Here is a 60,948-nt window from a genome sequence, read left to right as displayed (position 1 = left end):
ATTTCGTAGTCAGAGTTTGAAGAGGTCTTGTCTTGCGGTTAATGGAATTCGCTGGTTTTCGTGCCTGGGATTATCTTCGTCTTGTCATAGTAAGTCAGTCTAGTTTACATCTAGTGTTCTGTAGTTAGTCTAGTCAGTGTAGTGTACCCGTCAAGTCTGTATATTATTATTTACTCCCTGTCCTTGGTGTTTTACCCCCTTGTGGGTCTTTGTTTTGTGTTTATTGTAAATAAAAGTTTTGTTTTGCCACCATCACTGTTCTGCACTTGGGTTCTTCTGTCCGCATCCTAACAAATGCACATTGCATGAAGAATAACTCCCAATAATACCATGTATTTTGTTTTACTTTTATTTATATCTAATGTCTTTGTATTATTATGTAAAACTGCTTTGCACCAATGAAAACTGTGAAAAGCGCTATTTAAGTCCATTTTGAATTTAATTGTAATATTTAAAGTCATTTATATGTTACAATGCATTTTTATGCCAGTGTCAACTATTAAAAAACTACACATTTACTCACGAGAGTAGGTAAATAATAATTTACTGTTTTAATTTAGTAGAGCTGACCCCAACATTTACATTTATGCATTTGCTTTTTATCCAAAGCGACTTACATAGCATTATGCTATACATTTGTTTTGGAGTATGTGCAATCCCTGGGATCGAGCCCATGACCTCGGCGTTGCTAGCGCCATGCTCTAACCACTGAGCTACAGGAAAGCTAAATGAGTTACTGGGACTCTCCTTCACTTAACCTCCCCTTCCCTCCCTGCTGAACGGGGTCGGTTTCAAAGGCGAAAGTAAAAGAGAAATAAAACAGTGCACATAGGACATAGGCTCTGGTCTCAACCACAATGACTCATCATGTTGTCATGTTGAGATTTGCTAATACATAACTATCACAAAACACTGCAAGCAAGTCAATGCAAGCTACAGAGGCAACAATATTCAGAACCAAAGTGTGTAATTTTGAACAGAATGTGTGTATAATTTTTTAATTATTTTGTCTTGCTATCTGATGTAAAGCCAAGTCCTGGCACTCCGTTGGCAGAAAAGGGTCAATAATGATGTTAACACTGAGTCTGAGAGCAGGAGGAGTACAAAGAGAGCAGGATGAAGCCATCTATGAGGAGGACACAGTAGAGAAAACGTTGTGTGTGCAAACTCTGAGCCCTCTGGAAACGTGTCAGCAACACTGCTAGCAGAAGAAAAAAAGTGGCTATATTCGAAATGAGGAATAGCCGTATATATGAGGTGGAGCTGGGTGTATCCTCAGTTTCTGCTGTAGCCACTATCTGCACTTCTTTAAATTTCCGCCCCTTTATAAATCCAACCTTTCTGCCCTTTCGTACGTCACTGTAATCAATGAATGTCCTTGAATCATCATCTCCCTCATCTGGAACATCCTCATAGGCATGCTTCATTGACAGTTGTCTCTCCTTCTTCTCATTTGCCTCGATATGAGAAAATATATCTGGTAGACTGTCAGAAAGGATTGTCTTTTTGCCTCCCTTTCCTTTTCCCTGCTTCTTATAGAGGCCAATAATGTCAAGAGTTCCCGCTGTGTTTCTCTTCTGCGAGAATTTTAGCAGACGCTCAGCAGTTTTGTGAAAGTTGTCTGTGTTAAGAACCCGTGACAGGATGTGTCGTTCTAGCTGCTGAAAGACTGGTTTGACATGCTGAAGACTGTCCTCAACAACATTAACATATTCCTCCACTTCTTTTACAGGCTGTTCCTTTATTTCTAATGCACTTTCAAACACCACTTTCTTTTGATCCGTCAACACTACTGCATATGGGGCTTTGGTGGAAACCTCAGCTGCAAGAATACATATGGTATATGTGTGTTTTCTGGTGCCTAGATAGATGTTTAGTTTTTCTGAATCACCATGCACACTGAAACTTTGCAAATCCTCTCCAGGCCCAAAGAAGATGTAAGCCACTCTGCTTGTGGGATTCCTTAGTGGCATAGTCACATTCACATAGTTTGATCCATTATAAGGGTACCCCCGTGGGTAGCTCCTATAGCCCACTGCTGCCCTTTCACTGCTGCCCATGTCATCCAACCAGAACATTGTGTACGATTCATTTCCGTTTCTGATCACAGCGCCATGAACTCCACCATCTTGGGTGTTTTGGAAGGGCAAGTCTGTGTTGTGAAAGAAGGCACTTATTTTGTGTGTTGGACTGCCAGAATGCAGATGAATACGGTCTACCATCAGCAGCAGTTGAGGATTAATCAGCAACAAGTTTCTCTGAAAATTTTGGATCTTCAGTTCAGAGTTGTAAGCTGCCATGCCCTCCCCACGGATAAACACCATGCCCTGCTGTTCTAGAGCCACCTCCACCCGACCATGACAATCTGCCGCTTGCCCATGCTTATATTTTAACCATTTAGAGTTGCAAGCCTCTGTAACTTGACCTTCCCATGGAGCAAAGCAGCTTTCAGACACAGCAGGTCCAAACATGACAACATTATTGAGGGAGGTATATTTGGGCCCATACAATGCTTCTGTGATGAACGGAACTCCATTTGGGGCAAAGGTAAAGGAGTTCTGGTCTGGGTGCTCATGGCCAGCATTAAAGTTTCGCCACCCTTTGATCCAGTCTTTGTATTTTTTGTGGTGTACAATGTCAAATATAGCACGTCCACCAAGCTTTCCGGACTTAAATGATAAAAATGAGTGGTTTCTCCCAGCAGGTAGGGAACTTCCGAAAGTAACTACTCCCCAGTCTTCAAAAAAATGCAAATGGGGTGTTCCATAATCACGAGGTGGGGTGGGCTGAAGGCTGGCATCATACCTACATAGTGGAAATATAAGCATAAGGACATTGTGTAATAAAGCTGCGATACACAAATCAGTGTAAACACTTTTTATATTATAATGATTAATTATGCACATATATATATATATATATATATATATATATTTAAAAAAAGTACACTATGCCAAATTCATCCATGGAAGGGATCTCGGAACAACATTTTGGGTTGTAAGGTTATGTAATATACTTTTGCAAATACATATGCAACAAACAACAGTTTCAAAGTTTCAAAAGACTTTCAAAAGAATTACTATGAGAGATGCAAAATTGGCTATTGCTATTTCAGAGATAAACAGGCTGAAACTCCCTTTTTAATAGTTGTTTTTTAATCTATGAAAATAGCACAGTGCTAGATGAGTCAAGTCTTGTGACTATCGGTGTATATGTCTTTAGCCTGATGGAAGTTCATGTACTGCATAACCCAGAAAGAGTAAGATTTATTCACAAGCAAACGCCCTGTAAAATTCACCCATGAAATCTGCTCAAAAAACTAAGCACAAATTCCTCACTTTGTGGTAAAGCAAAACATGGAGACACTATTGGCACCAAAAGTATAAATATTTGATGACGCCATTTCACAATAATTACTTTTATAAAGTAAAGACATAACAATCAAATTGCAAAGGAGGATGTATCCACACACACACAAAACAATTTACATAAAACATCTTCAAGGAGCTGCAGCCTGAAATACAGGTCAAACCTAAATCAATAAAACCAAGCAAAATAAACAATATGACAATTCAATTTTAAAAATAAACAAATAAAAACAAAATAAAATAAACTTGTATGCACTTAAAAAACAAACAAATGTTACAGAGTTGTATCCTTTAAAAATGTGCTAAATATAGTTTTTCATAAGGTTTTGCAATGCTCTGTAAAGCTCAATGAGGCAAAATGTGCTATTTACAAAGTACTGCATACAGTTTGGCAGTGCTGTACAATGCTTAGAAATGTTTGGTGAATAATCAGGATTGAAATTACATCGGTTCCTCTCTTTTTCTTTCTCTGACATTTCTTATGGCAGCTGCAGATTTTGCATATGGGGCGGCTTTGCCTGTTTTCTGGAGGTTTCTTCTTCACAGTCATCATCTGAAGTGCCATTAGTACTGTTGAATTACACAAATAGATTAGAAATATACTTAGCATTGTTCACATTTTGAACTTAGTCTTGCTCTCTACATACAACATGCCTCGTTTGCATTACCTAACATTGTTTCTATGCGTTAGTGCTAGGGATGCACTGATAGGGTTTTATTTTGGCCGATACAGATTTTAACAATCAACCATCGTCAGATTCCGATATTGGTCAATTGCATAGTACTTTACAATACCAGCTATGTTTTTCTGCATTAAATACATTTTACTGAACATGAATTGGATCCATTTAACATTTTAAGAGATGCACACGTTAAGATAAAAATACAACAAGACAACATGACAATCTTCAAAGGTGATATTTGCTATCCAATATTTTTTTTATTAACAACATTAACACATATTTGACTCAACATTGAACATTTCTGAACATTCAAGTCTGTGCTGTTGCAATTTAATTAATTTGCAATTAAATTATTCAGACATGTAACTCATTGCCTCCATGCAGTTAATTAATAAACCATCGGTATCTGCCTTTTTTATGCTATTTCCGATATGCCGATGGTGTTAAATTAATCCAATATCGGTGGCCGATACATCGGTGCATCCATAGTTAGTGTGAATGGCTAACTCAAACAGGATAAGAAATGTACTTTTTAGTAGGGTTGCACAATATACCGGTGCTATAGCATCATATTAACTTTCATTTAAACACTTACAGCTGCCTTTTTGCTGTGTTTCTCTCCTAAATGAATCCGTGCTTTAAAAAACTCGAAGGAGATAATGATTTAGTGAATTATTCATCAAGATACCTGCCTTGTTCTTGAATAAATCACCCATTTGGAATGAATTGCTTCAGTTATTCACTGACTCAGTAAAAAATTACCACCACCTACTGGCCGTTTTAATTTCACATTTAAAGTAAGTCTAACATTTCCCTTTTAAACATTGCTGTATAAATTAATTTTGTCGCACATAAATTAGTTCGCGGGTGAAAAATGTTCACGAACCAAAATTTCCCGGTCTGTTCACCGCATTAATCTGAACACGCTCTGTTTCCCCCGGTCTATTCGCGATTGCATTCCGGAGACAGCACTGCAACAATTACTTTTTTGCTGTTGTATGTTGCGATTCTATCGTGCAATCAGTAATGCGGTACAATAGCAAAATTTTGTGACTTTTTGTAAACGTTTCAAGTATTCAAGACAAGAAACTAAACACAACATTAAACTGAACATAAACAAGATGATAATTTGTTGTTTAAATCCTTATTAATGTACTAAGCATTTATTACAGTAAACTTTAATAAAACTCGTAGACACTAGTAGATATTAAAGTATACTACAGTTTTTGCTACAATTTATCCAATTACTATAATGCCGTGCAAAGGCAAAAGGCCGTAACTTCGATTTTGGTTGAAAATGAGTTATTGATATTTTGGGGATATTCAAGACGTCCTTTATCACGTGACTCAAGTATCTCGAGTCAATTTCATAGTTTTTTCGAGAAAATAATGCATTGTCTTAACTTCTAAAAGCCCAAATGAAACCAAGGCAGAACACCGTAACACTAGTTACGTGCTCTTTAACTTCGTTTTGGGACGCTCTTATTGAGTAACGGTACTTTGCCTTTGTTTAGCTGTGCGTCAATATGAAGTTACTGTGCCATGACAGTCTGGGTCTGCACACTAGTTGCAAGATTTGACTCCAATGCTGTGACAGCGTAGCATGTAGCATGATCACACATAAAATCAGTACAGTTCGCAATTAAATCCATATCCTACCTTTTCTTGTAACCCAATAAAATCCATGGCAATGAATGTCATCAAAGATGTTTAATCCACAACAATCCACAAGAATTCTGAGCATTATTCCAACCTGATGGGCTGGCGTTCCCATAAATCAAACCGTCCTTTAGGCGAGGCAATTATTGTGAATGAATCTGTGGCTTTGAACGAATCTTTGAAGTAGGGCTGGACAATAATTCAATAACAATAACTATCGCGAATAGAATTAATTTCGATAACGATGATATGGTTTTTAAACACATTTTCGATATTTCAATATACATTACACATCCGGGTCTGAGCCCTCGCTCTGCTCCGTGGCAGTGGCTACTGGTGTGATGGAGCACCACTCCATCTTGCCCCAGTATAAATCTCTAGTTTAAGCCCGTGTTCACACTTAACTTCTTTTTTGAGAAGAAAAAATTGCCCAAGGCGCTGGCAGCATTTGGTTACAAACAGCAGCCGAACGCCAAGACTTCGTCCTCAGCGTGCACGAAGGCAGCACAGAGAAATAGATAGGAAGCGTAACGTAATTACAAACAGAGAGCGTATTTGCAATAACTATTCACATATTTAAAAACTATAATATTAATTTCTCGCTAGAAATGCAATCAGAAGTTGTTGAAAGTGAAAATTAAAATTACATTTATACAAAACTATGCCCCAATGGGAGTTTCAGCCACCATTTTATTTTTTCGAGCTGGAGCCTTCTCGACCAATCACGTTCCTCGCATGTTGCTATGGAAACGACAGGTCTCTGTCATTGGTTAGCTGGGGAAAAGGAGATTGACATGGGCATTTTTTTCCCCACAAAAGTTGAACTTTTTTCAACCTCAAAAGATGCTCTGAGATGCAGAAAAAGACGTCGGAGCTCTCAGGATGTTTTTGAAAACACGGTTTACTCCATAGGATTATAATGTAAAACAGACGCTAGCAGCTTCGAAAAAGAATTCAAGTGAAATGCAGGCTAAGTTTAATATTGATCATTTTTGTCCGTATATTAATTTACAAAACGGATCTGCTTGCTTTCGGAAAATAAATACGAACAAGTTTAAACAGTTCTCAATTTCAATTTCGAGGACAGAATGGCAAATTTCGTAGTTTTTTATAGCTAACTGAAGCAAACTGTAGGGCCTTTGAAAGACACTGAAATTAATGAAAACGGTTCCTAATGTCAGCTTGCAGGAGAGCATGGCAGATCTTGTATAAAGTTTTGCCAAAAAAAAAAAACGGGAAATACAATCATACATAAAATTCAGTGGACATTATGACATGGACAGTGGACATTGAAAATTATTAATTTAAAAGAATACGTCAAAAGAAAAAAGTGTCAAGTATTGGGAGGAATGTGCCCCTGTAGAGCTTTGAAAATATGACAATGCTTTAAAGCACATTTGAAGTTATGGAATTATGCTTTGAAGCCCATTTAGAAAGGTTATTCTCAATTTTATTGGTAAACATGATTCTAATATTTGAAATTTACACAAGGTAAGGGCACAGTCCTATACAAAAATATTTTATTTTAATAATCATATGTAGCTTTGCACACTGCTGGCATCTAGAATGATTTTGATCAGCATTTTATTGTTCATATCAGAGGGCTCTCTCAACTTCTATCTTACATTTTACTTTTTGTAATATTACTACTACTACTACTACATTTTATTTATAGGCGCCCTACTGACACTCAAGGACACTGTACAGAAAAGAGTGCAGGCCAGCAGGTGTTGTAATGTGGGAGTAATGTACTCGGTTATAGGAGTCTGACAGATAATTCGTAATTATAATATTGTTTATATCGTTATCGGAATTATATCGCATTGACCGAAATGCATGAATGTATTTCAATATCAATTTTGGCCATATCGTCCAGCCCTACTTTGAAGTGAGATTCAGTGATTCAATGATCTATTCATAAACACAGTCAAAGACTCGATGCGTCACTCACTTAATTACTTACCACCCCCTACTGGCGGTTTTAGTTTAATATAAGGATCACTTATTTTATCATCATTGCATATTTCTCTTTTGAACCTTTTTATTTAAAACATTTATATTTAAAAAGTAAAACATTATACAGGTGTTACAATAATAGTTTTGTAAATGGTGATCAGCAGCTGAATATTGATAATGTGGAAATTAATGCTTTTTGCCTTGGCGTGACTTGCAGACACTACAAAGGCAGAGGACAGTAACTTCAAAATAGTGGTCAAAAGTCAAGTTTAAGCTCATGTTTTTTTTAAGTACATAACTTTAATTACTAAAACATCTAATTGCCATATGTCCAGTGTCCTACCTATAATTAATTTGGCTGGACAAATAAAAAACTTTTAAGTCATTTTTCTCAGTTTCACACTCTAGCGAGTTAAGGTCTTTTGCCTTTGTAGGGCAGTATAGTTAATACTACAAAATATTGTAGTGAACAGAATAATAAAGTTTACTATAGTAAATATTTGGTTTGTTTTGTAGAATTCAATTATGAACATGGCACAACATAGTGATACTACAGTACATGGCATCGTGATACTTCAACTGGTATAGTATAGTATAGTAAGATATGTTTATGGTACCGTGACATCCCTACTTTTTTAGTGCAGCTTATAAAACTGGTACACATTTTTCACTTTTACAACTCAGTTTTTTGTTATCGAGATACAACATGTTTCTGTTATCACTTTAATAACATGGACATACCTGATATCTGATACTCAAAATACATAACAGTAAAACTGTAAACTATAAACTAAAACTGATAACAACTATACAGGAATAATACAGGAATAAGAATAACAAAATAGCAAACAATCACAGAAATATTTAGAAACTTACCAATCTCAAATAGACCCAAGAGCTTCCAAAAACAAGTCCTCTTCTTTGGATTCGATGCTGCACACAGTACTTTCTTCATCTGATTTATTTTATTATTAAGTTTATTTATTTTATTTAGCCTTGTTGTGCAAGTTCTCTGGAGCTTGTGCAGAGGCAGCAGCTTTTGCCAGAGGGGAACTGGAATCCCCTGGTTGGGCCTGGGTTCTCCTGAGGTTTTTTTTCTCGATTAGAGTTTTGGGTTCCTCGCCACCATTTGCATACTGTTTTTGCACTATCTGCCTGACCGGGGGGGCTGCTTTAGAATCTTAAAGTTTTACTTAATTAATATTGCATATAGGAATTTATTATCTGTTATACTTGACCTGTGCTTCTCTCTCCTTTATCCTAAATGTGTGCTCTCACTGAGCGTGTGTGTGTGTGCGTACTTGTCTGTGTACGTACGTGTGTGTGTGTGTGTGTGTGTGTGTGTGTGTGTCTCTGTGTCTGTGTGTGTTGGTGCGTGTGCGTGTTGTGTGTGTGGAGTGTTTTGTGTGTGGGTGTGTCTGTCTTCTGTGTTTTCAACCTTTTCTTGTTTTTGCAGGTACAACTTTGATTGTTTTGCTTGTAGTCAATGTGTCTCATGTACAGCTGCTTTGTAACAATGAAAATTGTAAAAGCGCTATATAAATAAAGTTGAGTTGAGTTGAGTTGATTCATTACTGCCTCACATAAGCTCTTTCAAAGCAGTAGCAAAAGAAAACAACTTCTTTTGGCTGTCGCGGATGTACATCCATTAAAAATAGAACAATTTACATGTCATACTAAAAAGAAACTATACTTCTAACCAATATCTTGTGAGCTGTAATTCCAACTACACAACTTGAACTATGCTGTCAATGAGCGCTTTTCCACCATGGCGCCGAATCGTTCCAAGCAGAGTCTGAAACGGTTACAGTTATGTTTCCACGTGAGCCTGGTTCAACACGACACGATTACATTTTCAGCACGAATCGTGCTAATGAATGCGCGCAGAGCCGTTATAGCTCAGTCTCTTGTGTTACCGAGGCAGCGCGTGACGCGTTTGTGTTTACATTCTAAAAATTTCCGTTATCAGCCCTGCGGTGGAAAAAAAAAGTGACCCGGACTTTTTCGTCAAAAGCAGCGCACTACACACCCCTCTGTTCTGTGTCTCCGGAATGCAATCACGAACAGACTGGGGGGATTTTGATTCGTCAGATTCCGATTGCCCAGAGAGACGGAGAAACCCATGGAACACGATCACGAATCAAAATTCCCCGGTCTGTTCGCCACATTAATCCGAACGCATTCTGTTTCCCCCGGTCTATTCGTGATTGCATTCCGGAGTCGGCACTGCAACAATTACTTTTTTGCTGTTATATGTTGCGATTCTATCGTGCAATCAGTAATGCGGTATATGTTAGAAAATGTTTGTGATTTTGTAAACATATTCAAGACAAGAAACTAAACACAACATTAAATTGAACATAAACAAGATGATAATTTGTTGTTTAAATGCCAAAATAAAGCCATACCCCTGAGTTTGAAGTGAGGTCCTGAAAAATCTTTGTTTGAAGGGCTATATGGCCCTTTCCCTTAGGGGTAAGGGGTAGAAATGGGATTGGGCCTTAGTGTATACTCCAAACACACAAATGTGTACAACATTTTAAATGCATTCTCATTGGCAAATCTGAATAAAGAACAAAGATGTCAATTGTTCAAAGTTGGAGAACACTTGTACATCCCTACTGTATCACTGTAATGTCTGTCAGCTGGAGTGCCCTCGTGGTCCACCAGAGGCCACTCTTATCAACACCCAGACTATCATTTACACTGCACTTCCCATTGTTCATTATTAGTTTCACCTTGTTAACCTGTTTCACCCTGTCTATTTAAACCCAGCCAATTCAGTCATTCATTGCGAAGTCTTGTTAGTGTTACACCCTGCATTTCTGAGCATTCTTATTGTTGGATCATCGTGTATGACCTTTGGATTGTATTTTTGTCTTTTGAACCTCTGCTGCCTGCCCTGACCATATGGAGCCAGAAATATGACAAAACAATCTGAATTTTAATTTTGTAAATCTGAATTTTAGATAAGTGTAATTGCACAAAATTGAATATTTCCTGACATTCAATATAGTTCTGAATTTGATTTTTAATATTTTAATATTAATATTTAGTATTACATTTCTTAAATTTAATATAGAAAAATTCAAAATGCAGAAATTCAGATTCAAATTCAGAAATGGTTCAGTGGGTAAGGTTAGCTTCCGGGTTCGACAGGGAAGAGTATTAGATCTCGGAAAAGTCAAACGGAGCGCTTTGGCCACAATGACCAGTTATTTGTTCTTATTATCCAATCAAACTCCAAACATGCTGTTTTGGAGAGTGGAACTTCTTACATTGCAATAAAAAGGATAAAAAAATTTCAAATTGCGACTACGCCCACAAAACTACACGGGTTGATCATTTGTTGCTGCAGCATATAAGCTCATATCGCTGCAATCTTAGGCAGCTGCCTGGGATGTGTGCGCTCACTACCTGCGTTTTTGCCGGCTGCCACCACTGTTTGTGCTCACTCCCAGCATTTGCTGTTGGTGCTTTTACCCACTGTGTGCTTAGTGCACGCTCGCTGCCAGCTGCCCCACTGTGCGCGATGGCTTCCAGCGTTTGTGGGTGCATATACTGTACATTTAATATATTAGACCTGTATACAATTTTTATAAAGAACGTTTGTGGGTCCTGCCAAGTCAATGACATACGTTGCACGCTGCAATAAAAGTTATGTATAACATTTAATGCTACAATAGAGAAAATGAATCAACTATGTAAGCTAGACTGAAATAATAACTTTGTAATAAAAAATAGTGTGTAATAGTATTGAAATGCTATAACTTTGATCCAGGACACAGCTGAAACAATCTGGACACAACACGCGTAAAAATTATTTTTATGACTAGAGCCGATTCCCCTTTGTCAGTCAGAAAGGAGCACACACCTAACTGCTGTGCCAGACCACTACACCACACATTCAATGACTGGACGTTCTGCTGAACCAACAAATCTATCGATCTATGTTATATTCCAGTAAAGTAAATATTTTGTCAGTAAAGCAACCATGATGTTCGTGTTTTTTGTATGGTTATGCACTTTCTGTTTCATGCAGATTAAACATTTTGATAATTATAACAAGAGAGCATTTATTCCTCAATTATTTAACACGTAAAAAATAACTTGCCTGCATATTTTCGATAAAGAAACTCAGGATATAATGTAAGTTTGTTATGGATATATTTCACTATAAATAATGTGTTGAGTAATATATGACTGGAAATGCCATACCTTAATATCCAGGTGCATTTTGCTGCGTTCGTTTTGCAGGCTACTGTATAGTAGATAGAACATGTGTTTATTTTTATTTCATTTAGACTGTATTCACTAAAACGCATAAACAGATTTTAATTTAAAAAAAAAATTCATTATTTTTTAATTTTGCGTTGACAAAGTAGGATATATTTAGCTTAAGATGGAGGTGTGTTCGTTTGCTAAAGGAAACTCTTTTTGTTTTAATTGTACCTCATTGCTACTTGTACTTCATATAAATAAATTAATAAAAGTACTTTAAAACTGCAGTCTTTGTCATTTAAAAAATCTACATAGAAATAACCCAACAATAGCTTTTACATTTTTCTCCTCATCTCATTGTTTGTCTGTGTTCAGTCTTTAGCTATGAACACATATCTGCCCAATATGAACAACTACTGAGCACAACTGGGGCATTGTCAGCCGTTATGATCAAATTCCATTCATAATATAGTGAAAATAAGATTTGATTAAACATGATTAATGTTTACGACTGGCATGCTGGCTGCACTGACAAAAAAAAATCCTTTAGCCAAAGAATACACAGTAGAGTACCATTACACATTATTTTTTATTACAAAAGTTATTATTTCTTAAACATTAATCCAAAGTAGTTTGAATGAATGTGTGTTTTACTAGAATTATTAGATTTGTAGTAACTCATTTAACCAAGATGATATGTAGATCATGTTTGTTGTCTATGAGGCGCATTTGTGATTTCCTTAATGTTCATGTTTGTTGTGTCTTGGTAACTCTTTTCATATTAGTTATTAAACTCTTAGAAGCTTTCTTAGTACATATCTAATTAGCTTCCACATGCAAAACACTATGTGGAAGACAAAGACAATTAACTTTCCCTCCAAAGGTGCCATCTCCTGATTGGGTCAGTTACGTCTGTAGGATGTGACATCCTTACAGTTTAAAGGAGACCACAAGAAGAGTCTCTTAGTGTTCGAGGGGTTCGTTCTTTCTCTCCTCTCTCTTGCATTTTGCTTTTCTTTTTGTCCGGGTACTGTCTGTGCCACCTCTACAAGGGTAGAACTATCTCTAAAGGATAGACTAGAAGAAGACTTCACCTTTGACCCATAAGTTTGTGCCAGGCTGCGGCCTTGTCGTTCCAGATACAGATCCTCTGCATAAAACTGGTTCCCTTTCAAAAGCTACACTCGATGCTGCGTTTCAAACACTATGGGAGAACAGTTTTTTTTCGACCAGTTGTGAAGCACGCCAACATTTTTTGGCTTTAAATAACCTCGGCAGGTGACGTGGCTAATTACACCAGCACCTGCAGGTTATAAATACGCGTGAAAGCGGACGCATCTTCAGGTTCTTTTGTCTTCAAGGACCGCTTTGTGTGTACGTGTTGTGAGGGAGAAGTCTCCCTCTTTTCTTGTTTTTCTAACTCAAAGAAAGAAAGAAAGAAAGAAAGAAAGAAAGAAAGAAAGAAAGAAAGAAAGAAAGAAAGAAAGAAAGAAAGCTTAGTGAAGTAGTTTAAATACATTTAGTCACTAAGCACATTGTCACTTAGCCTAACTATATAAACTACATTATCATGTCTGACTCAGTTCGGAGATGTGTGCCTCCTTGTGAGAGGCTCCTCTTTGATCTTGATAAGCATGAGTTTTGCTTTGAGTGCCTGGGGGCTGACCATGCTGCCCTGGGGCTTGAGGGAGAGTGCGAACTCTATGATGTTCTCGGCATCCGAGTTCTTCGTGCTCGGCTCTCGTTTTTTAAGAGAGACCGATTTCCTCATCCTGGGGTTCGCGGTTTGATTTAGCCGAAGCACGAGAGGCGGATCCGTCCGCGTCTCCCGTGCGCTCGCCAAACCGTGATGTCCTCGCGTCTGAATCCGTAGCGTGCGCCGGTGCTTCTTCGGATCGGCGGAGGACGAGGCATCCCTTGCTTCTGCAGGGTTGATAGTGCCATCTCGGAACGTTCCTCTCACGACAACGCGGCACTTGAGGAGCTTCTCGGGGCGGTGACTAAGGCAGTCGACCGCCTCAAGCTCGACTGGCCACAGGATAGATATCTGTCGGGTGGCCGGGGGGAGGAGCCGCAACATCGCGCTCTCCCCTTTTTTGAGGATCTCCACAGCGAATTATCTCGCTGTGGAAGCCTTATTCCTCCCGTGTGTTCGTGCCATCGACGTCGATTTATTCGACTATAGTTGGTGCGAAACCACGGGGGTATACGACGGTGCCCCGTGTGGAAGAGACGCTCGCGAGCTATCTCTCCCCTGGGACATCGTCGTCCCTGAAAAAGCCTTCTCTCCCCACCAAGCCTTGCAGGCTTACATCTGCGCTGGTGGAGAAGGCTTTTCAGGCAACTGGTCAGGCTGGTGCTGCCCTGCACACCATGGCGGATTTGCAGGCGTACCAGGCTGACCTGCTGGATGATGTGAGCACTGAATCAGAATCAGAAGAGCTTTATTGCCAAGTGTGCTTGCACACACAAGGAATTTTCTTTGGTGTTGGAAGCTTCTAGTACAGACATTCAACACAATGACAATACAATATAATACGATTTACAGTCTAAAAGATTCTAAATTGTGCATATATAAAATAAAGACTATTTTACAGAAAATGGGGGATAATAACATATAAGAGACATTGTACAGGGTAGTATATAGTAGAATAAACATATTAACAGATTGTATGTACACTTGTGCAAATGGATAATTTAGTAAGTAGAGGTAGTGTTATATACATGTATACATAAGATGTAGATATAATAAGGCACTATAGTGCACACTATAGGAGTAGTGGAAGTGGAATATTGCTCTTAAGGAGCAGTTATCTGTTTAGGAGGGAGATTGCCTGGGGGAAGAAGCTGCTTCTGTGTCTGGAAGTCCTGGTGTTTGGTGCTCTAAAGCGCCGGCCAGAGGGCAGCAGATCAAAGAGTTTGTGTGCTGGGTGTGTGGAGTCAATGATGATTTTTCTTGCCCTGTTTTTCACTCTGGAATCGTACAGGTCCTGAAGTGTGGGCAGAGGAGCACCAATAATTTTCTCAGCACTACGAACTGTCCGTTGTAGTCTTCGTAGGTCTGATTTGGTGGCCGAGCCATACCAAACAGTAATTGAAGTGCACAGAACAGATTCGATGACCACTGAGTAGAACTGGGTCAGTAGCTCCTGTGGTAGGTTGAACTTCCTCAATTGACGGAGGAAGTATAACCTCTGCTGGGCCTTCTTTACAATGGAGTCTATGTGGGACTCCCACTTCAGGTCCTGAGAGATGGTGGAGCCCAGGAACCTGAATGACTCCACAGTATCCACAGTGCTGTCCAGGATGGTGAGGGGAGGAAGTGATGGAGGGTTCCTTCTGAAATCCACTATCATCTCCACTGTCTTGAATGCATTCAGCTCTAGGTTGTTTTGACTACACCAGGCAGCCAGCTGAGCAACCTCCTTTCTGTAGGCAGATTCATCACCGTCTTGAATAAGGCCAATGACTGTGGTGTCATCTGCAAACTTCAGGAGTTTGACAGAAGGGTCTGTAGAGGTGCATTCGTTTGTGTAGAGTGAATATAGCAGTGGAGAAAGAACACATCCTTGAGGAGCTCCGGTGCTGATGGTACATGTGCTGGATTTAAATTTTCCCAACCTCACTAGCTGCTGCCTGTTCGACAGGAAGTTAATAATCCACTGACAGGTAGAGGTTGGCACAGAGAGCTGGGTAAGCTTGGGCAGGAGGAGGTCTGGGATTATGGTGTTGAAGGCCGAGCTGAAGTCTACAAACAGGATCCTGACGTAAGTCCCTGGTCTGTCTAGGTGTTGTAGGATGTAATGCAGTCCCATGTTTACTGCATCGTCCACAGACCTGTTTGCTCGGTAAGCAAACTGGAGGGGATCAAGAAGTGGTCTGGTGATGTCCTTCAGGTGGGCCAGTACAAGTCTCTCAAATGACTTCATGACCACAGATGTTAAAGCAACAGGCCTGTAGTCATTAAGTCCAGATATTTTGGGTTTCTTCTGTACAGGGATGATGGTGGAGCGTTTGAAGCATGAAGGGACTTCACACTGCTCCAAAGATCTGTTAAAAATATTAGTGAAGATGGGCGACAGCTGCTCCGCACAGACTTTCAGGCAGGAGGGTGAGACATTGTCTGGGCCTGGTGCTTTTCTGATCTTTTGTTTGCGGAAAAGCTGGCAAACATCCTCTTCGCAGATCTTAAGTGCAGGTTGAATGTCAAGAGGAGGTGTTAATGGTATAGCAGAGATAGGGTCAGGGCGGGTGTGAAGGGTGAGACTCTGCATTTCAAAACGACAATAGAAGTCGTTCAGGTCGTCAGCCAGTCGTTGATTACCCATAGACTGAGGGGATGATGGCTTGTAGTTGGTAATGTCTTTCAGGCCTTTCCACACTGATGCAGGGTCGTTGGCTGAAAACTGGTTCTTCAGCTTTTCAGAGTAGCTTCTCTTAGCTGCTCTTATCTCCTTTGTCAGTGTGTTTTTGGCCTGATTATACAAGACTTTGTCCCCACTTCTGTAAGCATCTTCTTTGGCCTGACGAAGCTGTCTCAGTTTCATTGTAAACCATGGTTTGTCATTGTTGTATGTTAAGCGAGTCCTGGTGGGAATACACATGTCCTCACAGAAGCTGATGTAGGATGTCACTGTGTCAGTTAACTCATCCAGATCAGTGGCTGCAGCTTCAAAGACACTCCAATCCGTGCAGTCGAAACAGGCTTGTAAGGCCCGCTCTGTTTCGCTGCTCCATCTCTTTGCTGTTCTTGCTACAGGCTTGGCAGATTTAAGCTTCTGTCTGTAGGTCGGAAGAAGATGAACCAGGCAATGATCAGAGAGACCCAGAGCTGCTCTGGGAACAGAGTGGTATGCATCCCGTATTGTGGTGTAACAGTGATCCAGAATGTTGCTGTCTCTGGTGGGGCATGTGATATGCTGCCTGTATTTTGGCAGCTCACGGGAGAGGTTTGCTCTGTTAAAGTCCCCAATAATAATAATAAGAGAATCCGGGTGTTGCTGCTCCGTGTCAGTGATGTAATCCGCCAGCTGTTGCAGCGCCGCGCTCGCACAAGCATGTGGAGGAATGTAAACATTCACGAGAATAAATGAGGAAAACTCGCGTGGCGAATAAAAAGGTTTGCAGTTGATAGAGAACGCTTCTAAGTACGAAAAGCACATCTTCTTCAGTGTTGTTATATCTCTGCACCAACCTTCGTTTATATAAAAACATAATCCACCACCACGTGTCTTCCCTGTTGACTCGGCAATGCGATCCGCTCTGAACAGCTGAAAACCCGGCAGATGTAACGCGCTGTCCGGTATGGTGTCATTGAGCCATGTTTCTGTGAAACACAGCGCAGCGGAGTTGGAAAAATCTTTGTTTGTCCTGGTGAGTAAGAGTATTTCGTCCGTTTTGTTGGTAAGGGAGCGGACATTCGCCAGGTGTATACTCGGCAGCGGGGTCCTAAATCCGCGTCGTCGGAGTCTGACGAGCGCACCCGCTCGCTTTCCCCGCTTGCGTCTTTTAGAGCGTTTGTACAGAGCTGCCGCTCCTCCGAGTAAAATGTCCAGTAAGACGTCTGAATTTTCAAAATTAGGGAAAAGATTGATAGAAGGGCATTGCTTAATGTTAAGCAATTCGTCCCTGGTAAAAGTGATGAAAGAAGAGTAGCTTAAAACAGGAAAAACAAACAAAAAAGACATAAGTACTAGAGCACTCCAAACCGAGGCAGCCATCCGCGGCGCCATCTTGAATCTGAAGGGGTGATTGATGAGACGGCAGAGCTACGCCGGGCCACAGATTTGTCTCTCCGTGCTACCAAGAGACGGCCCGTGCTATCGGCCGTTCTATGGCTGCACTGGTCACCACAGAGACCGAGGACAGGGACTGAGCGTTCCTCCTTGATGCCCCAATTTCGCCTTCCGGACTGTTTGGAGACTCGGTGAACACCGTGGTCACCAGGTTCCGGGAGGCGAAACGCCATGAGGAGACGTTCATGAGGTATCTCCCCCGTCATGCTCAAGCGTCTGGAGTGTCGGCCACCCACTCCGGACCAGTTCCCCAGTCCCGACCAGGCACACAGTCTCGGGTGGGTCCGGTCTGCCTGAGGCGCGAGGCCATCAGGGAGAGTGTGGTGAATCGCTCCCCCCCTCGCAGAGGCAGGGGAGCGGCCCACCATGCCCCTCAGGCCGCCTCGGGAGGGCCGGACCTGAGGCGCTTCATCTCTTCCAAGAAGAAGAGATCCTGAGACATGTGTGCCCGGGACTGTGGGGGTGTGTCCCCCCAGGGAGGGGTGCTTAAAATTCCAAGAGAAATTAGAGGCTCCTCTTCGGCACCCTCACAAGGCCGCTTTACAATCTTTGCCGCTGCCGGCGTTTCGGGGATTAGCGGTTTCAAAAAGAATGCTAAATGTTCGGTCGTCTCCTGCCAGACCTCAGGACATCAGGCATTTGGCATCCCCCCAACAAGTCGAAGTGTCAACATTGATACCCTTTCAGAGAAGCTGGCAGCGTGGAAACTACTGCCAGGTATCTTTCCATGGGTAGAAAGGACTGTAGCCAAGGGCTACAGGATTCAATTTGCATATCGCCCTCCACGTTTTAATGGCGTAGTTTCAACTTCCGTGCAACCGGAGAGAGCGCATCTGTTGGCACAATAATTACAATCTCTGCTGGACAAAGGAGCCATAGAACGTGTTCTCCTACCCGACAGAGAGACAGGCTATTACAGCCGGTATTTTTTAGTTCCCAAGAGGGATGGGGGGTTGCATCTGATTCTAGATCTTCGCGGATTAAACCGCTACCTGAAGACGCACAAATTCAAAATTTTGAAAATCAAAATGATTGTCTCTCAAATTCAGTCACACGACTGGTTCGTAACTATCGATCTCAAAGATGCATACTTTCACATAGAGATATTGGTATCGGTTCTTCCATTCGGCCTTGCCTTGTCACCCCGCACATACACGAAATGCATGGATGCAGCTCTGGCTCCTCTGCAACTCCAGGGCATCTGCATTTTGAATTACATAGACGACTGGCTGGTTTTAGCTCAGTCTCGAGAGCTAGCGCTTCGACATCGGGATGTCGTCCTAGCTCATCTCAAAGCTCTCGGGTTAAGACTCAACGTGACAAAAAGCGTTCTCTCCCCTACGCAAAATACAACGTATTTAGGGATAATATGGGACTCGACTGCGATGCAGGCACAGGTCTCCAGCACGCGTCGAATCCATCCTGAGCACCCTGAGGAGCATCAGGCTAGGCCAGAAAGTCACTATTGATCACTTTCAAAGAATTCTAGGTCTCATGGCGGCGGCTTCCACAGTGATACCTCTGGGCCTCCTGCATATGAGACCGTTTCAGTTGTGGCTCAGAGCCAGGGGGTTTCATCCAAGGGCCAACCCCCAGAGGCAGATAAGGGTGACGCGCCAGGGGCTTCGCACCCTTTCTATGTGGTTCAGACCTCGGTTTCTGACTTTAGGTCCAACTCTCGGTCCGTGTTGTCATCGCAAGATGTTAATGACAGACGCTTCCCTCACGGGCTTCCCTCACGGTCTTAGATGGCCGTCCAGCCCAGGGGGTCTGGAAAGGTCAACTTCTCGATTGGCATATCAATTGCCTCGAGATGATGGCTGTATTTCGGGCCCTAAAATACCTCCTCCGGGAGTTACGAGGCTACCATGTCCTAGTGCGGGTGGACAACACTTCAGTAGTCTCGTACATAAATCACCAGGGCGGTCTGTGGTCACGCCACCTGAACAAATTGGCCCAGCAGATCCTGCCTTGGGCAGAGGGCAAATTCCTGTCCCTCAGAGCGATTCACATCCCGGGGCATATGAATGTGGGAGCAGACTTGCTGTCAATACAAGCTATGACGAACGGGGAATGGAAACTCCACCCCGAGATAGTCAGACAAATCTGGGAAAGATTTTACGCAGCAGAGGTGGACCTCTTTGCTAAGCAGGAGACAACGCAATGTCCCCTCTACTTCTCTCTGACTCATCCAGCTCCTCTGGGTCTGGACGCGATGGCCCATGCATGGCCCAGACTGCGTCTTTACGCATATCCTCCGATAGCTCTGCTCGCAAGAGTCCTGGCGAAGGTCCGTCAACAGGGGTCTCGCCTTCTATTGGTAGCTCCCCGTTGGCCAACCAGAGTCTGGTTCTCGGACCTAGTATCCCTCCTCGACGACTCGCCATGGGCGATCGCAGTCAGGAGGGATCTCTTGTCTCAAGGGCACGGGACAATACTTCATCCCCGTCCCGAGCTCTGGAATCTCCATGTCTGGCCCCTGAAGGGTACCAGCTGAGAGGTGTTGGGCTTCCGCCCGATGTAGTAGAGACTATTCTAAGTGCTAGGGCTCACTCCACTAGAAGGAGCTACGCCCTGAGATGTAGCGTTTTTGACAGATGGTGCATGGCACACCATGCAGACCCAATTCACTGCCAGGTTGTTTCAGTGTTGGAGTTTCTGCAAGAGAAACTGTCCTCAGGAACAAGCCCCGGTACTCTCAGGGTTTATGTGGCCACCATTTCGGCCTGCCACGCCCTGATTGATGGGGTTTCTGTGGGAAAACACCCTTTAGTCACCCGCTTTATTCGTGGAGCAATGCGGCTGAGGCCTCCTTCTAGACAGACAGTCCCTTCATGGGACTTAGCTATAGTGCTCGAGGGTCTGGTTGGCGCCCCTTTCGAACCTATGGAGTCAGCACCTGTCAGGCTTCTGACCCTTAAGATGGTTTTTCTAATGGCAATCACTTCTCTTAAGATAATTGGAGATTTGCAGGCGATCTCAACCTCGCCCTCCTGTTTAATTTTTGCCCCTGGGATGGTCAAAGCTATTCTGCATCCTCACCCGAAATATCTGCCTAAAGTTCCGTTCTCCACCGCGCATCCAGTTGTTCTTGAGGTTTTCTGCCCTCCGCCGTTCACGTCGTCGGAGCGGGAATGATTACACTTACTGTGTCCAGTACGTGCTCTTCAAAATTATCTCCACCGCACCAGCCAGTGGCGTATATCAGAGCAGCTTTTCATATGTTATGGGGGCCGCAACCGTGGGGCAGCGGCCACCAAGCAGACTGTCACATTGGGTGAGGGATGCTATTGCTCTGGCCTACGAGATGTGCGGTCAAGCTTCACCTCTAGGAGTCAGAGCTCATTCAACAAGGGGGGTTTCATCTTCTATGGCCTTAGCAAGAGGTGTCCCCTTGCAGCAAGTGTGTGATGCAGTGGGCTGGTCCTCTCCGCACACATTTGTGAGATTTTATAGTCTGGATGTCCATGCTACTCCAGGCGCAAGTGTCCTGGAGTCTACATCCCAGGCTCATGTCCGAGACCTCCTCTCGGCTTGTGCACACACACCACACAACCTTGGGGGTGTCCAGACACTTCCAGTGCGGCGGCGTTGGTATTCTCGTTCCCATAGCGTTTGAAACGCAGCATCGAGTGTAGCTTTTGAAAAACTTTTTGATCATTGCCCTGATGTTGGAAATGACATTGTTTATTGTTTTAACTATTTCCTTAAAGCCATTTTCTATTTTGTGTAGCTCAACAGAACTATATTGCACATCAGAACTATATTCTTTGGTTTTATCCATTGTGATAAATGATTAAGGGGGGTTGGGCTTTGTGTTACTAATATTTATTCTCCTGTGCAACAAGAAGTCATAACTGGACAACATCATGTTTCTAGTCACCTTGGTGTGCTAAGAAAATGTAAATATCAATGGGAATATACTTGGGAGGTATTTTACTCATAAGAATTTCTAGGGGTACCAATAATTGTGGCCAGGGTGTATTAGAGAAGAAGAAAAAAATCTCAATGTGATATTCCCCCTACTTGAAATTGTTTTACTTTAATGAAATAAATAAAAGATCAAAAGGAGAAACAAAGTAGATTTATTTTACAGCCTTCTTTGCTCATATTTACCAAGGGTGCCAATAATGGTGAGTAGGACTGTACTTAGTCTTATTAATGGATGCATAGAGCATCAATAATCCTTTTAACAAAGGTGCTTTACAAGAAGAAACTGATGTTTTGTTCAGGCTATTGATTTTCTGAATATCAAATACAGCCACACAGTAAAATTGCCAGTGTTAAAAATTGTCAAATTAACACTCACGGTGTATATACAGTATAATAAACACTCTCAAAGTGTGGATTATATAAACGCTGTGAGAGTTAATTTGACCCTTTTTAACACTGGCGATTTTGCTGTGCATAAATCCATGCTCTTTTCTTCTCTCTGCTTCAACTTCAACCTTCTTCCAATGCTAAACTGTATGTGTGTGTATGTTAGATTAGTGTGTGTCTAGTCTAGGTAATAAAGTCCTGTTTTATTTTACACGTGATGTTATTTGTAGTTCATGCTCATAATCCAGAGTCCCTAAACATGCAGATTCTTGCTACCTGCTCGTAATGCTAAGTGATTTCCCCAAATCATGAATTTGATCCAGATATGTATAATTGATCATAATCAATTAAATTCATCCCAATTTGGGCTGATATTCGTTTCCCTTACAAAGGGTGGTGGAGAATATATTACTTATAATTGTGATCAAAGCTCATGATAATTCTTACAAATTTGGTGAAGAATAGTGTTGAAATAATACTGTTCCTCATTGAATCCCCTACATAATTGGTGGAGAATATATTACTTATAATTGTGATCAAAGCTCATGATAATTCTTACAAATTTGGTGAAGAATAGTGTTTAAATAATACTGTTCCTCATTGAATCCCCTACACATGTCTCGAAGGAGTCCGTAACAATAACCAACCTGTTGTGTTATGATTATTAGTTACCTTTTTTATTAGATATCATGAGTTAATCAGGCTATGGTGTGGTCTTCCACTTTAATTTACTTTTTTATTTATCTGCAATATGCTTAATTTCCAAATTTATTTTCCCACTACTTATGAAATTGGTCTTTTGATTCTGAATATTGTGTTGATTCTTTTTTCATCAAAATTTTATTTATACTACATAATAGAAATATTAAATTAGTTATTTTTGTTTCTTTATTATTATTTCCTTGTAAGTCTATTAGAAGCGATTACTGCATCTGTCATTCACTTTCATGTTCATTGGCAGATCTTGATTTTACTAGAATGGTAAGAGGGGAAAAAAATATTTAAAAAATCAGCAACAGTCACAACAACTGACACAACAAAAGACTAAAAAACCCATTAAGAACAGGAAATGTGTCACATCACATCCACTGTGGACAGCTTCACTGATTATAATGGGTTTTATTGTCTTGTCACACCACATCGATCACATCTAGATGTAGGCAATGTGTTATTTGTTTCTAAAAACATATTAAACAAGTTAGAACTTTTATTAGGTTACACTAGTGTCTTACCAGAGGAACTCTGTGTGTAGTGTGCACCAGCGCTGACCCCTTCCTGCCTGTCCTGGGCCCTCCAGAACCCGATTTTGTCTGATTATATCAGCCAGCCAATTCCCGCTGCCATTTCTCATAACATACCGATCCAAAAACACCAACTGGCTCTCTGGTCCATAGAACCAATTATAGTTGGAATCTGCAATTGCCACACTCCTCTGAAAACCTGCATTAGCAAATTAGAAAAACAACTTACTGTGAATGGCCGTTCTAGAGGGTAGCACTGTAAATTTCAGGTGTTCAGTTACGAAATTTAACTGAACGACCTCCCTATTTTGACCCTCCAGCACTTTGTGTGTATTTGAGTGTAAATACCAATATTAACTTGTATGCTATAAAGATGTATTTGTAAAAATGTATATTTTGTTAAAATAATAAAGTATTGTGATTGATGATTTCTTGTTTATTTACTCACCCTCAGGCCATGCGAGATGTAGGTGCAGGGCTCCAGATTGGGACCAAATGGTCGCATTTTGAGACTATTTTAACTGCCAGTGCGACCAGTTTTTCTTAATGGTCGCACTGATGCTACTGCCAAACTGATCAATATTTAATTTTGCGTATTATAAATTTAATGCGCAGAAATGTTATATTGTGCAAGCGGCGCATTCAGTCACTCATTTTTGTCTCCGCTCCTTTAACCATTCTATCAGTGCCCCGCGACCAAAGACGTAATGTGCATTTAATGCTATGATGACGCGGAAGGACTGACAGCGCAAACGAGTGAAGCATTCAATCTTGCGACTGAATTTTTGCCACCTGCAGAATGCAAAAAATTCCCCGGCTAAGGTACAAAACAGCAAAAATAACGAAATGTGTTGCGTGTATTGTATGCATGTGTAGCTAATGAAGGAAACTCGTGTTTAAACTTTAAGCGCTATACTATTGTATAAAGCTCTCTAACAATACTGCAAAGCATACAAATTGTTAACGTTATACATCATTAAAAATCAATTTAAATTTTAAATTTTAAAGTTATTGTTATGCCAGTGCAGCTTTGTGTGCCACTTATCGGACAATAATACTGGATCTGATTGCATCATGTTAACAAAAATTATCTTGTTATCCCTTTTTGAACCAGGTTAGAGATAGCTGAGAATACTTCCTCAGAAGAGTAAGTATTAATAAATCCAGTTGGCTAGTTGGATGATGGCATCCTCAAACACCACCCCACCCTGCCACAAAATAAATCAAATCCAAGTAAAAAAGAAATTGGAAATATCATCCCTATAAAAGTTATTATAATAATTAAAGCATTGCCAATGTAATGATTAGACTCAGAGAAAGACTGAAAATGAAATCTTGAAAAACTAAATTAGGAAAGTTTTAGTACAAAAAATTACCACAGCGAATGAAATAACATGAAGAAAAGTGCAAGATATGGCCACATAAGAAGCATGTAATATCCTATCCCACAAAGAACTAGGCAGAGCAAGGTCTTACCAGGTAACAGTGTCCTGTAGAGAAATGCGAAGTGTTTGTGCAGCCAGGGATGACTGAAGTGACCAATATCAAAGTGCCTCTGTACCAAATACATGTATTGAAAGAGTGAACGAGTAGTGTAAGTTCCATAAGCCACACCCTCATACAGAGAACCATCAGTAACATCTTGGAGAAGGACCATAGACTTTTCCATAATGGCAAGAGCCTGTTTTGTCCAGAGGTATGCTTCCTGGAGGTATCCTGAAATGCACAAAAATTGTTGTTGAAAATTTGATAAAAAATATTGTCTAGGTGTACTTCGGTTTGAATATAAACTGTGTAACTGGAAGTCCTTTTACTGAAACAGTTTGGTACGAATACATGTACCATTACACCTCTACACCTTTAACTGTGATTTACAAAAAAAATTGTGAAACAATTTACACTAAAAAAACAGAGTAAATTTTAAAGCTGTGAAATCAATTAAATATACTGTTTAAATTGAGCAAATGCAAGTAAAAATTAAGTAAATCTGAGTAACTCAAATATTTCTATTAAAATTCACCAAAAATATTAAGGGTAAATTAAAAATATAATTTGTTAATTAAATGCCAAATTATTTTCATTAAATAAAATAAATAATATACTGTATGTACATTTTAGAGAAATTAACTGTTGGATTATAATCCATTTTAAGATGTCACACTATTTTTGAATATGTCACAAATATTTTATTTAGTTAATATAGCTGTTTGATATTTACTGAGCCACTGAATTATTTTTGAGTGTAGTCTCTGCATTCTCTCAGTTTTTCAAATTGCTGTTTGGTGACTTTGTCCTTTGACCTGAGGTTTATTTCTGTTGAAATTCAACAAACAGTACACCAGACTGGAGTTGCCACAATACATGCTGATTAAAAGGTAAAACTAGAGTGGTGTCTTATTTTTTTCAGTGGCTGTATATGTATTTATAGTGCTAAACAAATGCATTAGAGCCCTTGTCATAATAAAGAGAAAACACGACTACTTAACAAATCTGTCAAAAACTTGTTTAACCTGTATGTTTTGTTGCTATACTTACCATACTGTTGCTAAACCTATTGTTTTTAAATTTTTATTACTGTACAATACATTGCCACTATTGAAAGTGCATTTAGTGTAAACTTGTTTTTTTCTTGGCCTTTACATACTGAGAAATAAATACTACTTATTATTAGTTGTAATAAATGGTAACTTGAATAAGATATGTGAATGTTCTGTTTGGACTCACCTTGGTTCATAAGCACAAGACTGCCAGTCAAAAGAGCAACGCAATTGGTTGGTTGGTGGTTGTGTAGGTATTGAAATCCCCAGCCACGATGATAAGATTTTTCATACATGTAGTGTGAAGCATTCCCAATCACCTGCAGGAAACGCTCCTGCTGAACTGTACTGAGGTACTCGTATAGGAAGTCATATGCTGTAGCAAAGCCAACCAGAGAATGAGCCATCGGAACCTCATCCCACGGAGCGTCTTTCACCAACCTGAAACACAAATCACGCTTTATACACTCATACTCTCACATCATAAATTCAATTGAAGTCAATTTGGTTAAAAAAGCATCTATTAAATGACATGTGCTAGTTAATTAAATGAAATGCACAAATAGCCTGTCACGAGTGCTGTCTCTGAGACTCCCTCCCGTCACCACCTTTCAGTTCCCCCGCCTGAGTATTGACACTTTTAGGAGAGCGTTCTCCTAGTTTATCAGTTGTTCTGTGTATGATCCTTGACTGTTATTTCTGTTTGATTATTGCCGCCTGCTCTTGTGATTCTACACTGTTGGTTTGTTAATTGAGTTTGCTTGCTGCCTGCTCTGACCATTGGCCTGCATTCTGTTTACACTTTGATATCACTGTTTGCTGGATTTTGAGCCTGGCCTGTTTTCACGTTTATTGATTCAAATAAAGCACATACGGATTCTTGCCCTCATACCTCAGCCTCACAGACACACAAAAATGCTGGTTATTTATAAATAAAGTATATTTCTGTAATAAAAAAAATGATGAAGATGTATTAAGTATACATTTTGTAACATGGCAAACAGGACTGGAGGCGTACAGATCCATTTGCAGGTTTGTATTAAAAGACATGGTCAAAACAGGCATGGGGTCGATCACCGGCAAACAATATCCAAAACAGGCAAACACAGAAGAATAATCAGGTATACAGACAAATATCCAGGCAGAAGCAAACAGGGTCCGAACAGAAAAACAAAGGGATAATCCCAAATCCCAAATCCAAAGCGAAGTCATACACATGAGAAAACCAGAACAGGATAAACACCGATGCACAGGTAACAGAAGTGAATGGTTTATAAAGTGTCTCTGTAATGAGTGGCAGCTGTAGTGTAATCAATGCAATGGATTGTGGGAAATGCAGTCCAGGGTGTATTCTGAGTGGAAGAGTTCCATGACCAGAATCGTAACACATTTATGTTATATAAATATTATAAACAGGCCTTAATAGTGGGCCTGTATTTATAGTGGGGTTTATGAGTTTAGCTCATAATGAATTATCACTGTTCTGTTTTCAACAGAATTTTCTATCAAGTATTTTTGGGGGTATGATGTAACATTTGCTTTTCCGTCGATTTCACTAATTGAAAGAAAAGGGACTCATAGGGACTACAATTAGCTTCTTCCTGCGTTTGTGACATCACAAAGCTCAAAATGTACATGAATTTTAAAGGATTATACATTAAACATTACATAAAAATAATGAATGAATGCATTCTTAAATGAAAAAAAAGCTGTATTTTGATGTTCATAACTGTTAATAATCACAGTGTCAGTCTAGGCAACAACGGCCTTCTCTGTTTCGCATTATTATGTCCCAATGTGTGCATACTGTTTTCTTTAGCACTCAAATTTATATATTATCCCATAACAAAAAGACAGGAATAGAGACAGGAGTGCAATTAAAGGTGGACAGTGTGGGGTTTTATGGCCCGACCCTCTTTGTCCTGGTCTCTTGATACCAACATCAAAGGACCAGAGCCAGGCCTCGCGCCAGTTGGCCTAGATTTAGGTTGGTTCTCCCCCAAAAGTGTTGATAACCCCTCAGACCTCAACGGGACCTTTATGATTCTTCATGAGCTTCAAAGCGAGCAGAGGAGGCATGCAAGGTTCCAGCTGGCCCTAAGAGAGAAACTTGAGACCCACCTGTGGCTGACCCAGAGAAACGTCTTTGATAAAACCCCACCAAAACTGTCCTTTTCTATAATGACCTCCGAGTACAATTTATGTTTCACATCTTTTGACGCCTTCTAAAATGTTACCAAAGATTCTATAAATGTGTCATAGTGCACTTGAAGTATATTTTTTTCCATCACCTCTCAGCTTTCCTGGTATGACTTCTGAGAGTACGAATGTAATCATTTAATAAAACACATCATAAAACTCAGCTAACTCAACACTGGTCAAAGGAGTGATTTTTTTGTATAACATGTTTTTATTAGATTTTAACACAGAGAAGAAGAAAAACAAGCAAACAATACAGACATTACAACCCATCCCTTTACCTCAAAACCCTCAGCAGATTAGCAAAGTAGATATGTATATTTACCCCAGTTTATTATACCCTTTATAAACATTAAACTTATATGAAAGCTTCACACATCAAGTACTTCTTCAATATTTCCGTCCTTAACAAAATCCAAAAACATCTCCCAGATATCATAAAATTCAGAAAGTTTTTTCTTTGTTAAATATGTAAGTTTTTCGAGAGCCAGACATGATATTAAATTCTTTAACCATATTTCTAGGGAAGGACAATTAGAATTTTTCCAATATAACGCTATAGAGCGTCTGGCTTGTAGTAAACATAGATCAACCAGTGTTTTTTCTTTATTAGACAGGGAGCAGCCAACTGCGTAAATACTCAATATACACAATTCCGGGCATAAAGGGATTGGTTCCGATGTGAACTGTGAGATATATTTAATTACCCCATCCCAAAATTTCTGCACTTCCATGCATTCCCACACACAGTGAAATAATGTCCCCTTAAATTTATTACATTTAAAACAAAGGTCTGGGATATTAGGGTTAAATTTGTTCAGTTTAACAGGGGTCAAATAAGTTCTCATTACCCAATTATACTGTAGAAGTCTCAACCGAGTGTTTATAGTTTGTGTTTGTGCCCTTACGCAAATTGTACCCCAATCAACCTGTGAAATATCTTTATTCATATCTTGTGTCCATGCTAATCTTTTATTTTCAGAACTTACTTTTAGGTTCTCTACAAGAATATTATAAAATTGATTAATTCGTCCTTTACTGGGACGGTCTTATGTGGAAAGTATTTCCAATTGGGACATAATAGGGAGATATACAGAGTTTTTTGAATGCGCTAAAATGAAACTTCTAAGTTGTAAATATTAAAAAAAATGTTTCTGAGGTATTTTAAATTTTGTTACAAGATTGTCGAATGTCATTAAGGTCTTATCTTCATACAGGTCCATCAGTCTACCAATACCTCTAATCTGCCACAATTTAAACCCCGAGTCATTTCTTGCAGGGGTAAACTGTTCATTACCCCAAATAGGGGAGAAACAGGATATTTCTGGGAAATCTTTAAGATATTTATGTGCTTCATGCCAGGTTATAATGGAGTTTTTCACAAACGGGTTATCTGTCCTTTTCTTTAATTCTTTAAGGGGTGCTGAATATAAAAAACTATCCAGTGGTAGACCTTTTGCCGACATCTTTTCGACCTGTAACCATGGTAAATTGGCTTCTCTAGAAAACCAGAACATTATCGCCCTTAGCTGAGCAGACCAGAAGTACCATAATAAGTTTGGTAACTGTAACCCTCCCCTATCATAGGGCAAATATAATAAGGATAGTTTAAGTCTTGGCTTTCTGTTATTCCATATAAAATTAGAAATCAGCTTTCTTACTTTTGGAAAAAATGTATGCGGAGGGGCAAGTGGTAGCGATTGAAAAATATAAAGAAATCTGGGTGATATGTTCATCTTAATCACATTTATTCTTCCTATTAAGGATAAGGGCAATGTCATCCATCTTTTCACCTCTTCTGACACTTTAGCTAACAGAGGTTCATAATTAATTGAGCTGAGTGAACTAATTTTTGGGCATATTTTAATTCCTAAATATTCAAATCCATTTTGAGCATTTACAAATGGGTGTATTACCTTGGGATTTAACCGCTCCTGTTCATTAAGAAACAAAGTTGATGATTTGTCCCTGTTTATTTTAAAGCCAGAAAAGTCACCGAATCGGCCCATAAGCTTTATAAGGGATGGGATTGATTTATCGAGTTTTGATAAGAATACAATGGTATCGTCCGCATATAGTGCAATACGATGTTCTAATGCACCTGTAAAGATACCATAGAGATCGTGATGTGATCTTATTGCTATGGCCAATGGCTCCATAGCTAGAACAAAGAGTAAAGGCGATAGTGGTGAGCCTTGTCTAGAGCCTCGACTCAATTTAAATGGTTGTGATATCTGGTTATTAGTGAGTAGTTCCGCACATGCATCAGCTAACAAAATTTCCACCCATTTGCGAAAGTAGTCACCAACTCCAAACCGTGCTAGCACCTCTAATAAATACGGCCATTCAAGCCTATCGAACGCCTTCTCAGCATCCAATGACAGAATGGCCGTATCGGGGATTCCATTTACTGCATGTATTAAGTTGAGTACTCTCCTCACATTATGAAACCCTTGGCGATTCTTAACAAATCCATTTTGGTCTATATGTATCATTTGGGGTAAAACCTTTTCGAGTCTCATTGCTAGTGCCTTTGCAATAATTTTGGCATCTGTATTTAAAAGTGAAATTGGCCTATATGACCCACATTCCACAGGAGACTTTCCTGGCTTTAGCATAAGGGTTATCACGGCATTCCTCATCGATGGAGGAAGGTTACCCTGTTCATAAGCTTCTGCATACATTTCCAGTAAGGGTGCCATCAGCTTATCTTTAAATTCCTTATAAATATCCACTGGAAGTCCATCTGGACCCGCCGCTCTACCGCCCCTCATACCAAGAATAGCATTGGAAACCTCTTCTAATTCCAGTATTTTATCTAGTTCGTCTCTTGTCTCCTCCGTGATGGGAGGTATTTCCAGCTCGTCAAGGAAATTATTTTGATCAGATAAGTCTATAGGGGATTCAGACTGGTATAGAGATTTATAGAACGCAACAAAAGTTTGACTAATCTCACTTGGATCTGTTGTGATTTCTCCATGTTTGTTTCTAATTTCGTTAATGGCTCTTTCTGTTATCAATTTTTTAAGCTGCCAGGCTAACAATTTGCCTGGTTTTTCACCCTGATCGTAGAAATTTTGTTTTAATCTTAATATACTATTTTCCGCTTTTAGTGTAGAAAGTTCTTCATATTCAGCTTTTACGGCTAATAATTTCTGTTTAGATTGTGAGGATTTATCTACTTTTATTGTTTTCTCTAGCTCTCTAATTTCAACATCTAGCATAGCCATCTTTTGTTTGAATTTATTGAATTTAGAGCTAGTGAAACTAATCATTTGGCCCCGAATAAATGCTTTAAAGGCTTCCCATCTTGTGGCCGCTGAAGTCTGAAACGTATTTATTTTAAAGTACATATCTATCTGTTCACCAACAAATTTAATGAAATCCAGATTCTGCAACCAGTTAGGATGAAGTCGCCATCTGTGAGATCCTTTTGTTGATTGTGAGTCCATATAAAACAGAGAAATAGGTGAATGATCTGACAGAACAGCACTGTTATACCTACAACTTTCTACATTAGAGATTAAAGAATTGGGAATTAAAAAGTAATCTATACGAGACGCTGTTTTAGACATGGAGGAAAAACATGAATATTCTTTTTTTAGGGGATTTAATGTTCTCCAGGGGTCACATAGGTTTAAATCTTTCATAAATTGTTGAATCTGTTTCCTACTTTGCGAATGGGAACTATCCTTACCTGAAGAGCGGTCAAGCAGCGGGTCAAGAGTGCAGTTAAAATCACCTGCTATTATAACTATACCAGTAAGAGAAGCGATCAAAAGAAAAAGATTTTCAAAGAACCTAGGGTTATCCTCATTTGGTCCATAAATGTTAATCAAATTAATAGTATTACCCAAATGAGTTCCTTGCACTATCAAATATCTACCGGCCTTATCTATAATACTATTATTTACTTGAAACAGTACTGATTTATGAATCAATATCATGACCCCTCTTGAATGTGAGGAAAAACAAGAGGCTATGACCTGGCCTGGCCATCTTCTTCTGACCTTCTGAAGCTCTTCTTTAAGTAAATGAGTTTCCTGCAGAAACACTACAGTGGATTCGAGTTGTTTGATCCTTGTCATAACCTGTTTAAGCTTGACCATTTTAGTTATTCCTCTTACATTCCAAGAGGTAAATTTAAGCTTCTCAATCTGTGACATTTTTCTTTAACTTATATTAGATTGGATAAGTAGAAATTCAACATTAACAATGAAATTAGCAAAGGGTATTGTTTCGCTGAGGTGATATTTTGAACAAAACCATATTAACAGTTTGCTAATCTGCCCTAAACAACTTGCACTAGCTGTCAACCTGAACATGACAGCCTGTGCGCCCCTCCCCCCCTTATCACTTTGGGATATAGTTATATCCATCACTGATCCAATGTCAACAAGGGAGCAGTTAAACCAGGCCCAGCAATTAATAAAAGAGAAAAAATAAAACCAAAGATCAGTGAATCTCCTGGCATTCTTTTAGATTTCACTATCAGCCATACAAATTTAAAAATCTCCAATTAAATCTCCTCAAAGAGATGACCCTTTTATACCCCTTTAGTGATTCTTATATTCCTACTTGTATTACGGCTTTACTCTTATACAATATAAGAACCTCCCATCACGTTAAATAAGAATAAAACAAATCCACATCTGTGTATGAACAGGTTGGTAAAATTAACATATTGAAAATGTGATAATAAATGTACCTACATCCATCTGAGTATGATGCAAATCTTCAGACAAAACAATCGATTCGATCGGATAATCTGTAATGGAGGAAATATAAACGTTTTTTAAAGTCCTTTACGTTTCATCCGTCTGTTGTATTCCCGATAGGAACCTCTCTGCATCAGTCGGGTTATCAAACATACGAGTTTGACCGTCCATTGTCACCCGTAGCCTGGCTGGGTAAATAAGACCATAGGTAATATTTAGGGCCCGCAGTCGCTGTTTTACACCATAAAAATGACGTCTTTGACGAAGAAGCTCCGCTGACAAATCCGGGAAGAACTTGACCTCTTGATCACCGTACATAATCTTGCCTTTAGCCCTGGCAGCTTGCATCACCCGAACTTTGTCCTGAAAATTCAGAAACTTCATGATCAGCACTCTTGGGAGAGATGAACGATTGGATTGTGTCCGTCCTGGTAATCTGTGTGCTCTCTCGATGATAGGTGGAGCAGGGAAGATTGCAGTGCCCAGAGTTTCAGGTAGCCACTTTTCCAGGAAGGCTGCTGCATCCGGATTTTCTACCTTTTCGGGAAGGTTAACCAACCTAAGGTTCGATCTCCGCGAGCGGTTTTCAAGATCGTCAAGCTTCTGCGAAAGGGATTCTACGCGCTTATCCATTTCTGCTAACTTGCTCTTTTCCGAATTCACAGTGTCTTCTACGCTGCTAATACGCTCTTCCGCTAAATCCATGCATCCCGAAAAGTCTCTCACATCTTTTTTCACATCATGAATCGCATTTAGAACGCACTTAATTTTTGTAGCAAAATCAGTTCGCATCAATTCCAGTTTTTGAATCACATCAAGATTTTGGCTGGAGTGAGCGCCAATTTCGTCTGACTGGGGGGGATTGCTTACGGCATCTGATGAGCTAGCCATGATGCTAGCATCGCCGTCATCCTCACGTTCCTTTACTGGGGAAGAGTCGGATTTATGTTCCTTTTTACCTTTTTTCGACGGCATCTTGTTCTTTGGGTCACCCCGAAGACTTAATGAGACAAAATGAAATCGTATCGATGGCTGACGTGTATAATATTCAGGATTTTAGAGAAATAACGCCAGGCGCACGCAAAAAGACGTGTGCCTAGTTCGGATCCATAACCACGCCCAAAGGAGTGATTTTTCAGAGATGAGCAGGGACGAGGTTCTTTGTCCACTCAACAGCTAATTTGCATCTTTATGAACTCCTGGCAACTTTACAAAATACCATTCCAAATTATAACATAATGAAAAGAGAATGTTCTATGGTCACACCATATATGTAAACAAGGAGGAATTGTAAAGACAAACATTTATATATCAAATATGCTAAGGTTTGAATTGCATCAAGTCGTGATTCATTCGGAGGTACGAATACAAACAAAGCCTGAATTAACTTGCCTATTTAACAATTACAGATTATTTAAAAATGGCAAGTGCGACAACATATAACTTAGATATTTGGATATATTTATAGAAAAGGACAGTTGAATCACACAAGTTCCTATTTGTCAGAGAAGTTTCTCTGGTTAGCCTCAGATGTTAAGTTTCAGATGAGACAGAGAGACTTCTCCCCTCTGCTTTGAAGCTTAGGAGTCGTAAAATATTCCACAGAGAAACAAAAGGGGGTTATCCACACTTTCGGTGGGAGCACCAACCTAAACTCAGACCCCTGGAGCTAGGTTTTGACTCATTTGATAATTTGGTCTTTTGATAATAGTATCAAGAAACCAGGAGAAAGGGGAGTGGAGGGGGTTGATGGCTCTTTTTTCAATGACTCCGACCATTTGGCTTATGCTAAATTCTCTACATATTCCCCCTTTTCGGGAGCTGAAGTTCGAGTGTAAACTTCAGCTGACGATGGACAGTTGGATCATGATGGCAGGATGACTGGCGGTTCCTATTGGTCCCCAGCATCTCGACATACAGGCAGAGAATGTTCCCCAGTGGTCGGGCATTGTCTCAACTTGGGTACCTTTTCATCTTTTCCACCCTGCTTGGACATTAAGGGAGAGCAGCCCTGCACCTGTTTGCTGGTTCTTGCAACAGGTTGGTTCGGGTGTTTCCTGTCTCCACGGAGATGCACAGCAGCAGTCCTGGATGAAACAGCAGGTGGGATGGCATGATTGGCTTCCATGCAAATGCCTGTAGTGCTGTGTCATGGGGAGTGGCATTGTCTAGCTAACCCCCCCCCACATCTCCCGTAGCTGGGCAAAGTTATGATACACAATCTTGTCACTCACATCACGTTCCTCGTGCGAATCTTGCTGGGTGCAGCATGCTCTCTGGCCTTCACATTTTCTGCAGTGATTGCTGGGCAAAAGCAGGTGTCACGCACCGGTGTTTTTCATTGAAGTACTGGTGAGTGGTGTAGAGCGTGACAAGGATGGAGGGTCTTGGAGTTGGAGTTGTGGTGGTGCCGTCTGACCTCAGGCTGTGGTAAGAGCCGTGTTCTGCTCGTGCTTGGCTACCCCCCTTTTGTTCTGGTCACACTGTCAGAGTAGACCAGTGTTAAGGCAGTGTTTGGCAAGTCCAGCTTTCAGATGGAACTCCATTCAGCAAGGGTGAATCAGGCATGTGGTGAAGCGCAGGTGCCATTTGGTGTGTGCATGGCACCATCTTGAGCGCTCATTTACATGAGTGGGCAGTTCTTTTTAACAGTTCACGAACCCTGTAGGTGGTGTTCTCTGTAGCCCAGGATGCAGCTAGCTTGGGATGTAATGTCATGTGGTTCTGTGAGTGGGGCCACGTAGTTGACATTAGTTCTGCATCATTGTCTTTTGTGAAGAGCAGCTCTAGCGCTGGCCGTTGATGGCAGGTGCAAGGCGTGGTCCATCTCCTTGGAGTGGTAACCTGCTGTCATTCTCTTCATAAAGACATTGTTCAAAATCTTTGGTAAATGTACTCACTTGTACGGTATGCACGCTGCAAAAGATGACGTATTCAGTAAAAAGGGGGTGTGGCTTCCAGAGTGGGCCATGCTCCACGTATTCCATTGAATATGTGTGGTTGAAGGCTTGGTCACACTGTGTGTTGAGCTGACCAGTGACCCCTTTTGGTGAATGCAGGTGCTACAGTCTCATTTATTTACCAGAGTGCAAAGCTCTGGGCTGTTCTAGTCTAGTAGAAAGTTCTCGCACTTGACAGGGCCCTCCCATGGGGCTGTGAGGTTTGCAAGAACCAGTAAGTAGCGGGTTCAGCATTGGTCATTCCATTTCAAGTTCAAAGCACGGGTGTCCTGGGCCATGGCCGTGGTTGACAGGCATGAGTCCAATGGAAACTGCGCGCACTTGACAGAAGAGGAAATGTCTGATGCTGGTGTTGTCGTGGAGAGCGTGCGAACAGTGCAAAGTTGATGTCTGTGATATCTGCCCCTAGTCCCTAGTTTGTCACTTGGTGATGTGCCTTTGGCATGTAAGGGCAGGAAACGTTTGGGTCGTCGGCTGGTTAGACCTTGAGACTGAGTTCTTGTGACCAGCTGAGATGTCATGCCTGACTTTTGTGACCTGGCAATGCATTTCAGACGAGCTGGCTGGCTGGAAAGCGGAAGTTCCTGTACTTGAGCCCAATTCTTTTGTAATGCTTAAAGTCTCTTAGAGGCTCCAAAACAATTCAGCAGGTCTTTTCTGGTGAAGAGAGGGCGTATGTCCATCCGTGATGTGTACATGGGGTGTACATGCTTGTGTAGCTTCTGGTCAGGTGTGTGGGAACTTCTTGTCATACTTCAGTCATACCTCAGTTGATGGCTGCGTGTGTGTGTCTCGGCTTGTTCTGAGTAGTCAGCCGTCTGCTGAGATGCGGTCTGGGTGCCATGCTCATCTTGTGTTAGGATGACCGTCTCTGTGGTCGACAAGCAGGTTGCAGAGATCTGGACGTTTTCTCAGTAGGAGGGCATTCATGAGGGTTATTCGAGTCTGATTTTGATTTTTACATCCTCCTGTTGAGGTTTCTTGTGGAATCAGCTCCTTTGATGTTCTCAGGATCTCTGCTGGCTCAGACGTATTTGCACGGTTTTGCTCTCTGGACAGGTGTCATCCATGGTGTTGAGATGAATTCCTTGATGACTGTTGGGCCGGAACAGGTCAGTGGCTCCTAGGTTGCCAGCTGGGTTTCCACGGGGCGCCGTCTTTCATGTCCGACGAAAGTGGTCAGCTCCATGTTGTCTCAGGGCATCCTGTCTGGTGCTTGGCTGTTCCCGGCAGGCTGTAACATCTGCTGAGTCTCTGCTGAAGATCTGCTGCTGTGGTGCACCCTCCAGAGTCAGTTCTTTGTGATGTGCAGAGATAGGCAAGACTTAAACAGTCTTTAAGGAGGCAGCGCTATGTTCTCTGTAGGTCTTATGGGCCGAGTTCCGCAGATATCAAGTGATCTTGGCGGAAGAAGGCCGTAGCGCTTAAGTGATGACTCACAGTGTGATGCGGATTTCTGAGGCAGGAGAGTTTTGCATTGAAGTCTTCTTCCCTTTCGGCCTGTTCCGTCCTCTCATGTAGGCTCGGATGCTGGCTGTAGCAGAGGTGTTGTAGCTGCTGTAATCCGCTTTGACAGTTTCTAACTGCTGGCATAGGATGCTGTGGTCCTCTAGGGTGAAGGTGATCCTAAGCAGGTGATCTGTCTTGTGTGGTCACACTGGGCAGTGTTCCTGCCTAAGAGTCAATGTTTTGCAGGTAGGAGTTTGTTGTGGCCTCCTGCAGTGTTCAGGGTGACAGCGTTAAGTGGTGACAGCTGTCATCTTTCTGGCCAGCTTGCTGGGGTCTGTGGGGACACGCAGGGTATGTGTCTGCAGGTTCTCTTGAATGGTTCCTGCCCCACGCCTCTGTGTTTGCTGGCTAGTAAGGTGTGAACAGTGGGCTTTCGCCCCCCCCCCCCTTTCGCAGCTTTGGGCTTTTAGCAGGGGGGCTGGACAGGAGAGATTCTGTTGCATTCTCCTGTCTGTTCACCTTGTAGTCTGCAAGCTAAGTTCAGTTCCTTTTGGTTCCATTGCTGAGTCATGGCTTGGACTTCAGCGTGGACTGCTTGCAGATGGCCTTTATAGGACTTGGCCGTGGCGTTATATTGCTGTCTGCCGAGGCCATTATGAAGAGAGCATCTGCATGTTGGAGTTTTCCTACCAGCTCATCTCTGGTGTCTGCTCCAATTGCTCTCTTTGCTCAGTCTGTGTTGCAAAGGACTCTTGTAGCTTTCATCTCCTCCTGTAGCTCCTGGTCCTCTTCATCCGCTGTCATTAGCAGGTCCAGCTGGTCTAGGTGGTTCTGCACGTGCTCCTGGCTCTAGTAGGACAATCTGGTCGTGGTCACCGATGATCCTGGCTGTGCACTTCAGATGAGTTTGTTGGATCTCTGTAGTTGTAGCTCTGGTTTAGATCGTGGTACCTTCACCAGTTTAGGTCGTCCGACCAACTGCTCTCAGCGCAGTTGCCGTGTGCATATGTTGGTCCCAGGCAGGAGTCCATCGCAGTGCTTAGCCTGGTCTCTAGCTGGTCTGGCAGGTGACAGGACTGGATGGTCTGGACATATTGAGACACAGGGGAAGAGAGAATGGCACAAAGAGCAAGATGCAAGTCCGTACAGATCTGCTGAGCTAAATATGTGGGCTATGTGTTGAATGCTTAACTGAGTTGGTCAGTTAGTGATGAAAACTAAACGCTCATTATCCTAGCCGTGAAGGCGGGGGCGGATAAGTGGTGTGGGTGAACACAAGAAAAACTATGAATAATGTTGCTGAAGAGTGTTACCTACAAGGTCATTCTGTAACTTAGGCTATTCGGTTCATCAACATAATTACCAAGAATTTTACTGATGTTCAGACAGATTCAGTCTCTGATAGGAAGAAGAAAAACAAAACACATAAGTGAAGAGAGAGAGAGATTAGGATAGAGAAGGAGGGTTTCCTTGTTCGGCGGTGAACTGTCTCCACACTAAGATCTATGACATGGCCCGTAGGTAGGGGGCGCTATGGAGTCATAGTAAAGTAAAGTCGGTTAAATCATTAAATGAATAACTGAAATACAAAAAATTGGCGATTGAGAGTTAATCCTAAACATCTTAAAGAGTGCAATCTGATTGTTTTGATCAAAGTTCAAATTCAATTAAGTTGGTTTAATTAAAATTGAAGTATCATCAAATACAATTCTAACTGCATGGGAGAAAATGTAAGAAACCCTGAGAAGTAATTCAAACAAAAAATTAAATCATCAAAACAATAATGGAATAATATTAATTATCATTATAGTTTGTATATAATAATAAATATTCCCAAATAAAGTAAACGGTGAAATAGCAGAATAATGAAATCATAAAATCAAACAAAAGGAGAGACTGACTGAGATTTCACACTAGATAGCGTTGCCCGAGCAAAGGGGAGAAGTCAGGCAGAGATGAGACAGGAGAAGTGTTAGACACTTTAAGACAAACTGACCTCTAATGTTAGTAGACGGTAATATGTTTTCTGCCGGACTTCCGGTTCCACATTCTGTGTGGAATTACACTTACATTAACGCGCATTTGCTATGGCGACGAGTGTAATTTGATCGCGGGTCTAATGGCTCGTGTCAGTTTACCTGAACATGGGTACATGGCTTTTCAACCTACACACACAATAGACACACAATACTACACTATAACTGACTAACAGGATTTCTTCACCGTCCTGAAAGTTATTTGTGTACTTGGTCGGGATTCTTTGCCGACCGTAACATAAAAACAAACCAAACAACTTGATCAAGATTTTTATCACACTCCCCTTTAAACGGTCGTCATCTACTGTTTAACTATACAATACACAGTAAAATACATAATACAGGAAACAGTATCCTTTCGCCTCGTCTACTCAAAGAGGAAACGAGAAAGCACGCATTAGGTAGCTAGTCTAATGGTTAAACTTCGGGAAGCGGTGTGTCTTAAACCCTATTCGCACAGGATTAGTATTACCTGGGGACCTCTGGTCATTTGTAATAATTGCAGAGATTGTCTGTGATCATGTAGCGCATTCGCACGGGATAAGTGAAGCCTGTGATTTTACTCAAATTTACTGACTTATTTCCTGTATGTGATGGCAAGGCTTTGCATATAGTTTGAATAGCCTATTGTTGTATGGTGTTTAATGATATATGACCTTTCAGCATTTGAGCCCACGATCGCGGTGATCTTCTGTCTGGTGCGCGATCACGGGTCTCAAATGCTGACAATGTTAAATCCCCATTCACACAGCCCGCTGATCCCGGAAAATTGCCAAAAAATTTCCAGAGTGCCTTCTGTGTGAACGCAAACGCATCCCGGATAGATCCGAAAAATGATTCTGGAAAGGGGACCTATAACATTAACGGGAACAGTCCCGGAAAGAGCCCTGTGTGAACAAAAGGCAGAAACAATGCCGTAAAAGCCATGTAGTGATGGCACACATCTATAATAAATCGTAAATAATTTGGCTATGAAAACAAATATAGTTAAGCGATTTTTTTTTCGTTTGTAAATCAAAAACTACTATTTGTCTTTAGCTTAAGCATGGATGAATGCAAGAGTCCTAATCACCAAACATAAGGTCAGATGCGAGAATAGAGTTGTCTGCTTCTAAACGCTGTTTAAACTTGAAATTACTTCTATCAAAAATATTAACACGAAAATACACAGCGCTTCAATAAACTTGATCGCTTACCAACCTTAAAAACGGCTGTGTGCACCTTCCGTGCTGCGGAGAAGCCTGTGTGTTTCTGTGCAAAATTGGAAATATTGCATAAAACATTTGCGAATAAGAACCATTTCCATCCAACTAGTCAGCCATCACTGTCCTAATAAACTGCCATTAAATATCAGTAAGAATAGTAAGAGAAGCCACTGAATATTATAATTTTCATATATAATAATACTTGCGCAAGCAGACGATTACGAAACACAATAAATGCAAGATCAGTACTCTGTTTAGTCAGGTTTCGCCGTATCATAGTGCAGTTACATGACTTTTTGGAGGAATTTATTCGGCAAATGTGTTTTCATCTCCCATTATTCGCATTAACTCTTTTTCGAAAAATGAAAAACCACCTCAAGTGAGCGTAAAAGCTTTTTTTTGCGAATTAAAGGTTTTTAATTCGAAATGTGGTGTTTCCATCACTCGTTTCTGATGCGAAACTTCAAAATGCGACTAAAACCAGAGTGATGGAAACCCGCTTGTTAACAGACGAACTCCAAACTATCACCTACCGGTGATCATATACCGACCTTAGTGTTTATTTGTGGTTTTTATAGAATTATGTGCAATATGCTTTAGGTCCTATTAGCGGGTTTTTCATTCGATCTGCGTGATCTTATTCCGAAATGGTTACAAAATCTAAATGCTCAAAAACTTTTCTCAAACTTTGTTTTAAAAAACGATAAACTTATTTTTAAACTCACATTGTTGTACATCATATTACTGAAAAAATATTATACCGTGCCTTTAGTATTGCATTAGGCTATGTTGCAAAAATACTGGCTCATTTTAACTTTGCAGGATTCCGTTATATTTTTTTATTAAGGTTGTGTAAATTTGCACTGAACAATACTGAACAATTTGCATTTATATGTTTTCATATGACATTTTATATTTATCTTATATTTATCTTAATCTCGTTGGGCTATAGCTTACCTTGCGTTCTTGTGCGTCTTCGTTGTTCTGCATTTACCAATAAAAATATAAATACAAACGTTTTTTTTTAAATTGACGTCTTTGTCATTTGCAAAAGGCAACAATACATGCTACAGAATAATAACCAAAAAAAGAGATGATTAATTAGGCCTAAATAAAATAGGCCTAATTAATAAAGGAAAGCAGTAATAATAACGAACTGCGCTATTTAGCCACCTAAAAACACAAGTATAGTTCACAGTTATCAGCCCTCATTTCACGACCAAAAAAATGCACATTACATAACTTTGCAGTATATTACGCCATGTGTCTTTACGGGATCTTCACGGAATGTGTGTGAAGGCATGCACAGATTCCAGAAAATCACTGGCAGTGTGAATGTACAAAATGTAACGATCCTGGGACAAATTACCGAACACATTTTCCGTGTATTTTCTGGGATCTCTATGTGAAAAGTGCTTTTACAAGCGTTTCCAAGATATATAAATAAACGGAAGACACCCGGTCAAAACAACAGTTTTGACAATGTGTGGAAATGAATCCGCAACCAAATTAATATCAAAACAGCCTCCATTATTAGCAAACGGTGGATAAACCTTGAAAAATGATATATGAGCACGCCAAATCACAGAGATGCCGATTCGCACTGGACTAATATTATCACAGGACCTCGGTGTTCGTCAAAATATGGTAGGTAATTTGTGGGGGAATTTTTACTTTACAAATTACAGACATGGCCGATTCGTACGGGATTAAGATCACAATCTCTGCAATTATTACAAATGACCAGAGGTCCCCGGGTAATACTAATCCCGTGTGAATGGGGCTTTAGTTGAAAACATTGGAACACGCAATGCATCAAAGTTACACAAAATTCGGCCATAAACGAACTAGGGAGGAAACTCGCTCCACTATTTCCTTCGCACTAACAAGAGGATTTCATCGCTCAGATTAGGGCGGTCAAACGATATCGGGACTCTCTATAAAAGATTTCTTCGTTTTATAGTGTCACATTAAATTGCAGTTAACTTAACCATCATTAACAGTACCTTGGGTTTTCCTAAATAGGTCACAGAGGCTGTTTTGGCGCAGTAATTTAAGGGAGCGAGTTTGAGTCTCGCTCTACCTTCTTCGCGCTAAAAGAGGATTTCTTCGCTCAATTTAGGGCGGTAAAATAATAGTATAGTGCGCTATAAAGAGATTTCTTCGTCTTTATATTGTCACTAAATCTTTGACAGAGGCTGAGGTTTTCTCTGTGAGAAGCTCAAGAGTCTGCCAAGGATAGGTGGGTGGGTCCACACCTTCATTCATACATAAAGTGCCATTAAAAAGAGTATTTGGTTTCAATAAACATCCATAGAAACACACATGAATAGTCACAGAGTTCTGCTCACAAAACAAGGTTTAAAACTGCGCCCGCATTCCCTCCAACAATTATGTTGCGGTTTTAGCTAACGTTATTATATTGATAAGCAAAGCTCATCAAATATGGTTCTCCACCAGATCTTTCAAGATCACATCCATGAAATTAGTTATTTAAAACATCAATTTCAGTCAAGGAATTAGTTTAGCTCAAAGGAAAATACGTATAATAATCGTTATTAAATATATATATTTTACGGTCTCTGATTAGTAATATAAAGCATAACATACTTGTATGCATTCGTCCAGCGAATGCCTCAATGATATTATATACTTTACATTATCTCACGGCCATAAGTAACGTGACTTTACCAAACAGGATTTAGAGCAAAGGTAGCGTAAATCGAAACGGCAAAAGGGACCAAGCTTGTGAGCGTGTATACGGAAAACCCATCACAAATGAATATACTGTATATGGTTGTTTATTAGACTCTACTCTACATGGTAAACAAAACAATGATGATCGCATAAAACAAACAGATACATGAAACACAAATGCGCTAGGAAGCGCGGAGAGAGAGAGAAAGAGAGCGAGAGAGGGCATGGCAGCGATTTCTGAACACCAATAAAAATCATCTTTAACAAAGAGGCACAGACTTAACGCAGCTATTCTATAAATAGAAACGGATACTTGCAAGCTCTGTGCTGGACCGATATCCGTATGCGCGTGTAGAGATGGAATTGTTCAAAAGGTTTCAGAAGGCAGTCCTGCAGAAAGTTGCGGGCCTCGTGATCGGCCGCTTGGCTTAACCACATGGCAGTAGAAGTCCATTGTTCCTCCTTTTACTCCAGTGGGGGGGAAAGGGCAGTCTCCGAAGAGACGCCACGAAACATGTTTTGGAGGAAGGTATAGCAGAAGAGAAGAGAGGAAGAGAAGAGCTTTTCAGAGCAGGCTCGATATTTAACCTCATAAGAGGGCATGCCCACCTGAGTTTGAATCGACCAATCAGAGTTGAGCAGGGACGAGGTTCTTTGTCCTCTCAAGAGCTAATTTGCATCTTTATGACCTCCTGGCAACTTTACAAAATACCAATCCAAATTATAATATAATGAAAAGAGAATGTTCTATGGCCACACAAAATATGTAAACAATGAGGAATTGTAAAGACAAACATGTATATATCAAATATGCTAAGGTTTGTATTGCATCAAGTCGTGATTCATTCGGAGGTATGAATACAAACAAAGCCTGAATTAACTTGCCTATTTAACAATTACAGATTATTTAAAAATGGCAAGAGCGACAACATATAACCTAGATATTTAGATATATTTATAGAAAAGGACAGTTGAATCACACAAGTTCCTATTTGTCAGAGAAGTTTCTCTGGTTAGCCTCAGATGTTAAGTTTCAGATGAGACAGAGAGACTTCTCCCCTCTGCTTTGAAGCTTAGGAGTCGTAAAATATCCCACAGAGAAACAAAAGGGGGTTATCCACACTTTCGGTGGGAGCACCAACCTAAACTCAGACCTAGGTTTTGACTCCTAGGTTTTGACTCTTTGGTCTTTTGATAATGGTATCAAGAAACCAGGAGAAAGGGGAGTGGAGGGGGTTGATGGCTCTTCTTTCAATGACTCCAACCATTTGGCTTATGCTAAATTCTCTACACATATGGCCTAGTCTGTGAGTTGGCCCATTTACCCATTGTCTCAAATCAAACGATCCAATGAAGTTCAAAAACTCTTTCAAAACTGCATCATGGCCACAGCATAAATGCACATTAAAGTCCCCAAGGGTTAAAAAGTGATCAAACTGTGTGGCCAGTCTGCCCAAGAGTTCGGAGAATTCATTAATACAATTTTTGATTACCTTTGGACGGCGATATACAAGTGCAACCTGAACAGGATTAATCAAACATATCTGAAACAACTGAAGTTCAAAACTGTTATACAGGCCAAGCGATGTTGACCGACACTGAAAGTCATCTTTAAAAATAGACATGATGCCTCCTCCTCGCCCAGTTGATAACAGCGTAATAAAATATGAATATCCCTGCGCCAAAAGTTCAGACATCGGAGAAAAGTCTCCTACCTTCAGCCACGTCTCAGACAGAAACAAGAAATCCACCTTGTTCTTCACATTAAAATCGTTCAAAATATTTTTTTTGTTTTCAACAACCTGAACATTTAATAATGGCATATGCATTTGAGATTCGCCGCTGGTCGTCAGCTGCTCACGGCGCAGGGGCCGAAGATTTTGCTGGTCAAGCCTTCTAGAGTAAATCAGAGACACACTAGTGCAGCCAGGAACGCCAAAACCTTCAGGAACAACTTGCAGGAGCCATCCCACCGATGCTTCCAGCACAGCGGAACGATGATTCGGCCCTCAATGGAGTTCAGTGTAGAGCCTGGCATAGCCAAATTGTCTTTTGTATGTTGGTGCTCTTGCCATTTTAAATCATCTGATAATGGTAGATATGCACGTTTATTCAGGCTTTGTTTGTATTCATACATCTGAATGAATCACAACTTAATGTAATTCAAACCTGCCATATTTGGTACCTAAATGTTTGTCTCTTGATTTCCTCTTTGTTGATATATGTTGTGTGTCCATAGAACACTTCATACTCTTTATATAATAATCTGGACTGGTATTTTGTAAATTTGCTAGGAGGTCATAAATATGCAAATTAGCTGGTGTGTGGGGGAACTGAACCTTCCCCTGCTCAATGTCGATTGGTCGATTCAAACTCAGAGGGCATGCCCTTTCATGAAGTTCATGCCCTTTCTTCTCTATCTGCCCTCACCGTAAACTGGTTCGGGGCGTCTCTACTAGGGATCAGAAGATTCATCTATTTGCATCGGTGCATCGGCATAAAAGGTAACGATGCGATGCATCAATTTAAAAAGTTGTGCATCGGATACAAGTTTCCATTTGCATCGCGATGCATCGTTTCTAACATATTTGCATTGGTAAAAATCGGTATGTAGGTTGATTTCTGTCACGGATCTCTCGGGTGAGACAGAGATACAAAGAACAGAGGACCCAAGTGCAGACAGGACGTAAGGGGCTAATAAGACTTTAATAATAATAATAATAATAAAACATGGACAAAACAAAAAGCCACGATGGGGTAAAATAACCAAGATATGAACAGGAACACGGACTAACTAAACTAGACAGGACTAAAAAATAACATTTACCATATAACTACAAAAGACTAGACTACACTGACAAGACATGAACTCACCGCAAGCAACACGACAGCACAATGAACCGACACAAGACAGAGAACACAGGGGCATTAAATAAAGGGACAAATCAAAGGGGAACAGGTGTGGGGTATGAACTAATAAACAACCAGTAACGAGAGATACAAAAGGGCGGGAACACAGACAAGGACCGGAGAGAGTATTGAAGGCCGACAGGGTCAAAATGACTCTCTCCACATAAAACAAGAGGTTCTATCATGGTTCTGCCACCAGGTCAAGAAAAGCAAGACAAGGTGGGGCAGAACCATGACAGATTTCACTAAACTGTTTCACAAGCGCGTTTGGTCATCACTGCTGCTATGTAAATATGACGTATCACACACTACAGACACCAAGGCATGTCCTGACAGTCACACACAGGCTGCGTCCGACAGCTAAGTGCTGCCTTCGGAGGCTGCATTCCAAGGCAGAAAGGCATTAAGGCACGTCCAAATACAGTGCCCTGCATTAGAAGTCACTAGGCACTTCTGTTTAACATTACAAAATTCCTTTCTGTATAGTATTTTGGTTATTATTCCAATAGAATTTAATGGTGTTCTATTAGATCCATCTGCCACGTAACATCACATCAATAGAATCCATCACATACCAGTAGACACTATAGTTTCCATTAAAACCAATACAATTCCTATTATAACCATTAATTCCATAAAATATTCTACTGTGTTTTGGACAATGTTCTATTGTTTTTTAAAGCAGGGGTACCATATTGAATTGCATGGCATCAAATATCTTTCCATGGCATCCTATTGTATTGAATCGCATTGTGTTGTATCAAATCGGATCACACTGCACCGTAATAGGGAAAAATCGGATCGGTAGCTGCTTCATATGTATCTTTAATGTATCATATCGTTGGCCATGCATCGAGATGTGTATCGCATCGGCCTCAGTATGGAGATGCACATCCCTAGTCTCTATGGAGCGGCAGCTCGAGTTCTTACACGTACAAAAAAGTATGAACATATTAGCCCAGTTCTGTCAACCTTGCACTGGTTACCTATAAAGCATCGCGTTAACTTTAAAATCTTGCTTATTACCTATAAAGCCTTACATGGTTTAGCTCCTCAGTACTTGAATGAACTCCTTTTGTATTACAGTCCTTCACGTGCATTACGCTCTCAGGCGTCCTGTCAGTTGGTAATACCTAGAATTTCAAAATCAAGTGCAGGTGGTAGATCCTTTTCCTATCTAGCGCCTAAACTTTGGAATAGTCTTCCCTGCACTGTCCGGGAGGCAGACACACTCTGTCAGTTTAAATCTAGACTAAAGACGCATCTTTTTAATCTTGCATACACTACTCTTCCATAATATAAATCTTCAGAGGGTTTAGGCTGCATTAGTTAGATCAACCGGAACCAAAAACACAACTGATGTACTTGTTGCATCAAAGAGTACAGAACAGTACTCTACTCTCAGCCAGTCTTGTCTCATTGTTCCAAGGTTACCACAGCGAGCAGGATGCAGTTCATGGCCTGACCTGATGGTAGAGCGGAGAATGGGAAGTGGGGACCTGACAAGAGCTGAGATGATAGAGCTGGATAAAGAAGGACGCGGTCTCTTGACATGTCTTCACCACAAAACTTCAAATGCTGTTAGATTATTAATGATAATCTTAAACTATAATTTATTTTATTATTAAGTTTATTTATTTTATTTAGCCTTGTTGTGCAAGCTCTCTGGAGCTTGTGCAGAGGCAGCAGCTTTTGCCAGAGGGGAACTGGAATCCCCTGGTTGGGCCTGGGATCTCCTGAGGTTTTTTTTCTCGATTAGAGTTTTGGGTTCCTCGCCACCGTTTGCATACTGTTTTTGCACTATCTGCCTTACCGGGGGGGCTGCTTTAGAATTTTAAAGTTTTACTTAATTAATACTGCATATAGGAATTTATAGTCTGTTATATTTGACCTGTGCTTCTCTCTCCTTTATCCTAAATGTGTGCTCTCACTGAGCGTGTGTGTGTGTGTGTTTGTGTGCGTACTTGTCTGTGTACATACGTTTGTGTGTGTTGTGTGTGTGTGCGTGCGCATCCGTGTGTGTGTGTGTGTGTGTCTCTATGTCTATGTGTGTTAGTACGTGTGCATATTGTGTGTGTGGAGTGTTTTGTATGTGGGTATGTCTGTCTTCTGTGTTTTCAACCTTTTCTTGTTTCTGCAGGTACAACTTTAATTATTTTGCTTATAGTCAATATGTCTCATGTACAGCTGCTTTGTAACAATGAAAATTGTAAAAGCGCTATATAAATAAAGTTGAGTTGAGTTGAGTATGGAGACTGCCCTTTCCCCCCAACGGGAGAAAGAAAGAACAATGGTCCTCTGCTACATCATGTACTTAGCTGCGCCATGTCGCTGGATGCGAGGCACGAAAACTTCCTTCAGCAGGACAAACTTTCTGAACATCCTCGGAACTTTCTTCCCACGTCGATCTGGATGGTTGATTTGCACTCTGAGAAAATGCAAGGTATTCTGGTCTGATTTCATTTTAGTCGCATTTAAGTCAAGCCCGTTTTCAAGCTTTGAAACGTGATTGTTTTAACCAATGTTCAGAAGTGTTTAATGACATAACCAAACCGTTAATCCAGGATTTCGACCAGAGATTATGCCACCCTGGCCCTGAGCGGGTTTATGCGGAGATTAGGTGATCGTACTGGATATTGAGATGGCGTGAAGCTATTCGTAAGCACCAATGTGCATGTCTGGAGTGCCAAAAAATGAGCGCCAGACCTACTGTACCAAAGATGGCTGACTTGCCTCCTGCTCCACTTCGCTTGTTCAAACCAGCATTCCATTCCACAGGGATGGACTGTGTTGGGCCTTTCCAGGTGAAAATTGGTCGATGTACAGAAAAAAGATGGGGCATAATATTCAAATGTATTACAACACGAGCGGTGCATTTGGATGTACTTACCGCCATGGACTCTGATGCCTTCCTGGTGTCTGTATGGAGGTTTACGCTACGACGTGGCATACCAGTTGAGCTTTATTCTGATCAGGGAATAAACTTCAGAGGGGGAGAGAAAGAGTTAAAAGAGGCTTTCTCTGTGATAAGTGTTAATCCGCAGGAGTTGCTAGCAAAGAACCAGATGGGCTTTCATTTCAATCCTCCAACAGCACCACACTTTGGGGGAATGTGGGAGCGGGAGATTCGCTCTGTAAAGGCTGCACTCCGCACCACAATTGGGGCACAAAGTGTTCCTGAGGAGGTGCTCAGGACAGTACTTATTGAAGTGGAATCTATCTGTGGAATCTCTGGAGATCTGAACTCCAAGCCTTTGGGTTATGTGTCAGCTAACATCTCAGATGCTGACCCTGTGACACCAAACCACCTCTTAATGGGGCAGACCAATAGTTCATTGCCTCAGGTCCGAACGCCTATGTCACATGCGATGGAGGCAAAGCCAGATCCTGGTAGACCACTTTTGGGCCAAGTTCATACGTTTCTCCTTACCCACTTTGTGTTCCACAAAAATGGAAAAAGACCACTACATACCTTATTGAAGGGTCTGTGGTGATAATGGAGCACCAAAAGGGTTTGATCATGTGACCAAGAAATGTGCGTCATCAGTGGTGCCGATCTCCTGAGACTGTGCAAAAGGTCATGGAGCACATTGGTGGGAATTATCAACAAAAGTGTGCATCCATTTGAGTAAAGCATTTTGCAGCAGAAGTCAACAGAAGCGCGTAAGTGTAATTGATTAATATTGTCTTATTGAGTTTAAACGCAGTGTCGTTGCTTTGTTTACAGCTGCCGTGTCACGTGTTGAAGTCGCGTTTGTTCTCGTGCTGGTTTCGCTTGTTATTGTTAGATTTTGAAGGCATGTCCAACGCGAGGTAGGGTATTTAAACTGTGCTCTCGGCCCAGTCAGTGGGAGAAGCATTTTGCAGCAGAAGTCAATAGAAGCGTGTCAGTATAATTGATTAATATTGTCTTATTGAGTTTAAACACAGTGTCGTTGCTTTGTTTACTGCCGCCGTGTCACGTGTTGAAGTCGCGTTTGTTCTCGTGCTGGTTTCGCTTGTTATTGTGAGATTTTGAAGGCGTGTCCTGCTGAATTCAATTGAGTGATTCAGACGGGTATTTAAGTGTGATTAACCAACGCGGCAGCTGTCGCGTGCAGCCCTCAACGCGTGAAGACTGAACAGTGTAAAGACCATCGACTCTACCTGTGCGACTCCACTGAGCAAGGACACCGACAAGGCCCTTGAGTATCGCACTTCAGTATTAACTTTTTGCTTTTGAATATGTGTTTTCAAATCCCTATTGTTACTACAACTCGTAAATCACCGGTATCACGTAGAAGGCCACGCAATGCTAATAATCTGCGCACTCTTTCAACGTCCACAACTACCTCAATTACATTTTCCATTGGTTTATGGAACTGTCAATCTGCTGTAAACAAAGCAGATTTCATCACAGCAATTGCTAAACACTCTGGTCTTTCTCTTTTAGCACTTACTGAAACCTGGATCAAGCCAGAGGACACTGCTACACTGGCTGCCCTCTCCAATAACTACACTTTCTCCCACAGCCCACGCATATCAGGGAGGGGTGGAGGAACCAGACTACTTATCCCCAATGACTGGAAATTCAAACAGCTGGCACCCTCGTGTGACAACATTTCCTTTGAGTCACATGCTGTTACTGTAATCCACCCTGTTAAAACTCATGTTGTAGTTATCTACTGTCCCCCAGGTCAGCTTGGACATTTCTCGGAGGAGTTGGATACGCTACTGTCATCCTTCCCCGAGGATGGTACTCCTCTGGTGGTATTTGGAGACTTCAACATCCACCTTGAAAAACCACAGGCTGCCAACTTCAACAACCTGACTGCGTTGTTTGACCTCAAGCGAGTTCCCACTTCAGCAACCCATAAGTCTGGTAATCAACTAGATCTTATCTACACACGACACTGCTCCCCTCATCACTCCCAGGTCACCCCGCTGCACACATCGGATCACTTCCTCATCACTCTTGATCTCGACCTAAATTCTCCAGACACTACACATGCTTCCCCACTGGTCACATTCTGGTGCAGCCTACGATCACTCTCTCCATCCCGCTTATCCTCTGCTATGCTCCCTCCCTCTGAACAATCTCTTGGATACTAACAGTGCCACCGACACTCTTTGTTCTACACTAACCAAGACAACCTATGCCCTCTAACATCTAGGCCATCTTGTGCATCCCCTTCTGCCCCCTGGTTATCTGATGTTCTCCATGAGCATCACGCCATGCTCAGGTCTGCTGAGAGAAAGTGGTGCAAATCTAAAGAACCTGCTGACCTCAGTCTCTATCACTCTCTTCATTCTCTGCTGATGTCTCCTCTACAAAAACCCAGCAATACCATGCTAAAATTAAAGACTCGCCTGACTCTCGTACTCTCTATAAAACCTTCTCTGCTCTTCTTTGCCCGCCTGCTCTCTCACCTCCACCCAACTTAACAGCTGATGATTTTGCGTCTGCTGACCACCATCAGCAGTCAGTTCTCTGTGCTGCCGCCTCCTGTTCACGCCCAAACCTCCGACACATGCTCGTTCCCCACTTTTTCTCTCCTATCTCAAGATGATGTCTCCAAGGTCATGTCTTCTAACCACCCAACTACCTGCCCGCTAGATCCCATCCCCACTCATCTCCTCCAGGCCATCTCTCCATCGGTTGTTCCTGCTCTGACCCACATTATCAACTCGTCTCTCACCACTGGTACATTTCCCACAGTCTTCAAAGAGGCCTGTATTACCCCGCTACTGAAGAAACCCACTCTTAATCCTGCACTGTTAGAGAACTACAGACCGGTATCACTCCTCCCCTTCATTGCTAAAACTCTTGAACGTGTGGTTTATAACCAGCTCTCATCCTTTCTCACCCAGAACAACCTCCTGGACAGCAACCAGTCTGGTTTCAAGAGCGGTCATTCCACTGAGACTGTGCTGATCTCTGTCATTGAAGCCCTGAGACTGGCCAGAGCCGCCTCTAACTCATCTGTACTTATCCTACTGGATCTGTCTGCTGCCTTTGACACTGTTAACCACCACGTACTCCTATCGACCCTCAAGGCTATGGGTGTCTCTGGAGTGGTGCTACAATGGTTCAGGTCTTACCTCACAGGTAGGTCATTTAGAGTATCCTGGAGAGGAGAGGTCTCTGAGTCCCAACACCTCGACACAGGGGTGGCCTCAGGGCTCAGTGCTTGGTCCGTTGCTATTTTCTATATACATGACTGTAGCGAGGAAGGCGGGAAGAGAGTGATAATGAGTATCAGCTGTACGCGCACCGGTCCCGCATGCCTCACGAAGGAGATCGGGAGCATAAGAGGACGAGCGACAGGACTGCCGACGAGAGAGGACCGGGCCCGGATCATGTAATGTTTGCTTTATGTTTGTGTGGCCGGCAGTCGACCGTGAGGTGGCTGTCGGCCATTTTACTTCCGTGTTATTGTTTATTTATTTTATTAAAGTTTGTTAAATGTTCGCCGGTTCCCGCCTCCTTCCTTCCTTGCCTAGAGAACTCATTATAATGACTTCCCTAGGCTCTGTCATTCGGAAACATGGCTTTTCCTGTCACTGCTATCCGGATGATACACAACTCCACCTGTCATTTCAGTCTGACGATCCGACTGTCTCTGCACGCATTTCAGCATGCCTAGCCGACATCTTGCTCTGGATGAACGACCATCACCTGCAGCTGAACCTTTCTAAAACAGAACTGCTTGTAATCCCGGCTCACAAAGATTCATCACAACTTCTCCATTCAACTGGGCTTATCAACAATCACATCTTCCAGAATGGCCAGAAACCTGGGAGTGGTGATCGACAATCAGATTAACTTCACTGATCAGGTTGCCAGCACCACCCAGTCCTGTAGATTCATCCTCTACAATATTAGGAAAGTTAGAACTTTCCTATCCGAGCATGCTACGCAAGTCCTAGTCCAGGCTCTTGTTCTGACCAGACTGGACTACTGCAATGCGCTACTGGCTGGACTTCCAGCTTGCACAACCAAACCTCTACAGATGATCCAGAATGCAGCGGCAAGAGTGGTCTTCAATGAACCGAAGAGAGCGCACATCACTCCTCTCTTCACTAAGTTACATTGGCTCCCTATAGTCGCTCGAATCAAATTCAAGACTCTGCTCCTGGCCTACAAGACCACCACTGATTTGGCACCCCCTTACCTTCACTCGCTAATGCAGATTTATATACCCGCCAGATCCCTATGCTCTGCAAACGAACGACATCTTGTGGTGCCATCCGAAAAAGGTAAAAAATCTCTCTCATGTACCTTCTCGGGATCGGTTCCAAATTTATGGAATGATCTGCCCACTGCTACAACATCAGCAGATTCTGTAGCCATCTTTAAGAACCGTCTGAAAACACATCTCTTCCGTCAACACCTGACTGATCAGTTCTGACTTCTATCTCTTTTCTACTCTTTCAAAAAAAAAAAAACTTAGCTCTGTATACTGTGGTGGGCTATATGAGACCAGTTTTCTTTTATTGCACTTATGCTTTTTGTTGTCGTTATGTTGTTCCAATTGCTTCCATTGTTTCCCTCATCTGTAAGTCGCTTTGGATAAAAGCGTCTGCTAAATGACTAAATGTAAATGTAAATCTGAGTTGCAACTACTGTGTTCCAAGTTGTGTCCACAACTTGTGTCTGGAGGCCTGAAGGACCAAAGGCGCTTAGGAGTTCTCACCTTGGGGCGTCGGTCAGAACGCAGACAGGAAGCAGTTACAAAGAACTAACTAATCAGCTTAACCTTTTGTGGGAAGATGGAGACAAAGTTGATCACAGCATAAATAAATCTAGTAGCAGAATTATTACAAGGTATTTTCAGTGCATTTAATCCACATATCCTTTGCTGAAACCTCGTCGTCATCACGGCTGTCACAAAACTGTGCCCTGCTATTCCGTCCGCTCACCACCAGAGGTCACCATTTGCCCACAATGACTCACTTCACAGACTACCACACCACAACCCAGACTTCATTTCCCAAAACCCATTGCACTGAATACACCAACAGCTACTACTCATTACACGTACACTATATAACCTCACACTTCCAGTTCCTCGGAGCCGAGTTTTGTATGTATTTATCACGGTAGTCGTTTATAGCATCTTTACGAAGCCAAGCTCTAGTTACCTAGTCTAGTCATTGTCATAGTCTTGCCTTGGATTTCTGGTCTGGACTTCTCTTCTTACCTGCTCCCTGTTTGCCCTGGACTATTGCCTGTTTTATTGGATTACCCTTTCGTCTTGCCGTTCTGGATTATGTTCGCCATTAACTGATTTCGCCTGCTCTTGGATACTCTCTTGCCTTACCTATATCGACATGTGTACAGCTCTCTGACCTTCACATGTATATTCACTTTGTTTCTGAATAAAGCCCTGCATAATATGGATCCGAACTGTGAACGGCCCCTTATGCATCACACAAAAGTGAAAGTTTTCAGTTACCACTGGCATTAGAAATGCTATTAAACAATATTTATGTTGTAAACTGAAGCATCCAATAACAAAATAATTCTCAAGCTAAAGCAAGCATTTGGCTGGTCATGCAATCTCAACATGTCCCCATAAGATGACTGACTCTAAGGAAAATGAAACATTTTTAATAGGCTATATTACTATGACTAAACTCTCCATTTCATGTGAGTGTACATAATTTTAGGCATAATTTTCTAAAAGTATTACTCTTCTCTTTATTGAGAAAAACATTTTAATTTTGTGAAAATTAGTGCACCTTTAAAGGAGTAGTTCACTTTTGAAACTTGAAAATTCTGTTATCATTTACTCACCCTCTTTTCATTTCAAACCTGTATGACTTTCTTCTGCAGAACACAAAATAATATATTTTGAAGAATCTTGTTAACAGGCCCCCACTACTTGCATTGGTTATAATAGAAGTGAATGGGGGGCTGTTACCAACATTTTTCAAAATATATTATTTTGTGTTCTGCAGAAGAAAGTCATACAGGTTTGAAATGACAAGAGGGCATGTAAATAATGACAAAATTTTCATTTTGAAGGTGAACTATTCCTTTAAAGGTTAAGTAGCAAAACAAAAAAATAGCTCAGAGCAATAATCATACCAGTTAGGTTGTGCAGCCATTCGTTCCATGTATTCCTTGGCTATGTCCAGTGCACCAGAACGGTGTGGATACAGTAGGCAAAACATTGAAAGCAGGCCTAAATTGTTCCCATACACTTCGTTCCAGCGAGCACTGAACTCTTCAGGGTGCCAGGGAGGCAGATATTCCTCTGGTCGCTCCAGGATGGCCTCTCCGGCCTCCCGAATTTGTTGGGCCAAAGCCTTGTGTGTTCCCATTGCTGCTCTCTGCAGAACTTCAACCTCTGTTTGGCCAAAGTACAACATGGGATGAGTTCCTTCATAGTTCCCTCCCAGGAATGCAATGCCTCCACTGGAGTCAATGTTAGCCAGCGCTGGGATAAGCAGCACCCATAGTGTACTTATGAAGAACACTGTTGGTGCCCCACGCATGTAAGTTCTCATTCTGACATCAGAGAACACATCACCTTGTTATGCCTTAGTTATAGAGAGAGAGAGAGAGAGAGAGAGAGAAGGGGGGGGGGGTAAGAGTTACACAAAAGCTCCGAATGCCTGAAATAATGAAAACCAGCTGTAAGGTTATTCTCCCTGCAAAATATCGTAACGGTCAAATCACTGGCAGCAGAGGCTGCCAAACTAAAACCATAAAATTATGATGAAACTCCATAAATCAAATAATGGGGAAAAACATTACATTTACGTAGTTTTTCTTTGTTTTACAGGGAAACACAGTTATTTCACAGACTTTTCCTTAATTATTACGATCAAACGCCTTCAATAGTGACTGCACATACGGTTTTACAGAAAAAATACTGTTATTTTATGCTTTTTTTTCTGAATTATAATGATAAACCTCCTTAAACTATGTGAAAGTACTAATGTTCTGCAGAAAAACACTGTTATTTTACAGTTTCTTTCCTAAATTTTTTCAGTCAAATACTTTTAATACAGTAAACGCACTCAAAGTTCTGTAACTTTAAAGATATTGGCCAGGATTAAAAGGTCAGATACTGTCAATAAAATGAAAAACACATGTTTAGCATTGTAGAATAACATTTTATTTCGGTAAACATATTAATCATATGAACACAATCGCTATAATTTGTAAAAGTACACTCGAAATACACAATGATTAACTTCTTTACAGTACAGAATTACAGTATAGTATACGCTTTAAACAAACGGTTGAATATAATAAAGTAAACAATAAGTACATCCCCATACAATGCATTCATCAAATTCTTATAAAACAAACTTTTAATCCTGGAGAAATACAAAACAGTTTCAAGTGGTGTTGAAAACATTTACACAGGGTCACAAATAGATATTGGAGGAAGTTTTGATAGTATATTTGGACAAACATCAAACTGTCAGAATAAGTAAATCATACCATAAGTAAAAACATACCACAAAAAAAGTCAATGAGTCTGTGGCAAATATGCAATGTAGTAACGTTAGATAAAGGACTAAATCTGCCATCATTATACATTATGGCAATGTGAATACAGAGTATACTGTTAGAAAACAAGTTACAAGTTGCAATGCTAACTTAAATGTAAGTCTTATAACTTCCATCATTAAATCAGCAAAACAAGTCACCAGTTTAAAGGAATGGACAATTTTTCTTTCACAAATGATGTAAATGTTTAACTGTACGCGATTGTTATTGTAAGAGTTAGAAAATAAAAAGTCCCTTATTTTGTTATGTTTTAAGTGCCTGTGGTTTATGGGACTTTTAGGTTTAAAGGAGAGGTTTCTTGCTACTTTTACACAAATGTAATATAAATCTTAGGGGCCCACAGAATGTGTCTGTGAAGTTTCACCTCAAAATACACCGCAGATCTTTTATTATACCATGCCCTAATTGCCCAGTTTTGCATGTGAAGAGAAACGCGCTGTTTTGGTGTGTATCTCTTTAAGTGCAAATGAGCTGCTAGTCTCCGCCCCCTTTTCACAGAAAACTCAGCCAGGGCTTAGAGCCTGTGCTTCCATCGACAAAAGAAGGGTCACAGAAAGCGAATGAGAAACGCTGTTTCCGTCTTTAAACACCAAACACATTGTTTTCTAAAAGCGAACAGACTCCTAACAAAGGCGTCATGTTTTCTACATGCGAAATTACACATGACAAACCAGTCGCGTGTTTACAGACCATACACACTGCTTTCTATAAGTGAAAGTACCCATGACAGACCCATCGCGTGTTTACAGACCATACACACTGCTTTCTATAAGTGAAAGTACCCATGACAGACCCATCGCGTGTTTACAGACCATACACACTGCTTTCTATAAGTGAAAGCACCCATGACATACCCATCGCGTGTTTACAGACCATACACACTTCTTTCTATAAGTGAAGATACTCAAGACAAACGCATTGCGTTTACTCTAAGTGAAAGTCACGTTACACAGGACAATCCCGTTGCGTGTTTACAAGCCGTACACATTGCTTTCTATGAGTAAATGGACAAACGTTTCACAATGACGTTTTACCTACTTTTAAGTTGCCACAGGTCCCTGAGGTCTTACTTAAAAAATAACGGTACTTACAATGTCTTTATTTGCAGCTTTGCCTCGTTCAGTCTGGTGGATTTCCATTGAAAACAAAATAAATCCATTGCTCTCCTGTCAGGCTGGGAACAGTGTTATGTGCTGCTCTGTGCAGCCAACAACAGAACACTTAGCATGCTTTGCTTACTTTTGCCATGGTGTCAGAACTAATTCACATATGTCGCTTGCGAAAACAAAAATGGCGGCAGCGCCATGGGTGGACACGTTCAGAAAAGGGGCGGTAATGTTATAATAAGAACGACTACCTACGTCAGAAAGCGAGCGAAATCTGAACAGCTTGTTTTCTCATAGGCTTGCAGAGATAGGTTCACTTAAACAAAGTTACTGGATTGTCATTTTTCACGTTTTCTGAGTTGGTAGACGCACCAGACACCCGATTAAACACTTAAACATTGAAAAAGTCTGATTTTCATGAAATGTCCCCTTTAAGGAGAGAAAAGGAGAGGGGGAATCAGCGGAATAAAGCTGGTGAAAGAGCTCGTCTGTGTCCGAGTGTTTTATATATTCCGTATTATTAAAGTTATAGCCCCGAAAACACCCACGAAGAATGTATATTAAGCATATACATAGTATTGCACAACTGTTAATAACAACATAATACAAATACTCAGGTCTAATGTTTAAACACTTACTACTGATGGAGTTTGGGTGCCTGTGTAGCGTTTCTTCCCTTCATCTAAAAAGTGAGAGCAAATGTTTTATCATTAACAGTTATTGTTGAAATTAGTGTTGAAAATGGAATGCAAAAGAAAGCCGGAAAGAAATCTAACGTTACACATACTTACCGGGTGTGTGTACTGCCCAGGCAAATCGTATCATATATTTCTGTGTACTTAAAGAAAAGCACGTGTGAGAAGAGGAAGTTTACTTAAGCTCAATATTATGTAGAATGTTATAGCATTGAAGTTATTGCTAATATTGCTAATCGCGATTAGCATCACACTAGACGAAAATACAAAAACAAGTTTTTACCTTCTGCTGGTCGCTGGTAAAGCTGTTAATGCGTGTGATTATTCTCCAGCAGCCTGCATCTTCCACACGACTTCGTGTCTCCAGCGCTGTTTACATATAACTGGACCATCAATAATACTGAAACCAACTGACAGACATAACTCGCGCGTATGTTCAAAATGAACCAGTGAAGGGCGCGAACAGTTCTAATTGGCTAGTTTCCTGAATGACAGTAAGTTTAACCAATCGTGCTCAAAGCAGCAAGGGGAGTCAACCAATGACATCTGTTTACCAATAGCAAGTGTAGTAACAACAGCTATAGTTAAGATAAGTTGTTTTTAAAAGACAATAAACGTGTTTACTAGTTTTATTTGAATGTTGCTATATATTTAATTGGTCAGATGTTTTCATTGCAGTATATGAAAAAATTAACTAATGTATGGTACAAGTTTAATGAATACATATATGCAGTGCTCGAATTGAATCAAGTCTTGTCCCCACCATAAGACTTTTTTGTGGGGGTGGGGGTTAGTCTCGCAATATACAATTTATACAAAATACACAATATATTTGATCATAATAAGCACAACTATTTACTTTTCAATGCTCAACGCTAAGGATTTTTTCTACTGGCCCAGTCGGGCAAGTGATTCCAATTTTTACTGGCCCTGCCAACATTTTCACTGGCCCCACCACAAAAAAGTGTTAAATAATATCTAGTTATTTGTTTGTTGTTTTTTTACCTATGTAATCTTAATAAATAAGCGTATGATACCATAAAAACTACTCAAAACTACTCAAAAACTACTCAACCACTAACTATTCAACTATTGCTGAAAACAACTAATCAGTAATTAATCAAATAAGATCAAGTAATCAAAGTATGTGCAATAGCACAGATAAATGTAATAAAGCAAACATACAAATAATCAGTGCATTTCAGGTGTTTTAGATGGTCTAATAATTATCAGGTACAGAAATTAAATAATGTAAATACTTTATAGTCTTCACTGTATTAAATATAATATTGATTTAACCTTACTAAAGTTATAATTTAATCAGCGAAGAGCAGTGCATGCTTTTGTCTTCGTTCTTTGTTGTTTGATGAACAAAACTGAGACGTTTATTATGCTGCTGCCCCTTTAAGAGAAGCACGGATCTAATATAACATAACACACGCGTTTTATTTCCACATGCGTTTTGTTCCCGTTAGACACAATTGATTACTTTTTACAAGTATACTAGTATAATATTGGCATTTTGACATAATTTTGTGTCGATATGTCAGATTAAGAGTAAGAAGACATGAAAGAGAACTCAATTCAGTATTTTGCGTGTTGTCTGATGCACCATTCCGGCTGCGCACCTATATTAAACAGCATGTGAGAACCGAATCCAGGGCTGCGTTCAGCCCCGACAAAACATTGCAAAACGTTTTTTAAACGGAAATGGTGGTGCAGTTGAACACCCTGTTGTGATGACGCAAGAGTTTAACTATGGCAGCTAAGAAGGCCATTCTTAATGTTCTTTTTGAGGAATTTTCGGAGCCTGATGAAATCGGTATAAATACTGCAAAATACTCTTCTAATATCTTCAATTGTTGCATATACCGAGCGGACACATTTAAACGACTTTACTTGGACCCATTGTGCGAGATGTCTCTTTAATAACACGTGGGTTATATACATATTGCTGCTGATTGGGCCGACATTCTTGACACGCCCACCAAACGAGAGAAAACGCATCTCAAACCCTGTTGCACACCGTTGCAAACCGTTTCCAGGAAACTCAACTCAACTCAACTCAACTCAACTTTATTTATATAGCGCTTTTACAATTTTCATTGTTACAAAGCAGCTGTACATGAGACATATTGACTATAAGCAAAATAATTAAAGTTGTACCTGCAGAAACAAGAAAAGGTTGAAAACACAGAAGACAGACATACCCACATACAAAACACTCCACACACACAATATGCACACGTACTAACACACATAGACATAGAGACACACACACACACACGGATGCGCACGCACACACACACAACACACACACACACACGTACGTACACAGACAAGTACGCACACACACACACGCTCAGTGAGAGCACACATTTAGGATAAAGGAGAGAGAAGCACAGGTCAAATATAACAGATAATAAATTCCTATATGCAATATTAATTAAGTAAAACTTTAAGATTCTAAAGCAGCCCCCCCGGTCAGGCAGATAGTGCAAAAACAGTATGCAAACGGTGGCGAGGAACCCAAAACTCTAATCGAGAAAAAAAACCTCAGGAGAACCCAGGCCCAACCAGGGGATTCCAGTTCCCCTCTGGCAAAAGCTGCTGCCTCTGCACAAGCTCCAGAGAACTTGCACAACAAGGCTAAATAAAATAAATAAACTTAATAATAAAATAA

General features: G+C 40.9%; 1 protein-coding gene across 4 annotated transcripts; it reads right to left on the bottom strand.

Moving 5' to 3' along the window:
* Positions 1 to 364: 364 nt before the first annotated feature.
* Positions 365 to 59,365, bottom strand: dse (dermatan sulfate epimerase). 4 transcript variants are annotated; one of them, XM_057353056.1, is made up of 8 exons: positions 58,549 to 59,365; positions 58,362 to 58,408; positions 58,209 to 58,252; positions 55,028 to 55,482; positions 25,968 to 26,221; positions 24,720 to 24,959; positions 23,235 to 23,442; positions 365 to 2,805 (listed from the first exon to the last, which is right to left on the bottom strand). In XM_057353056.1, exons 4-8 carry the CDS (start codon positions 55,447 to 55,449, stop codon positions 1,074 to 1,076), a joined length of 2,856 nt encoding a protein of 951 aa, XP_057209039.1. In that variant the 5' UTR covers positions 55,450 to 55,482; positions 58,209 to 58,252; positions 58,362 to 58,408; positions 58,549 to 59,365; the 3' UTR covers positions 365 to 1,073. The 4 variants fall into 4 exon arrangements, with proteins under 4 accessions (XP_057209039.1, XP_057209038.1, XP_057209041.1 ...); XM_057353055.1 differs by having other exon boundaries at positions 58,362 to 59,365; XM_057353058.1 differs by lacking the exon at positions 55,028 to 55,482 and having other exon boundaries at positions 369 to 2,805; positions 58,549 to 59,360.
* Positions 59,366 to 60,948: the final 1,583 nt, after the last annotated feature.

This window comes from Triplophysa rosa, linkage group LG15, assembly GCF_024868665.1.
Source record: "Triplophysa rosa linkage group LG15, Trosa_1v2, whole genome shotgun sequence".
Lineage (NCBI taxonomy): Eukaryota > Metazoa > Chordata > Actinopteri > Cypriniformes > Nemacheilidae > Triplophysa > Triplophysa rosa.
This window is presented reverse-complemented; position numbering and strand designations above follow the sequence as displayed.

What these genes read in the sequence shown, in the direction of transcription:
- dse (XM_057353055.1), bottom strand. Translation starts at nt 55,449, where the DNA reads ATGAGAACTTACATGCGTGGGGCACCAACAGTGTTCTTCATAAGTACA. An exon ending in TCTTGTGCTTATGAACCAAG is followed by an intron (nt 24,960 to 25,967) that starts GTGAGTCCAAAC and finishes TGTGCATTTCAG; the next exon opens with GATACCTCCAGGAAGCATAC. An exon ending in CTACAGGACACTGTTACCTG is followed by an intron (nt 23,443 to 24,719) that starts GTAAGACCTTGC and finishes TTGCTAATGCAG; the next exon opens with GTTTTCAGAGGAGTGTGGCA.